The following is a 68,602-nucleotide window of genomic DNA, read 5'->3' as shown; positions in this document are numbered from 1 at the left end:
AAAGTTTCCTATGTTTCTTTTTTGCGATGTTGTATTGCAGGCTCAAAGTGCACAAACACATTACAAACACATACAGTATATATTTTGTTAGAGCTCCTGCTGTATTTTAAAGATTACAAAGCAATGCAAAAACTGAGAAAATAAATTGAGATTGACACTACATAATTATGACGTAAAAAAATTACTTTGTCATAATTTTGTCCATTTTTATTGTATTTGCATAAATGACAATGACAAAAACTCAAAATTATGGCATATTAAGTCATAATTATGAGTCAAAATTATAACACATTTTTGTATTTTTGTAATATTTCTGAATTTATTTGTACTTTTAATAAAAAAAGAGTGCTGTCAAATGATTAATTGCTATATATTTTAAAAATATTTACATGTATATATTTATTTTCATGTGATTTATATGATATAAAATACATTTAATATATAAACAACATATTTTCCTTAAATATATACACATGCATGTGTGTATTTATATATACACATAATAAATACACACATTACACACACATATATTAAAACATTTTTTTTTTTATTCTGGATGTGATTAATCGTGATTAATCGTTTGACAGCACTATAAAAAAACAGCTTGATAATTTCAAATAACCACTAACTATTGTATTGACTATATTGAAACTATATTTTTTAATTTAGTATTATAACTGATAGTTTTGATTAAAACAATGATTTTTGTAAATAAAACAAATATTATTGGAGTATATTTTACAAGAAAATTCCTTTTTTCATTTAATTTGATGTGTGATTTGCCATTTCTTACCATTTGTATGCATTTTAATATATATTAATCATAAATACGACAGTCAAAATGATGAGTTAAAAAGAACTTTTAAGTCATAAAATCATAAATCAAGTAAAACTTATGACATTGGAATTAAGTCAATAATTGAGTCAGAATTATGACAAAGTATTAAATATATACAAATACAGAATTATTATTAATTATTAAGACAAAACTGGTTGTCAGCATTTTGAATTTTTATGCAATAACTATGATTATTTAGCATGTATTTTAATACATTCTTGACAGTCAAATTTATGACAAAAACCTACCTTTACTTCAAAATACACGATTACAAATACGTACAAGTCATTAAATCATACACACATAAATTTTGACTTGTCAAGTTATGAGTGTTTGTATGCATTTTTTATATATTAATCATAATTATGACAGTCAGGAAAGAACTTTATGACCAAAAACTAATCTAACTTTAATTGACAATAAAAAAAAAAATACCAAAAAGTATTTTTTCTGCAATGCAGTACTTCAGCTAACACATGACAAACACAAAACTACTAACAAGTCCATTTTTCACTCTCAAATAACTAAGCAGTATAGTATAGTGCAGTAAAATGTAAAACATGTCTACTGTTGTGTAATGCAGTGTCAAAACTACGCATCAAAACACAGTAAAACTACACACAAATGTCTTTGCTATTTAAATCAAGACACAGAATGCAACCCAAACTACACGCCTGCAAGAAAACACCATTTACTTTATTTATGAGAAGTTTTACTTGACAAGTTCATCCCCAAATATGCCCAACAGGGAAGTTTGTTAGATTTAGCTCACTTCTCAAGACAGTTAGTCATCAAAGTGTATCTAAGTGAACCCACACAAACACACGTTGGACCGCATGTGAAAGAGCCGCATGGAACACGGTAACCTGATCTAGTGACTGCAGAGGAGGACAGACACGCTAAGAATAGTTACTACACACAGCGCACTCGCAGCGCACATGTGGACGCTGGCAAACCTGTATTTTGATGTAGAGTAGTAGTAAATGAGCACTAATCGGAGAGAGAGCGTGGGTCGAAATGAGACGCAGACCCAGTCACACTTTCATATCGTAACGAGGCGTTTGTCATCTTGCGACGGGAATTTTTTTTAGCACTTGACATTTTTTGAATTTCAGTGACAACTCTGTTTCAATTTCAAAATTACTAATACACATGAAAATCTAATTATATGCATATTTACATTTAGGGTTGGTGCTTGTTATCCTTTGACAAATTAATATATAAGGCATAATCTTACGATGTTTATGTCTTTTTTTCTTCAGTCGTCAAGAAATTATGTTTTTTGAGATAAACATTTCTGGAAATTTCTCCATATAATGGACTTAAATGGTGCCCCGATTTTTGAATCTTCAAAATGCAGTTTAAATGCAGTTTAAATGCGGCTTCAAATGGCTGTAAACAATCCCAGCCAGGGATTCTTGTCTACCGAAACGTTCGGTCATTTTCTTAGAAAAATATATTTTTATATACCTTTTAATAGGGCTGGGTATTGTGACCAATTTGGCAATTCGATTCGATTCTTATTTTTATGGTTTCGATTCGATTCGATTCGATTTCGATTTCGATTCGATTCGATTCGATTCGATATCGATTAGCTATCAATATTTCATTTAAAATGTTAGTTTTGCAGACATGGGATCCATATTTTGATATAAATGCTGGTAACTGAAACTCTCCTACTTAAGTTTATTACTGAAATACACATCAACATTAATAATAGGGTGCACAATTGTTTATTTTAAACAACTTTTATTTTAAATGAACCCTGTAACAAGAATTCAAAATTATGTGCATCCATTGTACACCATGTAAACAAACTGCAAAATGCACATTATTACTGTAAAAAAATAAAAAGACTGTAAATGTGCAACAGTGAAATCTTTTAAGAACTTCAAACATGTTTAAGAAATAAAACATTTTTCTAAATTCAAAACGTTCAAAACAGATCCATCATAAAGCCCTTGTCTGCGTATACAAAACATTCTAACTGTCCATAAAACTAACAGTTCTTAACTACAGCCTAAAAATTTTTGATCACCAGATTTTTCTGCAAAAAAAAAGCAGCTGATCAACATGTTCTGATCTGATCCAAGGCAGCTCCTTTGCGCTGTGATTAGATCACCAGCGGTTGAGAAAACTCTCAGCAGGAACACTAGTGACACCTTCAGGACGAGAGGGGAATATTCATATCCTCTTACGTGAAGCACGTGCATTAAGAATCGATTCGGGGATTTCCCGAATCGATATCGTTGCGTTAAACTGAAGATCGATTAAAATCGGAGAATCGATATTTTTTACCCAGCCCTACATTTTAAGCACTGAAACTCGTCTAGCACTAGGGCTTGTAGTGCGCGTTCCCGACTTTACGTACTCACGTCGAAAGGTCACGCGTGACGTATGCGAAACTACAGACCAGGGCCGTGCAGAGACCTTTAAAGGGGCAGGTGCTCAAAGTATAAAAAGGGCATCTGAAACAAGGCATTAAAGAGTCATTAATCCATCACCTCACTGTAGGCATCCAGTTACTTATGTAACAAGTAACAATGTCATTAATGAGACAAATTATGCATTATTTGAAGTTTAAATTGCGTTTCAGGACTCAAACAACAGAATCAGTAATATTTTTTTCACTTTGTATTGTATTGTAAGATTGTAGACAACAGTCTTTACTGCAGAGTATAGAAATAAAACAAACGTATTAAGGAAGGAATTTTATTTCACTATTTAAAATGAACAGTATGAGTAGGATTTGACAATGTACGAAGGAATATTAAGGCATAAAATGGCATGATTTATAATTCAGATACAGATTCACACAAAACAAAACAAAATATCTTATTCAATGGAATTTTAGCCTTTATACCATTAAAAGGGATAAATCGAGTTTATCATTTATTATATTTATTTAAAACATAAATAGTACTGTCTTATTTGTTTGGATTTTTAGAAGGCACATTAACTTCTTTCACATTTACATCTCTGTGTTTGCTGCAAAACAACGTAGGTCGATAATTGCAATAATTTGACCATAAAGAGCTGAAAAAAATGTGGAAAAGAAAAAGTCACTATCTGTCACAAGGGGGCACTTTTAGAGCGCTGAAATATTACGGTTTCCCTAGTAACGGCTGTATACAAATCAGCATTAACGCTGTTTATCAGGCAATAAATGAAAATGACAACGACATGTTTCTGAGGACAGTCGGTTCCCTTCAGATACATTCATATAAAGACATCAGTGCCGCGTTTTGACTTTGAAACCTACAGCATGCATATTTAGTCAATGACATCATTGCCTTTTGAAGTTTAATCCAGCCCTATCGCGATTCTCGTCTTTCCGTCCCCAAATGTACGACCTCCTAAATTATAATTAAGTATTTTCTTATACTATATAACATATTTCAAACTTTTTATGGCCTTAAATTTGATACAACTAAATTGAGGAGTTTTTAGGACCTGCAGGTGCCCTCTGACAGAAGGGCACTTTGGGCATCTGAGCAAAAGGGGCGGGTGCTCGAGTAAAATTTCAAATTAACTTCAAATGGACAAAAATCAGAGTTAAACAGTAATTGCGAATAGACAAGTATTATAATTAGAGCTGGAAAACGATTAGTCGCTATTAATCGATTCAAAATAAAAGTTTGTTTGCATACATATTACATACATACATATTATGTATATATAAATACACACAAACATGTATATATTAAGGAAAATATTTATATTTATATATAATATAATTTATATACAAGTGTTTACATACAAATACATAAAGTATATATACATGTGTGTGTTTTTATATAAACATCAATATACAGTACACATAGTATGCAAACAAACTTTTATTTTGAATCGATTAAATCACAACTAATCGTTTTGCAGCTCTAAATATAATATGACAACCATTTTCAATATAGTTCAATTATGTTGCTGTTCGTTGTTAATCCATGGTTCTTCATCAAATTTTACCTAAAGTTAATTTAAATGTCTTGGGAAAAAATTATTATTAGATGTAGAAATTAAAATAAACAAAATTGATTAATTATTGCCTGTTTACAAAGTATTGTCTAATGTACTTTAACTTAAAAAAGTACTGTGTATTATAAAATTAGCCAAAATATTTAATAAACAAACAGTAAACATTATTTTTATAATAAAATAATTAAAACATTATTTTATTTAAAAAAGTAACTTTTTTATATTTTAATATTTTTTATATTATAATACATTTTATTATTTTATATTTATATTTATATTTATATTAACATTGTTTTTAAACGGATTGCAGAAAAATTTAATTTGAATGACTTTTTTCAGATTATATTGAAAAAACTTGATTTTTAATTATCTGTAGTGTTTTCGAAGCATTATAGCACTCTAGTGCTGTTTTGAATCTGAAGATGAGCTGTGATTGGCTACTGCTGGAGGTCACATGACAGAGCCAAGCTTCCAATTACGGGAAAGCTTTTTTCATTCAGTCATCTACCAACACACACACACACACACACACACACACACACACGCATTGACACTCATGATCGAACATGAACACACCTCAGACACAAACACATCTCAATCTCCATCTCACATTATTCGAAGTGTGATCATGCACTTGTATGCTGTAAAATATTACACTGAATATTCACAAAATGAAAAAGGTGCTTCTAGGAGAATAGAACAGTCTTTAGGGAAAGCGAGAGTCACAAACACACACCCCTCACACACTTTCATAAAAACAATAGGCCACTAACAACATCATCTGAACGTCCTGCTGTCATTGGCCCAGTAAATATGCTCCCCTCCTCCAACCTTCTGCTGGCATCATACAACACTCAATATGTAAAAAAAAAAAACGATAAAAACACTACAACAACAAGAGCTCTGCTCAAGTGAGGTTGGTAATCCCTGATCAACACAACAAGAGCTGCAACACAACCTCAAGAGTGACACAACAGCGAGTCGCGGCCTACATCTGAATTCCTGAAGAATACTGCGGTCAAAATATGTCCTGTGCCATAAAAACATTGCCTTATTTCTCCTTTTTGTTTATTTTACAACACATCGAAATTATAGACCACAAGTATACTGGAGTCAATGGGCAAAAGATCTAAGACACATGCATGAACACAATTACATGGATGTTTTTTTTTTTGGGAAAGGCTGTTTCTCAAAACCTAGAAAGCAGTCTTGTCATTTACTGCCTACAAAGGCAGCAACATTATAAGTAACCCATTTGGAACGCATCCCTGCATCTGAAAATACATACTTAAAGGAATAGTTCACTTTCAGAACAAAAATGTACAGATAATGTACTTACCCCCTTGTCATCCAAGATGTTCATGTCTTTCTTTCTTCAGTCATTCAAGATTTCTCTCCATATAGTGGACTTCTATGGTGCCCCCGAGTTTGAACTTCCAAAATGCAGTTTAAATGCAGCTTCAAAGGGCTCTAAATGGGTCTTGTCTAGCGAAGCGATAGTTTTATTTTCAAAAAAAAATTACAATTTATATACATTTTAACCTTAAATGCGTATCGCCTGTTTCACACATAGTCCGTATTTTTTTCCGCACCCATGTTAACGGATTAGAGCGGTCACACTGCACGCGGTTGCTGTCCGGCAGTGCGTCCCAGAAGCGGTGCGTTTGCAGCAGTGCAGCGATCGTTTCGGCACAGAGTCTATTTTTTGCTGTGCTGCATTGCGCTGAATTAAAGTGACAGCGCATTGTTTGCTGTAAAAACGAACATGGATTGACACGGAAATGTACCACAAATGCATATAAATGCAGTCTACTGTGTTTCACAGTCAACACGTGGCTTTTTGGCTAGGTTTAAAATAGTGCAGTTTTAAAGCCCCACTAAGTAACTTTTTTTACCTTAAAATAATGTTTCCGAACTCATGTCAGTGGTTCATCAACTCATAAAAGAGTGAAACGGCACTTTCGTATTCGCTTTGCGACCCTCTATCACAGTGTTTCTCAACGGGGGCGGTACCGCCCCCCAGGGGGCGTTGGGAGAGCATCGGGGGGCGCTGAAAGCAATAATTTTGAAAGGGGGGCGCTGAGGTGGTTTTGGGGGGCGTTTGATTAAGACGAGTTTAAACCGAATATGTTTGAGCTGAAACTTGCAGAAGAAAACGGTCTGCCACTTCCTAATGCCATTTCTACACTGGATGCATCAAAGCGCACTTTCTATATCTATTTGACAACTTGTCTGCAGCATAAGCGCGCAGAATGCGTTTACTGTAGCGCTCGCGCTCAGTTACTGAATGACAGATTATAACGGGATCTATGTGCTTTAACGCAACTTGTTGCGCCGTTCGCGGCCAGTGTAGCAGTGTTAAAGGCATTGCACACTGAGTCCAAAATTTTCGTGTGCGTTTTTTCGTATTCATAATCCTAAAAATTCGTCACACGCAGAAAGTCAGATGGGTATTAATTCATCCGTTGTGAAAAAAACGCAAAACAACACGAAATAGAACGATGTTGTTGTCCACTCTCTTCTTAAAAAGAGAAACAGATACAGAGGAATGAGGGAATACTTTTAAGGCGCACCTCCTTATTAATAAACTGCGGGATTATCCCGGGTGATTCAAAGTTTATTTCAGGATGGCTGTAATCTTTAATGCTTTGCTAGCATTACTGGAGCCACATATTAAAGAAGACCACTAATTTATTTGGGAACTCAGCCTACAATGACCTTTACAGTGCTTTGTGCTGCGGGACAAAGTGAATGAATTTGACAGACGCAATTCTGGATTTTGGCGTTCGCTTGTACGGTGGCTCTGAACTGTCAAAACACCTCTCAAAATGCTTGCTACAGATGCGAAAAACGCAAAAAATCAAACCCGATCCGAATTTTTTTTTATGATGGACGAAAATTAAGGAGGCAGTGTGCAAGTGTGATTAACATTACGTGAGGTTTTTATTTTTGAACGTGCGAAAAATTCGGACGAAATATTCGGACTCAGTGTGACTCATATTTGAAATAAAATTATGTATGGGTTAATGTGGGCTGTGCTATGGGTTTAGATAGGTTACATGCTTTTAAAATAAGCCTATGTATAATAAATAAAATATACATTACTATTAAAAAAGCCAAATACGATTTTTTAATGGATGAATAAAAAAGGTTGCATTTGTTTGTTTAAAAAAATACCATTAAAAAAAAGCTTTTTAATTGAATATATTTTAAAATGTGTTTTCCTCTTATGCTAAGCTTCATTACTCTAGCTTTCAGTGTCACATGATCTTTCAGAAATCATGCTGAATGCCATAAAATCAAGAATAGGTAATTTGTTCTCTTTAACATTTATTTAATTGACTGAAGTACAAAGAAACAAATTCCAATGTTTACACTGGCCAACATATTTTTGTTAATATAAACAAATTTTGAGCCACGATCTAGCTTTGCTTGCAAAGACTGAGAAGCTCCTTTTATACCCAAAGATGATCCCCTCACCTATTACCAATTCACCTGCCTCCTGTCAACTGTTTCAAAACAGTTTAGCTTATTCTATAACCTTTTCACTTTTATTTTTCTTCTGTCCCAATTTTTTTGGAGTGTGTTGCACTTTTGTTACTTAAAAAAAAAATGTTTATATTTAATAAAATACATGTTAGTTGGTCAGTGAAAACTTTGGAAATCTTTTCTTTGTAATGTTGTCAATTAAATAAAAGTTAAATAGAATTAACAAATCATAGATTTTATCATTTTACAAAACATCCCAACTTTTACTGTTGTACTTAGTTTTATTTAAGGTATTTGTAAGCAAACTTTGAAATATTCTAAAAATTGTGAAATATAGTAAAGTAGAGTTTACATTTCTTCCATTTGCATGTGTAAATGTGGTATTACCCACAAAATTAACCATGTCTACTATCTCAGAAAAAAGGGAATTCAATAAGGAGGGTATTTTCCAAGGTGTTTTTTTTTTTTTTTTTTTTTTTTTTTTTTTTACTGAAAGCTAATTGAAAATATCCTAACATATCACAACAGTAAAAAGGGTGTTCAAGAGTTCCAGAAATGGAAGAACAAACTAAAATCACTTATGTAAAAATGTCCTTTTGGATGTTCTAAACAGGAATTTTAATTTAGTATTTTTAGTATTTTAGTATTTATTTTTTTTAAATTTGGGGCAATAAAGTATATCAGCATCATAACAACACTGAAGCTGTAGCAATGAAAATCAACAATTTGCTTAAAAACTCTGTAAATGAATATTATTACGTTATATATATATATATATATATATATATATATATATATATATATATATATATATATATATATATAATTTACTGTAAAAAAAAGTACATCACTGTCTTTTTTTGATCAATTCAATGCATCCTTGAATTAAGTAAAAATTGTAATGACCCCATACATTTGAATTACTATAAATATAATAACAGTCCTTATTATAAACACAAACTACTAGTAATAATCAACTTTAATATTTAGTGAGGACAATTAGACTATGATTTATTTGATGGGGGGCGGTGAGGGACCTGAATAATGGGTAGGGGGGCGCTGGCCCAAAAAAGGTTGAGAACCACTGCTCTATCAGCTAGGGGTGCAACGGATTGTAGATGATCCGTGATCCGTATGGACCGGACTCCATGGTTCGGTACGCATTTGGTTGGATTAACTGTTAAGTTTAACCATCATAGAGTAAAAGTTTATAATTTGCACGTGTTTTGTCTTGCCAATTTAGCCATTCAAACTGTTTAAACCGCTGCAGCAAAAGAGAAGACGCGCGTTGTTTTTTATGTATGTTTGTTGTTGTTTTTTACCGCTGCCGCACACAAGCGAGCACGCGCACAGAGAGAGAGAGAGCGAGAGAGAGAGAGAGACAGAGAGAGACGCGCGATTTAGACTGCGTGATTCACAGATTGATTCCTCTTCAAAACTTCTCTTAACATACATACAAAGTTATTTTTAAATACCCCTTTTTGTATTCTGGTAAACACAGTCGTTTATGTCTTCAGTGAACTGAAACAGCTGAGAAAGATGCGTGCCAGTATTAGATACGTGCATTAGGCCTTAAAGAGACAGCATCCTATAAATACCTGCAGTGAGAAGCACTAGTTATTTTACAATTAATTATTACATTTCTGCACCTAAATACTAGTGTTATTGATTTTATTAGTAACTTTGTTGTATTCATCTACACTTGTCATTTGTGTAATTGTTCTTGTTTTGTTACTGACTTTATTAGTTCAGCTAGTAGTTTTTGCTATGGATTAGAAGTACTTAAAGCATTCAGAAATTATTAAAAAACAAACTTTTGTTTTGTTTGTTTTTTGCTGATCCGAAAAATGATCCGATCCGTGACTCAAAATCCGTGATGTGATCCGAACCGTGAGCTTTGTGATCCGTTGCACCACTACTATCGGCCATAACAGCACTATGTAAGTTTGGGTCGTCGGGTCACGGTTTTGTAGTTCAAATGATACTACAAATGCGACTTGCTTCACGGCAGGCTTCACAAAAGGTTTTCATACTTTTATGAAGTCATACAACATACTCTACCTTGTCACTGGACATCGTTATTTCCAAAGCCGGTCCTGGATAGCCTTTCAAACAAATAACGTGCATGTGACGCGACGGTAGGCTAAATTATTTACGACAGCGGTAATGGACAATTCCGCTTCTAACCTGTAGAGGGAGCATTGAGGGAAAAGTTACTTAGTGTTGCTTTAAATAAACAAGGCAACATAATAGATGCACTTGTCCAGGTTGAAAAGTTCTTTAAAAGATTGTTTTTAATACAGATTTAATGCGAAAGAAAGGCACAGAGAGCCGACTGCTTCTGTCTGTGGTAAGTTTTAATTTAAAATATTTCTGATAGCCCAATTTCAATAAGAAAAGGAAACTATAGCCTACCTATGCTGTTTAAATGTGTTGCAACTTGCTTGAGCAACTTGATATACAAATCTAGAAGTCAAGTGCATTGAATAATACGTTGTTTATAATACGTTGAGTTTAAACGTGAATATATCTAGTATTGTATTAGTGTACTGTGATAAAAGAGTATCAGGAACGGACTGCAAACGCGTCCTGTGTGAAAGCAAAACGAGTCCGTGCTGCTTCTGCATCGCATACGTAACGCACACAGACTGCATACGAAGTATGTGTGAAACAGGCGTATGTCTTTCATGACATTTAGGGTGTTGCAAAACTCCCATCTCATTTTCTCATCCAACTTTGAAATCGTCCTACATCGCTGCAGAAGTACCGACCAAGTGTTTACAAAGTAAGCATGCAAAGAAGGTCAAACACCCTTTACAAAAAGGGTAAAACAATGACAAAAATGACAAACTATGATAAAAGTCTATTGACATTTGTCAACAAATAAAAACTAGATGAAAATGATAGGGAGGGACGATTTCGGAGGAGATTAATATGAAACCTACATAATGAGTTTTGTAATTTTAGAGAAATGTTTAATAAATGCATTACACTGTAACTAAACCCAGATTTTAAGCAGACTAAATCTACTGTAGATTTAGTCTACTGAAATCTTATGATATTTAGTCGACTAAAACTAAAGACAATTCAGATGACTAAAATATGACTAAAACTGGCATTTTAGTCAAAAGACTATGATTAAAACTAAATCAAAATTTCCTGTCAAAATTAACACTGCATAGAAGTCCATTATATGGAGAGAAATCCTGAAATGTTTTCCTCAAAAAAACAATTTCTTTACGACTGAAGAAAGAAAGACATGAACATCTTGGGTGCCGAGGGGGCGAGTACATTATCTGTAAATTTTTCTGGAAGTGAACTACTCTTTAATTATAAAGCAGTACGTGAAAAAAAGCATGTGATAATTCACAGTATTTATAAAACAATATTTGGTGTCAAAACAATTTTCACTCAGAAATTGCTCAGTAAATTTTCTACCTGATCTCATGACGAAACGTACTTGTGGGAACTTTTTCGCAAGACATGAAATATGTACAAATAAGTACATATCACTGCAGTTTCCAACAGAAATCAACAGTAGAGGTGGTAAAATTGCAAGCAATTATAACCGTTTTCTTACACAGTTATGATTACAGCTACATATATTTTGTAACAAGCTTGTTTGGTAGCTCAACTGACACGGAATTAGACTTAAAATGAAGAATCCTTGGGTACGATTCCTGTGAAAAACATGACTCATGATGAAAGAGCTGAAAGATGAGAAATCGAAAAACAAGCTAAAACGGCATGCTTGCCTGCGTTTTTACCTCACACATGCTTTTGTTCATACTATCGGGTAGGTTTAGATGTAGTGCAGACGGTACTTTTTTTTAAAAGTCACTGAGCATTAGAGTTAAAGCGCCACTCAACAGACATGTCAGAACTGCGGTGACACATACAAAACATCATATAAAATGTACCATGTACGTTCGTCTGCTCCAGGGAAAAAAACGAACCCTCTTTAGCCCCACTCAGTGGACATTACATTAAATATGTCATGAAACATACATGCCGGTACTTATTTCATGTCTTCTGAAAACTAGTGTTAATTTCGTTGACAAATAATTTGTGTAAACTTTTGTCAATTACATTTTTTCACAGAAAATGAGGTGATAACAAAAATGCATTTTAATGACAAAAACTATGGCTATTACTATACTTCTTTCCCAATTTCTACACTTGAAAGAGCCATTTTAAAAACTGCAGTAACATTACCCTTTTAAACCCATAGCTGTCAGCAATTCACACTGCACTTTTAAGTTTTTATTTTAATGGAAATCTCCAGTTCCAGTGAAAACAGACTTACAAAAATGCGTCTCACTACAAATCTAGTGAAATGCTGTAATCATCTGCCGCAAAAATGAAGCATAACTGATGGCTGTTGCATTCCCAAACATGCACTAAACTCACAGTTCATGCAATAAACAAGTTCACTGCATTCATTCACTGTGAACGGAGCCGTTCTGAGGTGCGGAAAACACCGGATCACGAGCTGATTGCCTGAAATGTGCAGCGAAAACAGACTTGATGAAGGGATTAAGTCATATTGTGCTTTCAGTTTTAATTTGTTTGTCAGATACTGTGCCAAAGCATAATGGCCCAAAACACAACCTTTTATGTTAGAATAAGAAGTTTAAATATATTTAAAAAATACTCTTTTTGCCTAGAAGATCTATTGTTTTATATCGTTATGTGACCACGATAATATCAATAAGACAATTGTGCTATCACGATACCACGATATTGATAATAACTACAAAAGTCGCTCCAAGCAGCGAGTGATTTTGTCTTTGTCTTTTGTTGTTTGATTAACATTAAGCACAGAGACGGCAGAAGGAATATTACTTGTGGCCTCTTTAAGAGCTGTACAGATCCAATATACTGTTACACACATATTTTCATTCTCAACTGATCTCATTAATTTCAGCCATAACTGACAATGGTTTACACGAAAAATCACCAAACGCCACATTTTAACATATATTTGCATGCATTTGGCCATTTAGGTATGCAGCTTTTTATTTGTGCTTTTAAAAACACAACATCAAATAAACATTAATAAATCAAGCACATCCCATTTTATGCAATAATTGCACAGCCCTACTACATAGAAGGGGTTATTTTCTACAATAATCAACTGTTGTCGTTAACTGAACTGAAAAAAAGAATGCGCCAATTTAAAAAACAATTCTTGTGCAATTGAGTTCACAGACAGGAATAGAAAAAAAAAAATGCTAAATGCAAATAATAAAATGAAACTGTACGGCCTAATTATGCATAGTTCAAATAGCAAAATAAACAGGCTTATCAACCTTTAAAAGAGAAGAGAAAATGCTTCCCATATCTTTTGTTAACATCAAAGTGCGTGCGTCCAATCAGTCCCTCCAGAAAAACGCGATTATGCGATCGCATGATTCCATGCATAATCAGCCAAAGTCCGCATATTTATGCGGGGGACGCATTTTTTCAAATACGCCGCACTTTCGCCGCATAATTGCAGATTTCCGCGCGCAAAATATGCGGGCTTGCATGATTTCATAATCCCATTTCCGTTTGGGTCTTTGTCTTCCTTCTTTCGAGTACTATTGTGGTCGTGCGTTGCCGCGACGTTCTGTCTTGCCTCACTTCATTTTCGCCAGCCTGGCCAGTCCACATCAAGTGTATTGGACATCGAGAGATTGTGAGACCCGAATATTAATCCGTGTGGCCGCTGGGCCATCCCCGCACTGTTTCAACTGGAGGACTGTGTTTGTGGGGTTCGTATGCCATTAGATTGTTGTGTGGATGAAATTATAAGTTGATGTGAGTGGTTTGAGTGTGGTCTGTTAGTTTATTGTTGGAAGCGTGTGCAAGTGTGTATATGTACGAGTGTGTGTGAGCGTGAGAAATCGGTACTAAGGGTTGTGAGTTTGCGTGATCTTATGGAGTAAATTTTGTTGTGTGTATATTGTTGATGGACCAGGTGTAATGTGATTGCATCTGTTATTTTGTTGCTTTTCTATTTTTGTTGATCAATATATATATATTTTTTTTTTTTGTTTATTGATTTGATTTATGGTCATTTGATTTTTGTTTTTTTTGTTTTTCGTGTTTAGTTGATTTTGACTTATGACTATTTGATTGTATTCTTTTTTGTGTGTGTGTTTATTGATTTGTGTCAATTTGATGTTGATTTTGTTAATTTTATTGGACGGGCTAAGGAGTGCTGACCACTCTAGGTCCATGTTAATGGGTACCCTTGTTCACTGAGTGATTTTGTTCTTCTGATTTTTACACGTGTCATCTGAATACACGTGTGTTTGTGGTGAAATGAGTACATTAGTGTACGTTTGAAGTGCGTAGTGAAGTGGAATTGGGGTAGGTTGGTTATTTCTCCTTGCCATCTGATGTGTTACTTTTGATTTGTCTAATTTGTTTATTTTTTTGTTTTTGAGCCATATCAACCCCTTGTGTCCTAAATTGTGTCTGTGTGTTTAGCTTTTATCCCAGTAATAATAAAATATTGTATCTTTTTTTCTATATTCACGTCTCTGCTCTATTCTTGTGGGAACAGACCTGGGTGTCTTTGACCATTATTTCCCTGGGAGAGATTCCCAGGGTGGAGTAGTCGATGTTATAATTATAATTAAGTCCAGAATAACGAAATTCACCCCTTACGGTGCTACATCTGGCAATAAGTGTGTTGGGGGAATCACTTTTTTCTCTCTTTTTCACCAAACCGCAGTTTTTGCAAGTTCCCGCAGTTTTTGCAAGTTCCCGCAGTTTTTGCAAGTTCCCGCAGTTTTTGCAAGTTCCCGCAGTTTTTGCAAGTTCCCGCAGTTTTTGCAAGTTCCCGCAATTTCATCGCATAAAATTGCATAAATATCCCGCATATTCAATCGCATTTTTTAAGAAAACGTGCCGCATAATCAAGGATTTTTGCCCGCAACAATCACAAAAAAACGCCGCGTTTTTCTGGAGGGACTGGTCCAATCAAATGCTATGAGAAAAAGCAAAAAATTGCATTGCAATATATGACTACATCATTACAGCCGTAGTGATAAATGTTAGCAAAAACACAAAATGTGCAGTTTTCCCTAGTGTTTATAACTGACAGCGAGTGTTTGCTAAAACACTGTGTGCAAAGGGGAAGGAAAGGGTTAACAGGCAAAGAAACAAGCGCTGAACTTCCTGATCGGAGGGCATCTGAGAAAGCTTTAAGAAGCCGACGGCCTGCTGCTCAGTATGTAGGTTAATGACCACAGATACCCACGCCACACAGAACAATGCACCTTTTACTGCAGATTAGACAGCCACGGGGGGATCGGCAACCGAAATGAGGTGGAAGCTGGAATGACGGGGAGCGGCGGGGTGAAAAAGAGCGAGAGAGGGCGAGACAGAAACACAGAGAGAGAGAGAGAGAGAGAGAGGGAGAGAGGGATTAGGGCACAGGCCAGTAGATGAGTGTTGGTCTTGATGTGGTTGTGTGGTTATAATCAGCTTCCTACTAGCGCTCAGGCTGATTACACGTCCAACTGTACAGAGAGGATCAGACGGACAGAAACGGAGACGGCGAGCGGCATTAGGGAACGGAATCAGACTTTTACTATTTTGTTTACTTAATGAGTCTTCTAACACTTTATAATGATTCAAAAATGATATCATATGATTTTGAGACAGATTCATTCAAATGAACTGACTTGTTTGCCATTTTTTGTAGGGCTTCAAAATTGGCCAAATATTTAGTGATTATATAAAAATAATAACGAAATAAGATTGTTGTCAATTTTTACTATGATTAATATATCTACTAAATAAAAATATTACACAAAAGACAAAATCTGCCTACTATTATAATATTTTGCTGCAAAACTCTGAGTATAAGAAAAATCATACAACATTAATAATAGAGATAATAATAGATGTTAATTGAAACAAAGCTAAAAAGAAATACAAATATTACATTAAAATAAAAACTAAAATTGAACGAAAACTGAAAAAAAGGACAAAAAATACTGCCAAATTATATTAAAATAAAAAAACTGGGAAAAGTTAATAACTAATATGTTAATATAATTAATATAACTAATACTAAAATATTACTAGCTATTATTATCATCAGTAACTAATAATACAAAAACATTTTTGTTAATTGAAACAAAGCTAAACAGAAATATAAATATTACATTATTTTTTTTTTTAAGTTTAAGTTTAAGTTGCATTAAAAAATTACTACCTGAAAATAAAAACTAAAATTGAACTAAAACTTACATAAATACTAATATTTTTGGGGGAAAAAAGACAAAAAGAATTACTAAAAAACTTGAAAATATTATTAAAAACTATAACAATATATAACTAACACTAAAATAATACTAGCTATTATTAACGGTAACTAAAAATATATATTTAAAAAAAGCATTTTTGTCAACTGAAATAAAATCTAAGAAACATAGGAATTACATTAAAAACTTAAACTTTCTTTTTCTTTTTAAAAAAATAAGTTTAAGGTGCATAAAAATTACTACCTGAAAATAAAAACTAAAACTCACATAAATAGTTAAATACTAATATATATATATTTCTAAATATTAAACAAATTATGATAAAAAAAACTGGAAAATGGATAATCTGCTGAAAATAATATTACAAAAAATAATAATTAATATTAAAATAATACTGGCTATTATGTAAAACTGTAAAATTACAATATTAATATTAAATTTCCAATTTCCAAATGTTAAACTCAAAGCTTTTATTTTGGTGGAAAACAACAATTTCTGAGCTTTGACGGTCTTTTTCTTTCAGCATTAAGCTTTGTAAAGTCTAATGAATACATTTATAAATTAGATTCATTTACAAACGTTCACACAATTTTCCTTAAATTAAAATAACATGTAGTAAAAGAAATACCGGTAAATGTTCATTTAAATTAGTATTTTTAAATTGTATATTTCCTTGTGTCAAAAATATCATAAAACATGCCTTTTTGACGATAATATTATGCCATTTAAATTTTTTTATGAAATATTTTTAATTCATTTGGCAACAATGATTGTTTGGTCAATATGAAAGCTCTTCTAACTGGAAAAAAAAAATCTATAAATACATAATCTCAGAGTGAATCCATAAATATTGATATAAATTGTCATACATTTAAATAAGCTTTCCATTGATGTATGGTTTGTCATGATAGGACAATATTTGGCCGAGATACAACCAATTTGTAAATCTGGAATCTGAGTGTGCCAAAAAAATGTAAATATTGAGAAAATCACTTTTGAAGTTGTCCAAATTAAGTTCTTAGCAATGCATATTACTAATTAAAAATTAAGTTTTGATACATTTATGGTAAGAAACTTACAAAATATTTTCATGGAACATAATCTTTACTTAATATCCTCATGATTTTTGGCACAAAAGAAAAATGGATCATTTTGACCCATACAATGTTTTGTTGGCCATTCCTGCAAATATACTCGTGCTACCTAAGACTGTTTTTGTGCTCCATGGTCACATATATTGAATATACAGAGAAGACTGCATATGTGAATATAACCGTCTGAAATGCACAGGCTTGAACAGCAGCGCAGTCCGACCCAATGACTCAGCCTGATGCAGGGGTGAAGTTTGGGTGAGTCACAGACGCTTTAATAGACTTGTCCTGAGATGATATCCCGCATTAACCAGCCTCATGGGAACGACCCGGATTGCAGCGTTTACTCGGAACACTGAGAATACAACGAGAGCTTAATTGCAAAACGTTTTAATTAAAAAATGCATTTGAAACCGCTTTCAATACAAGACTGAAAGGCAACGTGAACGAGAGCACAAACATTATTCAACAAACACAATGAGAGCAAGCATCATTACTGAATTCAAGACCCCTGACATCTGCTGTCAGGAGACGTCTAGACGGGGTCGGAAAGGTCAAAGGGTCAAACAATGCCTGAACAGCTTCTAAACACTAAAGAATAAACAGGCCAATGAAAGGTTCAGCTGCTAAAAGATAAAAATCTGTCTAGATGTCTAGTTCACAATGTCCCATAATAAACAGTTATTTATTTGCATACATGCTTTATTGCTTTAACCTAACTTTTTAGTCATATATAAATGGCTAAACAAAAAAAATTAACTAGGAAAATAAGGAATAATATAAATAATAAGGAAAATATGTTTTCAAAATACCTTTATATTTAGTTTTGTAGAATGCTTTATTGATTTAACTTTGTAGTCATACATAAATGCCAAATAACTAAACAAAAAATATATATTTTATCTATAAAAAATAAATACTATTTAAATATAAAAATTTAAAGATTATTATTATTAATACAATAATAAAATGTATTGTAATACATAATTTTTTAAAATATTTAAATACATAAAATAATTAATTAATTAATTAATATATAAATATGTTTTTACTTTAAAAAAATCTAAAAATATTATTTTAAAAAAGCAAGATGTTTTCAAAATACTTTTAAATTTAGTTTTGTAGAATGCTTTTTTGATTTAACCTAACTTTGTAGACACATATATAAAAGCCAAATAACTAAACAAAAAACATTACCCATTAAAAGTAACTATTTAAATGTAACAATTTAAAAATGACTATTATTATTATTATTATTATTAACATTAACACAATAATAAATTGTGTTGTACATAAATACATCATAATTTATTTTTTTTAATATTTAAATAAATAGGTTTTTATTTTTTATATATAACTATTATAAAAATAAAGAATGTTGACAAATAATACCTGGATCCCAATTTAAAAAAAAAAAATCTTTTCTGTCCAACATGGTATCTAACAGAAAATTGTGCTTATTTATATGACCTGCTTGACAATAACTGGCTTTAGGGAATATTACTGAAAACACACACACACACACAAAGTGTGACTGGCACTGCAAAAGCAAATAAACTGTTAAAATTGTTGTATTTTGATCAAAACTGGTGAACTGGGAAGAATTTTACACAGAAATTAAAATGGTTTTACAGGAGAAACTATGCTCCACCCATTTCTTTAACAATTAAAAACAAAATCCTACCAAAACAACCACATCAAAGACAGAAAAACCATCAACACGGACAATCCCATTATTAAATAGGAGTAAAACAGACAGCGTAGGCCTCTGGGTTTAAGCAGGGTGGCTGTTTCTTCCGCTCTATTCACTCTTCGGCTCTTTCAATTTCGAGTCTGTTCACCGGCGCTGAAATGTGACTTAAACCCGTCAGTCAAAAGCAACAAATCTTTCATTCCCCTTTCCTTTGAGCCTCACTTAAAACACAGTAATCCCATATTGCTGCCACAATAAGAACAGGATCATGGGTAAAGACGTTAGATTTCCACATCTGCCTTCTCAGTCCCTTTCATCCTCACATCCAATCGCATACACTTCCTTGCCAGAGAGAGCAAATGAATATCGCCCAGCTCTGATATCCTGCCAAAAGCCTGTTCAAATTCTAGCACACTTGGACCTCTGAACCATTCTATTGGCTGACAGGACTTTTTGGGGTTTTCCGTTCAGTGCTCGATTACAAATACTACAACATAGTTTGTTGATCCGTGTAGTTTTAACAGTCAAAATGCATCAGTGACTTGTAGATTATATAATCGCACATCAGTAGAGTATATAATTATGTTTTTGATGATCTTAAAAACCTTTACTCTCAATTTTATGATGAGTCATGGTTTTGTTTAAAACTTTGTAGTCATATATAAATGCCAAATATGAATTTGCAGAAAAACAACAAATGCACGATAAATAATAACAATAGCACGATAAATAAAACGAGAATGAAAAACTTTATTATGAATAAATACATAAATACATTTATGTTTTTATTAAAAGCATCTAATTATTTAAACACATTTAAAATTTTAATAAAAGCACCAATTTATGATTAATACTACTACTACTACTACTACTACTAATAATAATAATAATAATAATAAATATGATTACTGTTGAGAACGTAAACATTATTTATAATAAGAGACATTTATAGTTCATAATTTCATTCATTACATTATTATTATAATTTTTTTGCTTTTAAAAAAAAATCACCATTTATGTTTAAATTATATTTATATATTAAAATTATATATATATAATTTCAAGCAATAAAGTGTCATTTTTATGAATGAATCTAGACATTATTATTATTATTATAGGTTTTTTGCTTTTTTAAAAATTTGCCATTTATCTATGATTACAAAGTACATAATTTTAGAATTAATGCAAACATTCTAAAAAAAATTACTGATATTATTACTACTATTAAAGTTGTTTTTTAAATGCCATTTTTATGATTACAAAGTTAATTTCATGCAATAAAGCATGTAATTTTTGAAAATGAATCTTGCTTTTTAAAAAGTAATATTCACCATATAAATCGGATTACAAAGCTAATTTCAAACAATAAAATACATATTTTTCAAGTAAACATTTATAAAGAAATATTACTGTTATTAACTACTACTGTTATGTTTTTACCCATATTTGCCATTTATATATGATTACAAAGTTAATTTCAAGCAATAAAGTGTGTACATTTTTGAGAATGAATCTAAATGAAATATTACTACTATTATTAATACATTTGATTTAAAAAAACTATAAAACGATAATAGTAGTAGTAATAAAAATAATATTAATAATAACAGTAATAATATTTCATTATAAATAATGTTTACTTTCATTCTCAAAAATTGACATACTTTATTGCTTGAAATTAACTTTGTAATCATATGTAAATTGCAAATATGATTATAAAAACAAAAGTATAACAGTAGTAGTAGTAGTAGTAGTTATTAGTAATATAATAACAGCAATAATATTAACATAATATAATTTAATAAATAAATATTATAAAGCATATAAATAAATAAATGCTTTGGAGCAGCCAAAAGTAAACAAATCATTATGATAACTTTAATATAAAATGGAAAATAGTATAATTAAGAACAAAATGCATTTAAAACTTTTGATTAGAAGTGAGTATTTTGTTGCTAGTATTGAAATTATGTTGAAAGATGACTGTATACATGCTCTGTAATGTCCAAAACCTTACTAATTTTGACACCAGAATGATTAAGAATTAAATTCACGCTAACATTTAAGTATTCGTGAACTCCAGATAAGACAAACAGGCTCTTGTACAACAGCTCACGTTGTGAGACGCGAGTAACTGTAGCTCCTGCAAAACCAGCACATGACCATCAACCGTCTCGACACAACTCGTAAAAAGAGCCTGACAACAGTGCAAGCCGTCTCACGTTCCAGTCGAGCCCATGTTGTGCAAACGGAAAGCTCCGCCCTCTTTTGGCACAAACACATGCACGTTATGCACCAGAAACACGCTGCTGTCAAAGTAGGCTTCTTGTTCCTGTATTTGGAAGGTTGGTTACACTTCACACGAATCCAGCATAATCACACACGCACGCGAAAACACACACAGATGTAATGCAACAGAGCACAACATCAGTTTTGCATCCTCTTTTGTACTCGACATGCTCAAAAAGACAGGACCAGGCAATGCACCACCATTCCCCAAATTACAATCCAAAATCTGCCAAGGTTTGAACAGGCCGCAGCCATGTGTTCACCAAAGCAGCCAAACTAGTTTGTCTTGTAAGCTTTTACACAACCCTTCATTATGGTGTCAGATTCACTGTCTGGGCGTTTCAGAAATCTGCACACTAATATTGATCGATAAACCTGTGCAAGTGCAACAAAGTGTTTGCTGAATTTACTTTAAAGCAGAGCTGGGTAATAATATGGCCAAAAATATTATCAAGGTTTCATTTTTCCATTCATTTTCCATTAAGGAAATGCTTTCCACATGTTTCTTAGACCTTGAGAACGAATGTTTGTTTGTTCACAAAATGTAGGACCACATGAAAGCCATTTTATTTTTCCTTAAAGTCTGTTTTTCATTTTATTATTTATTCCGTTTTATGTTTTAATATAAACGCATCATTAAAAATGAAATGAATTTTTAATATAAAATTTTAATAAATAAAAATAAAAGGTGTTGCACAACAGAACTAGAAATTAAAACAAGGAGGGAAAAAATATCTTGGCTGTATTTTATTTTTAAAAAATATAATACATATATATAATATATATATAATATAATAGCAATAAATCTGTCATAATTTCATCAAGTTAAACAACTTTTATTTTGGCGTTTTGCTATAGATATTTTTCTCAAATAAAATTGTGAAATGCTGTGTGATTGGATGTTATATTATTCTATATCAAGCCAAAATTGAATTATGTTTCCTATAATCCTTCGTATAATACTCATAGCAACTTCCACAAGCTTTAATTTCCACATGTTTCTTGTTTGTTCACAAAATGAAGGACCACATGAAAGCAATTTTACTTTTCATTAAAGTGTGTTGTTCATTTTATTTTTTATTCAGTAACTGTTTTTTTAATAACCTTTTTTTTTTAAGCAATAATAGGACCCTAAGAATCCCCAGCAATCCTGTGGTGTTTGTTTTCATTTTTCTGGATTTAATACAAATGTATTATTAGCAGCAATCAAATAAAGGCATTACCAATTTAATGAACCTTTCAAAATTTTATCAAATTAAACTTTTTCAATTATTATAAATTCAAACAAAAGTTTACTGTTAAAAATAAAACATGAAAGAAAATTGTGATATTCCTTAGAAAGTTACAATTCAATCAAGATTTTAAAATGTAATCAACTGAAAATACAACAGCAAATTTATTTTTTTTTTTTGCCAAATAAGATGTTGCACAACAGAACTATAAATTAAAACAAGGATGAAAAAATATATTGGTTGTATGATATTTCTTTATACAATAGCAGTATAATTGTCATAATTTCTTCAAGTTAACTGAGCTTTTATTTTGGCGGTTTACTATAAAGATCTTTTTCTCAAATGAAATGCTGGCGACCTGAGTGTGACCTGAGTCTATATCAAGCCAAAATGGAATTATATTTGCTTTAATACTCTTCCTGTAATATAGAATACACACAACCAAAGTTTACTGTTAAAAAAAAAAAAAAAAAAGGACAAAAAATGGGATATTCCTTAAAAAAAAGTTTAACACACCAGTCTGTGTATTGGTCTATATCTGTCAATATTTGGCCATTTTGAGCTCATTGCCATTGATCGACAGACCAATACACCAACCAGATTACTATTTAACTACTATTGAAGGATGACTGAAGTCTTTGTAAAATTAAAACACAATTAAGTGTAGTTGAGAAGTAGACGGGATTCAGTCGTGGTCCATGTTTTGGTGTTGTGGTGTGACCCTGCTGTAATTAGAGTCAAGATGGTGTTAGAAGGTTTGAATGGATGAGTAGGTAATGTGTGCTAGAACAATGGAGAAGACAAGAACGTCTCGAGTTCTCCAGACAATCTGCTGAAGAGCATGAGGATGCTGGCCGTCTCGTCTCAAGTGTCAGAGACATGACATTGCGAGATGGCCTGACCATTGTTTGGAAGCTCCTTTACAAAGGCTGAGGACCCGAGCGATCGGGTTTTACAACTCGATTCTCCAGTATAACAGAATATTACAATATTGCATTTACATACAAACTTAACATCTTCTAGAAGACTTTTTTTTATAAATGTGCATTAATTCAGCATTATGAATCGTAATCTTAAAATATGTTAGATGTTCTAACATCTAATGGATCATTTTGATGACGTATTAACAAGCAGACACTAAAACGTTTATAATCTAGAAGAAAGTGCACCTCAAATAGCCATTTTGGTATATTTTCTAACGCGTAAACTATTAAGCAACTGCATGGAATATCAAACATAATTTAACAGCTATACATATGTAAATATTCCCATGATATCACATAATTATCATACAATTTTTAAACTGAAACTGTACAGCTTTGATGTGCAGCACTTTGTTTCCAAAAATAAAATGATTTTTTCAAATTTCATTGGATTACATTTGAAAAGATGAATTAAACTGTTAAAGTTTTATACAATACTACCGTTTTGTTTTTTGATAAAATTGTATTAAGTCATGACATTAAATAAACAAAATCCAGAAAGATTAAAAAATCCCAAAAAATAAATAAATAAATAAATAAATAAATAAATAAATTCACAGGGCACTAAAAATTGTAATAAAATATTAAATTGTTTAAGTTTTTAGAACTGAATTGTTTAAATAATGCGTAAAGTATTAAAGAATTGCATGGAATATCCAACATAATTTAACAGATAGACATATGTAAATATTTCTATTTTTCACAATATTCACAATTATCAAGAATATTTGAAAATTTCATTCATTACATTTTAAAAGTTGAATTAAACTGTTAAAGTTTTATACAGTACTACTGTTTAGTTTTTTGATAAATTTGTATTAAGTCATGACATTGATTAAACAAAATCCAGAAAAAAAACTGAATTTCAGAAAAAAAAAAACATTTCATAAGGCACTATTAACTTTAAAAATTGTAATAAAATTTTAAATTGTTTAAGTTTCAAGAACTGAATTGATTAGATATTTTCTAATGCGTAAACTATTAAAGAACTGCATGGAATATCCAACATAATTTAACAGGTATATATGTGTAAATATTTCTATTTTCCACAATATCACACAATTATTATCCAATTTTTAAACTGAAACTGTAAAGCTTTGATGTGCAGCACTTTGTTTCCAAAAATGAAAGAATTTCTTTCAAATTTCATTGGATTACATTTAAATTTTTTTTGATAAATTTGTACGAAGTCATGACATTGATTAAACAAAATCCAGAAAAATTAAAACAGAATTTCTGAAAAAATAAATAAATAAATAAATTTAATAGGGAACTATTAATTTAAAAAATTGTAATAAAATATTAAATTGTTTAAGTTTCAAGAACTGAATTGATTAGACATCCTAAATTGATTAGACAAAAATGTAATCAAACCACTAATATGTAATCGAGAAAAATAAAAATGGAAAACACAGAATTTAGGAGAAAAATGTAATGAATAGCATAGCTAATAAATATGACCAAAATAAAAATAAGATAAACTAATTATTAAAAATAATGACCAAAAAATAAATAAATAAAATAAATCGCACATCACAACACATCATACAATATCTTGACTGACAAAAAAATACAATTTTCAGTCAACCAACATATATTCTGTACACAGTTATTAAAACAATAAAAAGCTGTAAAAAAAAAAAAATTCAGTAAAAAACCTATTAATTGGTTACCGATAAGTTCCCCTACTTTATACAGTGAAAAACTGCATTGGACTTTACATATAATTTTACGGTGGTATACCGTTTTTTGAAGCGGGGGGAAAAAGAATGAATAATTTACAGTAAATAACCGTAAACTGAGATTCCCAGAATTCCCTCCATTACATTTCACATTTGATGTTTTTTTTTTATTGAAATAAGTGTTTCTTAGGTTTTTTCTTATCAGTTGTGTACATTAGGGTTGTATGTTACATCTGTGCACCTTCTGTAGCATTTATTAAGAGCTGCTTGTGATGGGATTTGCTTCATCATGTGGCTTTCTCATCATTACCTGCTTTAGGTGGTTATCAGCGTATAACTACGGTGACGCATTGCTGCCACACACTTATTTTTTTTCCCACTCAGCTATGTCGTTATAACGAGATCTTTTCTCGTAAAAACGACATCTTTTCTCGTAAAAACGACATCTTTTCTCGTTAAAACGACATATTTTCTCGTAAAAACGACATCTTTTCTCGTTAAAACGACATCTTTTCTCGTTAAAACGACATAATTATCTCGTTAAAACGACATCTTTTCTCGTAATAACGAGATCTTTTCTCGTAAAAACGACATAATTTTCTCGTTAAAACGACATCTTTTTCTCGTTATAACGACATATCATGTCATACGATCTGATGTTCCTGTTATAGACATTATGTGAGGGAGCTAAACGTTTGTCCGCGCTGCCTTCGCCACAGTCCTGACCTAAAGGAGGATGCACGCTGCTGGAGTTAGAATACACTAGCTATATAGCCTATAGAAATACACTGTTTTAATAATTTTAATGTAATTGTTTCAATTGTAGCAGCATGTTTATTAGGATTAATCTCCATACTAATCTGCCCTCAGACCCAGAGGATTTAAGATGATCAGATCAAAACTGTTATTTCTGACTCTGAGCTTGGAATATTATTTGGATGAAAGTTTGATTTTACAGAAAATGTAAATAGTATCAGAAATAAATAAAAGAAAAATGACACACGGTTTGATCTTGTTATGATTATGATGATTTCGTTCTGTTTAAAAAATGAAAATAAATAAAGCCAGATTTTTTTTTCATGAAAAGAGAGCTTATGCTTTAATATTTGTGCGTGAGCGGCCCGGAAAAGCCACTTTTCGACTCAGCTTGTCTTTACGGTCTGTCCCATCATGCAGAATAAATGTTCGTCTGATGTACCGCTCTGCAAATTAGTCACAATAACGTTTCTTTGCAAGTCTCATATAAAGCTCACTGCCAGGCCCGGTTCTACGGAGGTGCTTGAGGGTGCTAAGCACCCTCAAACGAAATCAATAGCTTAAAGCTGTGATAATGTTATTTTATTGCAGATTTAGATAACAATCCAGTGCACAATCGTTAAAAAAAAAAAGATTTATTTTTCGGCTGTAAGCATTAACAATGCCCTACCATATTGTAACGCATCAAAGCAGTCAATTAGAGCGTTGCATTTCAGCCCCGGTCGACTGGCCGACTTTTTTACACCTCTAGATGCTGGGCTTCAAGGCCAATTTTCACGTCAAAGTTCAAAGGCGGGCGGGCACCGGTTTATCTGTTTTTGGTTTCTCCTTATTTTAATATTTTAGACATCCATAAATTATGGCGAAGAAAAAAATGCCGCGCTGGTGGAAACAACAGGAGACTTCACTTTTGCTTTCACTTTGGAGACCGTTACGGATGGCAGCGCAGCTGGAACAGATCCGCGCTCAAGCACACAATATGCTGAACATTGCCACAAAGATAAATAAATAACACTGAATGTGTCGGGCCGGAAAGAGTAAAGCTTATTTAAATTATATATTAGCCTAATAAAGTGTATTCTGAGTCAGCGTAACAAATCCTTTTTGGATGCGCCTTTAGAGAGAAATTTATCTTTACAGATTACATAATGAGAGAGTTTTTGTTTTCTATTTGTTTTATTTCGTTAAGTAATAATGTAAAACTATTTTATACGTTTTGTTAAGTGCACACAAATAAAAGTACGCTACACCCTTTACAGTACCGAATGATGTATTACTCTTACCTTTGTGAACAAAAATGACAGATCATTTTAAATTGCTTCCACTGAAAAAAATGCACTGGCGCCCATGTCCTGCGTCTTTAGCTTCCACTCTCTGCATAAACTATTGGATATGCGCCTAATACCGCACATTTATATAGGTTTAACGTTTAAACTAACATTGTTTTATACTTTTATAACTATAAAACTATAAACTATTTTATATCTATAGATTTTAGGCAAATCATGATGATTTGAGTAGGCAAACTGATCAAACAGACAGTCTACCGCTGGGCGCTGTTCGTTAAAAATAATAAAAATACAATAAAAACAACTTATATTTACGAACAAATATGCTCAATGTTTTTTCTATATTAACCTAATTAAAAATAAAACGAAACTAATTATAATCAATTTGCCATTACATACCAAACTTAAGTATTTTGATTTTAAAATCTGGCTCAGGACGCGCGACATCAGTGGTAGACCGGCTCCAGAATTAAATCCCTGAGGCTGCTTTCACATTTATATTTTTGCCCCGTACATTACTTTGATATCACTGTGTTAGTCACTGCTATTTCGAGAATGAATCCAGCATAAATATTCAGATGTAATTCCCTAAACATGGCAGCGTGTATGTGTCCGAAAAAAGACAGTTTCATACAAATTCTGAATGGACTGTAGTCTGGAAAGTGTAGGCTACAATACGCGGTCCCTTTATTATCATCATCACTAAAAGCATTGAATTTATAGAGATCTCACAAAATTCCGTTATAATAATCAATAAAGCTTTCTAAACTACACAATGAGTCTTGTATTTATCGCGCCATCCCCCCTCCTACCCCCTAATGTCGCCTGTGGGTATAAGTTTAGAGCACCCTCATTAATTTAGGAAGCACCCTCAGTGATTAAGTTCTGGAACCGGGCCTGCTCACTGCACTTTTCGGGTCGGCGGTACCAGTGCGATCCCTTACTTTGTGATTACAGAGGAATGAAATATAAATGTCTGCTTTATTTTATGTACTTCCACAATAACAACAAAACGTTACAAATTGCCTTTGTAAAAATACAGGGTGCGCTCTCGCAATTTATGTCTCTCTATGCAGCTTGAAAGGTCTACTTCAATAAAAGAATCGAAAACAAAATTGTGTTTACTTAATTCGTATAAATCCAACAAGAGGTAGTGTACAGTCTTTCCCGTGTGAGTTCATTATCTGTATTGTGCTTACACACAGAGACAGCGCAGCATATTAGTAGGCTATAATCCAGATGAAAAACCGGATTCGTGGCTTGATTCAGCTAAAAATAAAATTGAATAATATATAATAAATAATGTATAATTTGTATATAATCATAAGTATCAAGGCCGCCCAGGCATGTTAAATTAATATTCAAGCAATAAGCTCATGTGTTTTACCCACGAACAAAAATATGAAGAATTAAGCTTTTCGTTTTTCCGTTTCTCAAACAAAATGAAATAATAATAATAATAGGCTACTCAAATTGTTATTATGCTTATTATTATTATTATTATATCATTATTATTATTATTATTATTATGATTATTATTATAAGGCGTATTATTATTTTTATTATAAAAATCTTTTTGATTGATTTAACAGCAAATCGAAATATGAGCAGAAATAAATAAATAGAATTCATAATAAGGAAAATATAATAATAGGCCTAATAATAATAATAATAATAATAATAATAATAGCTTATTATTATTATTATTATTATTATTTCGTTTTGTTTGAGAAACAGAAAAACGAAATTAAGCTAGATTTGTTTGTATTTTTGTATTTGTATTTATTCTGCATGATGCGATAGACATGAAGACAGGTTGAGTTAAAAAAGTGACTTTTCATTGCCGCCCACATATAATTATTAAAGCATAAGCTCTCTTTTTACCCACAGACAAAAATACTAAACTGATTTTTTTTTTCATTGATTTTGTCCATTTTTGAAAAGGAACGAAATTATTATTATCATAATGCAGCCAAACCGTTTGTCATTTCTATTTTATTTCTTTATGATCGTATTTCAATTTTCTGTAAAATCAAACTTTCATCCAAATAATATTCCAAGCTCAGAGTCGATTATTCAGAAATAACAGTTTTGATCTGATCATCTTAAATCCTCTGGGTCTGAGTGCAGATTGGAGATTAATCCTAATAAACATGCAGCTACAATTGAAACCAATACATTAAAATTATTAAAACAGTTTATTTCTATATATAGCTAGTGTATTCTAACTCCAGCAGCGTGCATCCTCCTTTATGTCAGGACTGTGGAAAAGGCAGCGTGGACAAACGCTTTGCATAATACACAATAACATAATCATATCATCTATAACATGAACGTCAGATCGTATGACATATTATGTCGTTATTACGAGAAAAAGATGTCGTTTTAACGAGAAAATTATGTCGTTTTAACGAGAAAAGATCTCGTTATTACGAGAAAAGATGTCGTTTTAACGAGAAAATTATGTCGTTTTTACGAGAAAAGATGTCGTTTTAACGAGAAAAGATGTCGTTTTTACGAGAAAAGATCTCGTTATAACGACATAGCTGAGTGGGAAAAAAAATAAGTGTGCGGCAGCAATGCGTCACCGTATATAACAAATGTTACATTAACAAATGTTAATGTAAATTTAAGTTAAATCCATAAAACCTCAAATGATGCTGCTGTATTTTTTACGGTAAAATTCTGGCAACTACAGCTTTTACCATAAACTGTGTATGGACCAAGAGCATGTCACACTCTTTATGAATTAAAATCCAATGTAAACAAACCTTGAGCTGTTACATCACATCATACAAGGGCTCTGCAGGAAAATGTGACTGTGGTTTCAAAAACAAATAATGTCGGGCAGACGTGTACGCGTGCCGCCCGTGTTTTGAGCGTGAGGAGAAAGTCACTCTACTTCCTGACAGGACGTGTGTACAGACCAGAAAACATAGACCCGTTGATTGAAGGCTTTCTAGAAACGGAGCACCTTCGCAATCCAACCGCGCTCAGCAGCACGACATGAAAATAAACCTTCAGTCATTGCTGCTACACTATATAAAAGAGAAAAGATCCAATTGGTCCTTCATTAAGCTCCGCCCCCCAGTTACTGTCACAGAGTCTGATGAGCTTAACAGAATGTCTATAGACGATATTCTTACATGGATCATCTTTATATGCCTTTTTGTTTAGGAAAATTGTTAAAATTCAGAATAACATCATTAAAAGTTGCGCAGATGGAATCAAATGTTTATCAATAATTAAAAGCCAAATAGAAAAGTGGAAGAATTGATTCTAAACATTTTCAAAATGCTTTCATAATGGTACACTGACAATAAACTTTTTTATAGCTTTTCGTTAAATAAATTTCACCATAACGTCATTAAAAGTTGGCAAATAAGCCACTACAGGTGAATAGGGTAAAAATAAAATTTACCTAATAGTCATCACCTTACTTACCCAGTTGATTGATTATATTGACAATTGCAAACATTTTTTGCATTACAAGTTTTCTAAAATGTTAGGTTTAAATATGCAAATGAGGCATTATTTAATAAAATATGCGCTAATTTGCATACATTTCTAGTACAAAAATCTAAACACTGGATCAACCAGTTTCAAAATTCTTGTTTAATTGTTTTGACATACTAGAGTCAAAAGCTTTTACAGAAGGAATTTTGTCACAACATAATTCAGAAAAAAATTAGGATAGGAAATACTATATTTTTAACAATTTTTGGGGGAATAAAATGTTATATAAAATCAAGCTTATTATATATGAACAAATCCCTCAGTAAAAAACTTCAGGAAATAGACAGGAATACAAATGTAAAGTTTGGTGTGTGTAAGTGCTACTGAAGTGGAGATTTATGGCTCAGTGTAGGAGGAAAAAACTCATTTTGAGAAAACGGCCTTTAAAAATATGCATTGTAATTGAAATCTATTGACACAAATAGATAAAGTGCAATAAAAGAAACACTTAAAGGTGTCTTTTGGATGTTTTCTTTCCACTAGTTTGAAAAAATACTATGAAAAACCAAAAAGTCCAAAATCTCAAACTTGATAGGTGCATGAAAAAACAGCGTTTTTGCCTGCAGTGTCTCTCCTTAAAAGCAAATGCTTATCAATAAATATGTCATATAGAATAAGAAATGATAATGTTACTATAAGCAGAGGATTCTGTTCTAAATGTTTCCACAAATTGGTGTAGGATTTACTTCAACTTTTTTCACTCAGAAACTGCTAGTAAATTTCACAAATAATTAAAGAAATGTCAAACAACATTGAATTAAACATGACATTTTGAAGTAGAAACACTGTGGTAGTATTTTCTTGTGTTCTCCAATAATCTGTTTTATTTACTATGGGAGCTCATTTCCAGCACTGAATCAAAACTAAAAAAGGTAATTGCGGGTTTTTATCTCACAATTCTGACGTTCAGTCATTATTGCTACACTGTATAAAATACAAAAGATCCAACTGGTCCTTCACTAAGCCTCGCCCCTGGTTACTGTTGCTAAGAGCTTTACAGAATATCTCAGAACAAAATTGTAGATTTCTGTGATCAACATTCCACAGACAATATTCTTACATCAAATGAAGTGAATTGTAAGATTCCAGTTCACCTTTTTCTTTAAGCAAATTGTCACATTCCACAATAACGTTATTAAAAAGTATGGAGATGGCAAATCAGCTTAGAGCCAAATGCTTAGAAATAAACTAAAAGCCAAATAAAAAGAAAATTCCCTATTTTTATAGTGATTACATTTGATTGTTAGTGTAAGTTAAGGAATAAGTTCATAACATTTGTAAAATGCCTTCATTATGGTACTTTTTTTGATGTAGCCTTACTTGAAAATTTTCACTAAATTGTAACATTGCAAATGGTTTTTCTTCGTTACATAAATTGTTTTATTTCACCATAACGTCATTAAAAGTTGGCAAATCAGCTTAAAAGCAAATGCTTATCAATAAAGAAGTCATATAGAATGAGAAATGATGATACTATAAGCAGAGGATTCTGTTCTAAATGTTTCCACAAATTCTAAAAATTGGTGTAGGATTTACTTCAACTATTTTCACTCGGAAAATGCTAGTAAATTTCACAAATAATTAAAGAAATGTCAAGTAACACTGAATTAAACATGACAATTTGAAGCAGAAACACTGCAGTAGTATTTTCTTGTGAAACGTTCTCCAATAATTTGTTTTATTTATTATGGGAGCTTGTTTCCGCCACTGAATAAAAAAAAAAAGGTAAATGCGACTTTTTTTCTCAGAATTGCGTCATATAAACACACAATTCTGACTATTTTTTCCTCAAAACTGTGAAATATAAATGCACAACTTTGAGTTATAAAGTCCAGTTCTGAGGTTGAAAAAAAAGACTGATATGTTCATAGAATTGTGATTTTATATCTCACAATTCTAACTTTATAACTTGCGATTGTGAGTTTATATCTTGCAATTCTGAGGAAAAAAAGTCAGAATTGTGAAATAAGTCGCAATAACCTTCTCTATTTTTTATTCAGTGGCGAAAACGGAAAACTTCCATAATTTACAACTGCTTTTTATAGTGTATCGTGAAATGTTTCTGGACCATCTCTTATACTATGACCTGAATCAATATGTAAATGAATCAACATGAAGTTATTACCATTAATTCAACATTAAGCAAATCTGCCCTTATAAACCAGTAAGAATAACCAGAAACCAGAACAAACATCTGAAGAAGCTATCGTGCAGCATCAAGAGGTTTCCTAATCTCCAACGAAGCGTATATCAACTCAAGATCACTATACAGTTAAAAGGGTTCTTGATAAGAAGCGGCTTCGTCAACTTAAGATGATGCAAATAAAGAGTACTTCAAGTGTCTGAATTTCCATTGTAGTGGAAACAGCAGCAGGAGGAAAGACTCGATTCACCGCATCAGCTGAGTCCTACACGCCCAGAGAGCCACGCATTACACAGCCGTCCCGCTGAAGGCTTTCAAAGCCTGACCTTTGTAAGGTGAAGGATGAAACTTGACGTATTTTTCACAGGGGGTTTCCCCGAACGCGGCCGGTTTCTATAAGGGACTCGTAAAAGAGGAAATTCAGAGGATTCGAGTGTGCTGTTTAAGAGAAAGGCTAGAGAGGGGAAAATGTTTGACATCCGTGACACATGCAGCTGTAAATAAATGTTCACATAATGTTGATTGCATCACGGTGACAAGAACAGGTGAATGAAGAGTAAATGGCGAACAGTGTACCATCATGTCCTCTCTACACTCTTAAAAATAAAGGTGCTTTAAAAGGTCCTTCTCAGCGATGCCATAGAAGAACCATTTTTGGTTCGACAAAGAACCATTCAGTAAAAGGTTGTTTAAAGAACCATCTCTTTCTTACTTTTTATAATCTGAAGAACCTTCTTTCGCCACAAAGAACCTTTTGTGAAACAGAAAGGTTCTTCAGATGTTAAAGGTTCTTTATGGAACCATTTAGACAAAAAGCTTCTTCTATGGCATCGTGAAGCACCTTTATTTTTAAGAGTGTATACACTAAAGGCATTTTAAGCCAGAAACTCTCAATGCAAATATGCAAATGTAAGTCGTTATATTGGCCAGACCAATTTATTGGCAATTATTTGGTCTTTTTTTTTATATATATATATATATATTATGCACACCTGATTGATTTACAAATGTGTGTTCAATATATGGGCCATTCTACAGAATTGGTTCAAAGTTACAGTTGAAAACATCTTGAAAAAATGTCTTTTTGTATTTATGCAAATTAATATCCAAGGTACACATTTCTAATAATTGTGCAGTTAATTCTCATTCTATATTTCAGAAGGTTTTGAAATATTTGTCCTCTCCCCCAATTTGTCACTACCGAAACACAGTAATAACAATTTAATTGTAAGGGTTATATTGACCTATTAAGATTGTGCTTATATCTAGATTGTAAATTTGTAAGCATTTTTGCTATTTTATTAACATTTTTTCAAAGGTAAATCCATAATTACATTTTTAACAATATTTCAAGTGCAATTTATGAGATTTGTTGTATTTTGAATTACATTTTTCTATGTAAAAGGCAAAAAGTTTAGCATTCTGATTTTAAAGTTAAGGATTCCATTAGTTTGAATATACATTGAACCAAAAACTATCATAACAACTTTTTTGATAATTCAGTATACTTTATTCGGTAGTGACAGTAATGCTTTGGTAGCAACCACATCACATTACATAATTTTAACTCGCATACTAAAACACTACTGAAACATACTAAAATACAATATTGTTTATTTCCCCCAAATATAATGATTATGTGTTCTCTTTTCCTGTTTCGGTAGAGACAATTCTATGGGATAACACCCAAAAACTGAAACTCCACCAAGTGTTTCGGTCTTGACTGTTTCAGTAGTGACAATTTGAGATACTTTTAAACCTATATCAAAGAGGCTAATCAGCACATGGTTAACAGTGGTATGCATACGAAAACTGAAAGTTATGGTATAACTCCCAAGAAAGTGTGCTTAATTGCAGAAAAAAGGTGTTTGTAGTGACGTTCCTTAAAGTTTGAACTTTAAGAACACATTTACCTCAAAATGATAAGACCTATCTCACACCTATGAGAGAGAGGGACACAACAATATTTCCTGATCATAAATTTATAGGTTTAGTTCAAATCAGTCTTAGCCAATAGACTGAAACATTTTGGTAGCGACATGAAAAATGTGGGACAAAGTTTCCTAATTTACAAAAAAATATATAAAGTAATTTTTTTAACTTCAATTTATAAAAGAATCAAAAATATACTTTTAAAAATCATTTTCATAAGTTGAAATTTATAAGTCAGGGTTCAGGACAGCCACCTCCCAATTACGAGTACCCGTAATGATTTTCATTTGAATGAGAAGGTGTGTCCAAACTTTTGGTCTGTACTGTATATATGAATTCAACTGAAACAACTTGTGAAAAAATAACTTTCAGGTGGTCAAATAGCAAATAGTGGAGCTCTGCAGCCACCTACTGGTAAAAGTTATTTGTAGTTGGTTTTTTTTACTTTTAAAACTGGATTTTCAACTGAGCTTACTAATATTTTGAATATTATTGTGGGTTTCAATTAATAATAGAATGATCTTAAACATCGATTTCAGATTTGAATATTTAAATGCTTTTTAAATATAGAGAGCAGTTTACACAAATTCGGTAGAATGGTCCATACATGTACAGAACATTTTAGGTAAACCCAAAAAAGGCAAGTATGCATTAAATCAATTAAAATTATTTATTTATTTTTTACTTTTTATTAATCAAACAATACAGAAAAGGAAATTAAGTAGCGAATCAGCATATTAGAATGATTTCTGAAGAATCATGTGACACTGAAGACTGGAGTAATGAGACTGAAAATTCAGCTTTGCTTCCCAGGAATAAAATTAATTTCAAAATGTATTCAAATGCAAAACTGCTATTTTAAATTGCAAAAATAATTCACAATTAGGGATGCATCGAATGTTCGGCAACCAAAATTATTCTGCCAAAAATAGCTCTTTTGGTGTTCAGCTGAATAAGTTATACCGAACAATAACGTGACACAATCAAATAGAGGCGCGCACTAATGCAGCAAACATGCAGTGTGGAAGAATTTAAAACTGTCCGAGAAACACACAAAAATCATTACAAGCACCGGCGGAATGAGACTGTTTAGTATCTTCAGATGTTGCTGGTTACTGTATGATGACTGAATCGCGAAAATGCCCTTAAACCATTAGTAAATAAACTACAAAACGGTTATGTTGTCTAATACACGCACAAATTGTATTTATTCTGACAGTGCTGCACGAGCTCCTTAGTCAGGATTCAAAGTCCAAAGCGCAAGGAAAATCTGCGCTAAAACAGCATAATGAGAATCATTCATAAATCTGCTGCTGTTCTTGTGGGTTTCCACCAAAACAAATGTCAACATTCATAAATGTTAGTATTGTAATTTTACTGTTGTTCTGTAAAATAAAATAATGCTAACAATCATTAAGAGCTCTGTTAATAAATTTATTATAACATTCTCCTTTGCTCAGCAAGGCTGCATTTATTTGTACATTAAAAGCACATGCCTGATTCAAGAAGGGAGTCTTAAAAATGGCCAAAGAATATTATTTTATTATTATTATTACTATTTATTATTATAAATTGTAAGTTAAATTGTGCTTTGTTGGTAGGCTACAATAGAATGTTAAAAATGTTCAGTGTTAAGTAAATATTTTTAAATTGTTTCGTATTTGATTTTTTTTTTCTTTGAAAAAGCAAGGCAACAACTGTAAAAAAAAAAAAACAACTTTATGCAATGGTGAAAAAATTGGGGGGGGACGAAAACCCATGTTCGGTAATCGGCATTCGGCTCAGTGTTTAATTTTGTTTGGCTTCGGCCAAAAAATTTCATTTCGGTGCATCCCTATTCACAATATTACTGTTTTTACTGAATCTTTAATTAAATAAATGTAGCCTCAGTCAGCATAAGAGACTTTGTTTCAAAATACTGACGATCTTGAGTAGAGTTGTGAAATTAGTTGAAATGTAGTTTTGAAGTCGTTTTCAGCCTTTAGCAATTATAAAAATACAGTAAGCGAGATAAAACGATTATTGCAGATGAAAATACATACATAACAGTAAATTGGATCCATGTGGCTCTTAAAGTGACAACAAGCTATTCTTGCAGTCAACTGTATGCTTAATATTAATCAAACAACAAAAGACAGAGAAAAATCCCTCACTGCTCTTGACTGAAGAATTGCTTAAGCTTTAATAAAAGACAAAGAATATTTCATTTCAAGACTGTATTTGATATATATTGCCATCTTTAAATAAATAGCTCCCACTATAATTGTGTTAACTAATCGTGATTATGATTTTTGTCATAATGGAGCAGCCCTAATTTTTAGCGTATATCAGTATTACAATCCATCTTGCTTTCTAAATATGAATAATCAACATCAAAAATGTTCAAACCCATACTGATCGACCACTAACAGCAGCATTAGTGAACAGTAAAGACAGTAATTATGTGTAGAACCGTGTGAAAGAAAATCAACATGCTGACCAAATGACCGATACTACGGCATTTGTTCAGAGCTTGTGTTTATTTTACGAAATGGATCCAGAGGTCAGTGATACTGAAAGCTCTTCAAACACGCAGGATAAAAGCAGCAGAAGAAATACAAGCTCCTAACGAGGGCCTATTTCAAACCTTCCCATTTCAATCAGACAATCAGCCGGCTTCATTTCGCAAAACAGCACCAAATACAACCATAATTTAAGCAAAAGCAGCATAACTGCGATGTAAAATGAGCCAAATTTTGTCAACGTCAGGAGGAGACACAAAGCCCTTTTTTGTCAGCGTTAAAAATCTCGTACTTCAAAAGCCCTGCGTCTGTGCAGGAAAAAAGGAGCTCGGCAAAATAAAAATGGCATCCAGTTTGAACGTGAAGCGGGGAGAGAGGTCTCTCACGGGAATGGTTCAGATCACAAAGGCCAGCGTCTAATGGGTAGGAGAGTGAGTCACACGCCTGTTTCTGTCTCTGCCGCTTTTCCCTTTTTCTCCCTCCCTCTCGTGCGAGCAGCCCTCGCTCCATGGAAATACGCCTGCTCTAACCGTCCGGCGTGCGGTGAATGAACTCGACAGAAACGCTGCAGCGTACCGGTGTCATCTGTGCAAATGAAAGCAAAACTAGGACACGACTGTAAACAGAGCAGCAAAATGTGCAGCGCCAGTTGGTGCACTTCTGATTTCTTGCAGACAGACATGCTGTTGATGCATAACATGTTTGTTGCCTTCTTTAATTTTAAAACGAATGCATCGTGTAAAGTGTAAAGGAAAGTCATTCATTTCTCAAATATGTCAAATATATTTTGTCTGAAAAAGCACTTTATAATTTGAGCTTTCAGGTTGTAAATGATTCAAATTAGTCAAAATTCAAATAAAAAAATCCTGGAAACCACAACTACCAGTATTTGACCAGTATTGATCTTTTAATGGCAAAAAATCAACATCTGCAGTGGAAGATGGCTGACATAATCCTGATATATTCCATCCAATTTAAAGAAAATAAGATTTATATAAATTGCTGAAATTAAATAAACATGTACTTTACATACCATTTACTCAATTTTGTAAAACTGTTTTTAGTTTATATTTTAAAATATGTTTATCAATAGAACATTTACGTTTCTGAGGTTGGTTTGACCAATATGGATTTTTTTAATGGCTAATAATATAAATATCCATAGTGGAAAGTGGATGATATAATATAAATACTCCAATTTATGGGAATTGATATGTGCTTTAAAAAAATGCTTATTTTACATTCAATTTACTCAAAATGCATTATTAGAATATTTATGTTTACAAGAATATCTTTTTACAAGGCTGGTTTAACCAATATGGATTTTTTAATGGCTAATAATATAAATATCAATAGTGGAAAATGGCTGATATGAGGGTGATATAATATAAATATTCCAATTTATGGGAAATGAGATGTGCTTTAAAAAAAATGCTTATTTTACATTCAATTTACTCAAAATGCATTATTAGAATATTTATGTTTACAAGAATATCTTTTTACAAGGCTGGTTTAACCAATATGGATTTTTTAATGGCTAATAATATAATTTTAAATATCAAGTGGAAAATGGCTGATATGAGGGTGATATAATATAAATATTCCAATTTATGGGAAATAAGATGTGCATAAAATTGCTTAAATTAATTAAATGCTTATTTTATATTCCATTTACTCAAAATGTATTATTAGAATATTTTTTTACAAGGCTGGTTTGACCAAAATGGATTTTTTAATGGCTAATAATGCAAATATCAATAGTGGAAAGTTGCTGATATAAGGCTGATATATTATAAATATTCCAATTTAAGGGAAATGAGATGTGCATAAAATTGCTTAAATTAAATAAATGCTTACTTTACATTCCATTTACTCAAAATGTATTATTAGAATATTTAGGTTTACAAGAATGTCTTTTTACAAGGCTGTTTTTTTTTTTTTGATGGCCAATAATATAAATATAGCACAAATATTCAAATCTTTTGAAAACGACATGTGCATAAAACAGTTTAAATTAAATAAATGCTTATTTTGCATACCATTTACTCAATGTTGTAAATGTAAATATTATGTAAATATTTATGTTTAAAAGATACAAAATCTTTTTACAAGGCTGGTTTGACCAATATGGATCTTTTGATGGCCAGTAATATAAATATCAATAGTGAAAGGTGGCTGATATAATGCTAACATATTAAAAATAATCCAATTTATGAGTAATGAGGCATGCATAAACGACTTATTTTACACAATATTTACTTAATTGTGAACAAATATTCAAAAACCATTATCATTATTATTATTATTATTATTATTATTATTATTATTATATTAATTTTGGACAAGAATATTTTTTCACAAGACTGGGTTGATCAATAAATATTTTTATTGGCCAATAGTTTATCAATAGGTGGCTGGTATAATGATAAAAATAATTAAATTTATCAGAAATGAGACATACATAAAATTTAATCAAAATAACGTTTATTTTATACAATATTTACTTAATTTTGTACAAATATTTAAAACAAAATTATTTGTTTGCAAGGCTAGTTATGAATATTTTTATAGGCCAATAATATAAATATCAGTAGGTTGCTGGTATAACGGTGATACAATAAAAAATAGTCCAATTAATGGGAAAGGGCATGTACATAAAATATCTAACATTTCAGATTTACTCAAAGCTCTGTACAAATATAAAAAAAATAAATGCTTGTTAATAGAATATTTATTTTGGCAAACCAATAAGGATTTTTAATGGCCAGTAATACAAATATCAACAGCGGAATCCTGAAAGGTGAATGATGTAATGCTGATATAATATAAATAACCCAATTTATTGGAAATGAATGACGTACATAAAATGGCAGGAATTAAATAAACACTATTCTCACAATCTATTCACTCAAGATTCAGTCAAAATATTCAAAAATGTTTATAAACAGAACTCTTAAAAAAAAAACGCTGGGGAAATACCACTTTTTAAAAATCAGCCAACCAATTATTACCAATGGGGAAGGCCCTGAAGTGATTTTCAGAAAATAGACCTAAAAATGAAAAGCTAAAAGCTATTTGAAGGAGGAGGTTGTTCTGCCATAACAGCAAACTTCACTTCTAGGCCCAAATGAGAAAAACAAATGTGGATCAACTGAGAAATTCAGCCTTTTTGAGGTTACGTTTATTGTTTCAAACTTTTAAGCTCGATTTCATTGTCAGTCTCTTTATTTTGGCTCAATCTGTATGGCTTTCCATCTGCCAACTGCAGTTTGTTATTTTGCTGAGATACGTGTGAGTGTTGCCTTGACAGTCGCTGCAAATTCCCACCGCATCAGCACCGCCACGGATCCTTTATCTAACGTAAACACGCCATATAACTATAAAAGACGCATTTTGGAGGCTAAGTAGCCCTGGAGCAACCTGGACAGAAACGAGCCTGTTATTATTCGTCATAACGCAGATTCTCACACAGGGGCCTTTCGTGCATATAGCCCTGTGACTTTAAAAAGGGTCAATGGAAAAACAGCAGGAACCACAGGCTCTCCTTGGACGGTGGCCCAGCTGTGGAAAACTGGGATCTTTGAATAATAATCCCTAATATGTCATTCTGAACGTGTGTGAGTGAGCGCAGAACAAGACGAAGGGAGTGGGCGTAAACATCTGATCGAGATTGCAAACTCACAGGCTGAAATGAAGCTCAAATCTGTCCTCCCCAAAAACAAATGTCAAGTCAAAACCTTGAAGCCACATCCAAAAATGCTTAAATCATTACATAACACACAACTATAATCTGTCTACACTGGGGAAAAAAAAGGTGTTGGCACAAATTGCTCTCAGAAATTGCTAGAAAATTTCATTAGTAAATACAAAGTAAATGGCCAGACTAATATTGTTACATATAATGCGAGCAGAAAGACTAAAAATTGTATTTTAATGCATAACTGACTCATTGACAACTTTAGAAAGTCATTTATTATAGTGTAGGTTAAATTTGGGGGGAATTATCATTTTATATTTCACAGTAAGCAATTTCTTCCCTTAAATTTGCTTTAAATATTAGTAAACACAAAACCAGTAATAGGCCTAAGTAGCCCGGGTATATTTATAGCAATAGCCAATACATGTACATTTTCTTTTATGTCAAAAATCCTTAGGATATTAAGTAAAGATCATGTTTCATGAATATATTTTGTTAATTTCCTACAGCAAATATATCAAAACTTAATTTCTGATTAGTAATATGCATTGCTAAGAACTTCATTTGGACAACTTTAAAGGCGATTTTCTTAATATTTAGATTTTTTTGCTCCCTTAGATTGCAGATTTTCAAAGAGTTATATCTCGGCCAAATATTGGCCTATCTTACCAATCTACATTGATGAAAAGCTTATTCATTAAAAAATAGACCCTTATGACTGGTTTTGTGGTCCAGGTTCACATTTATATATTTGTAAGATCTAAAAAAAAAAAAATGTATTTAAAAAATTATTTAAAGAGAAAAATTGTATTTTAATGCAAAACTGACTACTTATTGACAACTTTAGAAAGTCATTTATTACAGCGTAGGTTAAATTTGGAGGGAATTATCAATTTATATTTCACAGTAAGCAATTTCTTCCCTTAAATTTGCTTTAAATATTACTGAACCACAAAACCAGTAATAGGCCTAAGTAGCCCGGGTATATTTGTAGCAATAGCCAATACATTGTATGCGTCAAAATTATCGATTTTTCTTTAATGCCAAAAATCATTAGGATAATAAGTAAAGATCATGTTCAATAAATATATTTTGTTAATTTCCTACAGTAAATAGATCAAAACTTAATTTCTGATTAGTAACTTCATTTGGACAACTTTAAAGGAGATTTTCTTAATATTTAGATTTTTTTGCACCCTTAGATTGCAGATTTTCAAACCACTGTATCTCGGCCAAATATTGGCCTATTCTTACCAATCTACATTGATGAAAAGCTTATTTATTAAAAAATAGACCCTTATGACTGGTTTTGTGGTCCAAGTTCATATTTATATATTTGTAAGATCTACAAAATTTTATTTAAAAAAAAAACAATTATTTAAAGAGAAAATAAATAAATAGTAATAGTAAATTTAAAAATATAAATTATGTACACATTTACATTAAAAATAAAAATATATATATGCAAAAACAAAAAATGTTTAATACACAGGACTCTGTTCAAAATGAAGCCAATTAACTATTAATTATAAACGAAAATTATAAAATTAAAAAAAAAGCATACATGTAAATATACATACATAAAGACATGTTATATTTTTGATTATTTTATATCATTATTTGCAAAATTTTATATCTAAAACCATACATGTTATATACATAATATTTTGTCAGTGTGTGAGATGTGGTGCCTCCCAGTAAAAGCCTGATTCGTGTCAATTAGATTGTGCTCATAGTAAACAATGTAGTAACGTGTTATGTCATCACAAAAATCTCTATGAAAGACACAAGGAAATGCAACTGAATTTGACATGCTCCTAGCTGTCGCTGCACAGCTGAAGACGCCTCGGTACGTCCTTTAGACAAAAGGTTTCTGCACGAAGGACGGTCACCAAATAAAGCTTTGTGCAAACCACACACACACACAGAGCAGAGCAGAGCAGAGCAGAGAGCTGCATGCATGGATACAATATTTCATGCACGTCGCAGCTGCAACCGTATATATATCAATATAACGAACACCTCGAAAAAATTACACAAATATATTTACATACATCCCATGCATTGATGCCAGACACGATCTAGACATTTATAGAGAAAAATGGGTGTTGGAAAATAATGCAAATTCTTAATACAGCGCGTGTCTGACAGAAAGACCTAACTTAAACGGCTTTATTATGAAAGCTATAGCATACAGTATCATGTTGCGGTCTGCGCCACCCCTCTCCCGCACAGACAATGAGCCCGCAGTGGGTTTATGAGACATGCGGGCCCCTCCAGCTCTTCACACCCGCGTCTAACGCACACCAAACGCGCCTGTCACTGACGCGTGCACGGCACACTAGCGTCCCGCTCACGCCGCTGCTAATATTCACAAAAAGCCTCGAAAATCTCCCACACACTGTGTTATTGTTGTCCCAGCACTCGGGACTGCTTGGTTAAGCTCTCTCCGTAGCAAAACTCAACGCGTTTTCCTCCTTCTCCAGTCTTAAACCGCGACAAAAAACAACTGAAACTTTCCACTTACCGTCGCAGCGCTCTTCGGCTTCCTCTTCGTCATTCACCCGCGAGCTGAGGACGAATTCTCGACGATTTAAGGAAAAGAAACGTGTGTGTCGGAGGGTAAAAACTGAACATTAACCCTACGGCTGTGTGACGTCTCTCGGTGCTGCTTTTGAAAACATCGCCGTCAGTCCGTCTCTAAGAAAAGCCCCAGCGAAAAAACACGCAAACGGACGCGCTCATAGGCGGACGGCGGACCATGTGACACACGGCGCTCCAAAGCGCTTTGCGCTTGCTCGTACTCGCTCTGCTGCCATGCACTGAAATGCTTTCTGTTTAATATTTCTGTGTTCTGTTAATATTTTATATGTGTGTTTTAATATTTACATACAATATTGTAATATTTCTAATGTATATTTTAAATTTAGTTAAATGTATTATTTTCATTTTAAATATATATTTTTTAATTATTTTATTTTTGTTTATTTAGTTTAATATTTTCTCTTTTATTTCTGTTGAATATTTCTCTAATCTGTTAATATTTTATATATGTATTTTAATATGTCTAATGTATCTTTTTAATGTAATTAATGTATTATTTTCGATTTATATATTTTTAAATATATTTATTAATATGTTTTTAATTAGTTCATCATTTTCTGTTTTTGTTTTCAGGTATTTTCTGTCTAATATTTCTCTATTCTGTTAATATTTTTATGTGCATTTTAATATTTAATAATATATTTCTTATGTATCTTTTTATTTTAATTAAATGTATTATTTTAATTTTTTTATATTTTTTAAATTATTAATTAATTTTTTAATTAAATATTTTCAGTTTTTTGTTTTTGTACTGTTATTTGTACTTATTTCTGTTTAATATTTCTCTAATCTGTTAATTTTTTAGATATGTATTTTAATATCTAATAATATATTTACATGCAATTTTTAATATTTCTATTTTTGCTTTTTAATTTAATTAAATATATAATTTTCATTTTATATATATTTTAAAATACTTATTTAATTATTTTTTAAATTCGTTTAATATTTTCTGGTTTTGGTTTAATAATTCCCTATTCTGTTAATATTTTAGATATGTATTTTAATATTTCTAATTTAGCTTTTTAATTTAAATCATCCATTATTTTTATTTTATATATTTTTTAATTATTAATATATTTTTAATTAGTTTAATATTTTCTGCTTTTTTCTGTTTAATATTATGTGTATTTTAATATTTAATAATTTATTTCTTATGTTTCTTTTTTATTTAATTTAAATTATTGATTAATTATTGTGTTATTTTTCTTTAATTCGTTAATTTTTTGTTTTATTTCTGTTTAATACTTCTCTATTCTGTTAATATTTTATATATGTATTTTTAAAAAATGTATATTATATTTACATACAATATTTTACTATTTCTAACTTACCTTTTTAAATTTAATTAATGTAACATGTTAATTTTATATATATTTTAAATTATTAAGTAATTATTATATTATTTTTCTTTAATTAGAAACTTTTTCAGTTTTTTTCTGTTTAATATTTCTCCACTCTGTTAATATTTTATATACATATTATAATATTTAATAATATATTTACATACAACATTTTAATATTTCTATGGTATCTTTTTAATTTAATTTAATGTATTATTATCATTATATATATATATATATTTTTTTTAATTATTAATACATTATTTTATTATTTTCCTTTAATTAGTTTATTATAAATATATTAAATACATAATGCATTATATCAGTTTAGGCATTTTCATTTTATGCAAAGAATATGTCCTGTGTTTTTCATTTAATCTATTTTATTTGTGTTATATTATATATTCTTTTATTTCAGGTTTATAGTTTGTATTATGTCAGAAAATAATTACAAATAATTAAAATGCATTTATTTATTTATTTTTTTTACAAATGAAAAACATTCAATTTGTTTTTGCCTCGTAATGTCGTAAATTTGTTCTTGTATTAGGGTTTATCGTTATTATTTTTCTGAGTTGGGGAGGGGGGGGGGGGCTGACGCTGCGCACCGTGACGTCACCCTTTCCGTCCGACGCTGCAGCGAGCGAGCGATCGCGAATGTTCTGGAAGGTTGATGTCGGAGAGGCGCGGGGTGAGAAGGAGGAGAAGGTATTTGACGAACGCGATACAATCTGGCGACATGTATTCTGTTTTGACGAGCGCATAAAATGTGTTTGACTCTAGGTTTGCTTGTATAGAACGCCGTTGTCTCGCTTTCGGCGGTTATTATTTTTGTGGCGCAGTTGGTTATTTACATGATGTAGGAAACAGGGGAGTTGGCGCATGCGCAAAGGATGGGCTGGTATTATGTTGCAGAACGAGCTCGAATCACAAGGGAGAACATTGGTGTGTGAGAGAGAGAGAGTTAGGGGGATGGGCGCTGGCTAGACACATGCACGCGCACACTCACAAACACACACACACACACACACACACACACACACGCAGAGACCAGCTAGAGTCATTTGCTTGAAATGTTGTGGTTTGAAGAAGTGATCAAAACATGAAATGTTTGACATATGACATTGTAACTGTCTAGTACAGAACTGGGTTATGCTTTGAACCTAACAAGAGAGTACAATACCGAGTTATGGCATTGCCATTTGTACATTTGCATAAGCATAAAAGTTAGTCGTATGTAAATAGTGTGTTTGGCAAATGCATGTTGTTTGTTGTCTTAACTCGGCTCACATGATTTAATTATGTCATATTTTATTTATTGAAGACACTAGAAAAAGTGGTGACCTGCAGTTGTTAACTTAAAGCACTATTTCTACTTTTATTTAACCAATAAAATAATATATATGTGAACCTGGACCACAAAACCAGCCATAAGGGTCAATTGTTTTATTGAGATTTATCCATGCACATCATCTGAATAAATAAGCTTTCCATTGATGTGTGGTTTATTAGGATAGGACAATATTTGGCTGAGATACAACTATTTGAAAATCTAGATTCTGAGGGTGCAAAAAAATTTAAATATTGAGAAAAATCGCCTTTAAAGTTGTCCAAATGAAGTTCTTAGCAATGCATATTACTAATCAAAAATACATTTTGATATATTTATGGTAGCAAATTTACTAAATATCTTTATGGAACATGATCTTTACTTAATGTATTAAAAAAATGATAATTTTTACCCGTACGATGTGTTTTTGGCTATTGCTACAAATATACCTGTGTTACTTAAGACTGGTTCTGTGGTCCAGGGTCACATATATATTCATGAATTTACGTTGATTCAGTGATATTTAGTTTTGACTTCAATAAAATCAGTTAACTTAGATCATCAACTTTAACTTTATCAATTTTTTCAATGTTTTATTCCTTTTTGGCTGTAAATACAAATCTCATTAAGTTCCTGGTTAAATGTAAAAATAAATAAAATACCTACTGGTACATGGCTAATATTGTACCATTTATAGCTTATTGTCATTGGACAGTGTTCCTGATTGGCCAAATAACAGGAAAAACTGTGGAAAATAACAGAATTTTGGTGTACATTTTATTCTTTCTCTCTCTCTCTCTATAAATACATATTGGGCCATTCTACAGAATTGGTCTGAAGTCAAATGTCTTGGAAAAAAAAAAGGTCTTTTTACAAAATTATGCAAATTGTATAATATCCAAGGTACACATTTCTAGTAATTGTGCGGTTAATTCTCATATTGTATTTCCAGAAAGTTTTGGAATATTTGTCCTCTCCCCAAAATTTGTCACTACCGAAAAATAATAATAATAATTTAATTAAAAGGGTTATATTGACCTATTAAGATTTTGTTTACATTTAGATTGTTGATATATATATATATATATTTTTTTTTTTGCTATTTTATTACAACTTTAACAATATTTCAAGTAGAATTTATGAGATTTGTTGTATTTTGAATCTAATTATTCTTCGTAAAAGGCAAAAAGTTGATCATACTGATTTCAAAGTTGAGAATTCATTAGTTTGAATATACTTTAAAGTCAAATGTCTTGGAAAAATAAATGTATTTTTACAACAAAAATATATATATATATTTATGCAAATTGTATAATATCCAAGGTACACATTTCTAGTAATTGTGCGGTTAATTCTCATATTTTATTTCCAGAAAGTTTGGGAATATTTGTCCTCTCCCCAAACGTGTCACTACCGAAACATAATAATAATAATAATTTAATTAAAAGGGTTATATTGACCTATTAAGATTTTGCTTACATCTAGAATGTAAATATGTATTATTTAGCTATTTTATTACAATTTGACCAATTTTTTTTATTAAGGATTTTCAAATACAAACAACCGAGACAAAGACAATCAAACAAACAGACAAACAAACAAACCCCCCGAGCACTGCAAGTTAAATAAAATGTACAAATGTATCTGTTAACAAAAAACATAATAAATCAAAACAAAAGAAGCCAAAACTCTCTTAAAATAAAAATGACAAAATTTTGGAGAGGTTTCCAAAGTCTCCTGAATTTGTCCTGTTTGTAGTTGAGGTCAAAAGTTCATTTCTCCAAAGGAAGAAAGGCTGCGACTGAGAAATTCACATTTTAGTAATATACATTTCTACAAAAAGGTCTTTAGGAATTTCATTCAACAAAAAAAAGTGAGGGGGGTAAAATAAAACGTTTACCTATTATCTCCAATTTTAACAATATTTCAAGTGTCATTTATGAGATTTGATATACTTTTGAATCTAATTATTCTTTCTAAAAGGCAAAAAGTTGATCATACTGATTTCAAAGTTTAGGATTCATTAGTTTATATATACATTGAACCAAAAACTATCATAACATCTTAGTTTTATGGGATAACACCCAAAAACCGAAACTCCACCAAATGTTTTGGTAATGACTGTTTCAGTAGTGACAATGTTAGATACTTTTGAAGCTAGCTCAAAGATCCGAATCAGCACATGGTTAGCTAGCACAGTTTTAAACAGTGGTACACATATAAAAACTAAATCTTATGGCATAACTCCCAAAAAAAGTGTTTAATTGCAGAAAAAAGGTGTTCGGTAATGACATTCCTTAAAGTTAAACACAGATATTCAGACGTTTGAACACATTTACCTCAAAATGATGACCTATCTACTCACACCTTGTAGCTATAAGAGAGAGGGACACAGGAATATTTTCTGATAATAAATTTATGGGTTTAGTCAAAATCAGTCTCGGCAAATAGACTAAAAGATGCAGGACACATTTTTTACATAAAGTTTCATCATTTACAAAGAAAATATAAAATAAGTATTTCTTTTTTAACTTCACTTTTTAAAAGAATCAGAAAGATACTTTTAATAACAACAATGGAAAAAAATAAAAAAAACATTTCAATATCATTTCAAGTTGAAATTTAGGGGCTAGTGTTTGAGACAGCCACCTACCAATTGAAAGTACCCAATAAATTATGATTATATATATATATATATATATATACAGTGGTGTGAAAAAGTGTTGGCCCCCTTAATGATTTTTGTGCATGTTTGTCACACTTTAATGTTTCAGACAAACAAATTTAAATATTAATATCAAAGATAACACAAGTAAACACAACATGCAGTTTTTAAATGAAGCGTTTTTTTTATGAAGGGAAAACAAAATCCAAACCCGTATGGCCCTGTGTGAAAAAGTGTTTTTCATTCAGGAACAAATGAGAAAGAAAGTAATTCATATCTATCAGTCTGGAAAAGGTTATAAAGCCATTTCTAAAGCTTTGGGACTCCAGCGAACCACAGTGAGAGCCATTATCCACAAATGGCCAAAACATGGAACAGTGGTGAGCCTTCCCAGGAGAGGCCGGCCGACCAAAATTACCCTAAGAGCACAGCGACGACTCATTCAAGAGGTCACAAAAGACCCCACAACAACATCTAAAGAACTGCAGGCCTCTCTTGCCTCAGTTAAGGTCAGTGTTCATGACTCCACCATAAGAAAGAGACTGGGCAAAAATGGCCTGCATGGCACAGTTCCAAAACGAAAACCGCTGCTGAGCAAAAAGAACATAAAGGCTCGTCTCAGTTTTGCCAGAACACATCTTGATGATCCCCAAGACTTTTGGGAAAATACTCTGTGGTCTGACGAGACAAAAGGTGAACTTTTTGGAAGGTGTGTGTCCCATTACATTTGGCGTAAAAGTAACACAGCATTTCAGTTAATGGTGGTGGTAGTGTGATGGTCTGGGGCTGTTTTGCTGCTTCTGGACCTGGAAGACTTGCTGTGATAAATGGAACCATGAATTCTGCTGTCTACCAAAAAATCCTGAAGGACAATGTCCGGCCATCGGTTCGTGACCTCAAGCTGAAGCGAACTTGGGTTCTGCAGCAGGACAATGATCCAAAACACACCAGCAAATCCACCTCTGAAGGGCTGAAGAAAAACAAAATGAAGACTTTGGAGTGGCCTAGTCAAAGTCCTGACCTGAATCCTATTGAGATGCTGTGGCATGACCTTAAAAAGGCGGTTCATGCTCGAAAACCCTCCAATGTGGCTGAATTACAACAATTCTGCTAAGATGAGTGGGCCAATATTCCTGCACAGCGCTGTAACAGACTCATTGCAAGTTATCGCAAACGCTTGATTGCAGTTGTTGCTGCTAAGGGTGGCCTAACCAGTTATTACGGTTAGGGGGCAAACACTTTTTCACACAGGGCCATTTTGTTTTCCCTTCATAATAAAAAACTTCATTCAAAAACATTAAAGCGTGACATGCAAAAAAATCAGGAAGGGGGCCAACATTTTTTCACACCACTGTATATATATTACTAATATATATTTTATAAATATTATATATAAAATATATTTAAATATTATTGTGGGTTTCAATAGATAATAGAATGATCTTAATAAACATCTAAGATTTATATACTTAAATGCTTTTTAAATATGGACAGCAGTTTGCACCAATTCTGTAGAATGGCCTATATATATATATATATATATATATATATATATATATATATATATATATATATATATATACACACACACACACACACATAAATATTGTTCAGCCAAGCTACTATAAATGCCCTGGTGTATTATTATGGCAATCATGCAATATGGGTTTTGTAAGGAAAGGCTTGTCTGAATGGTGATGCTCTGTATGGAAAACCGCATGGGGAACAGCCTCAGAAATGCTGGCTCTTTTGATGTGGCTTGTTTATACATCCTGCATCTGCCACTGTCATTGAGGTTATGTTGGATGGATGGCAAAATCTATGTATTTTTAAAGCATTGTTTGTATCAAATAAAGCAATGGAAGACTTGCCATATGTGGTTACGTTATGATTTGTTCAAATATTGCAAAACTATATTAGGGACTCATTGTGACCATGTTTACATGCACAAAAATATTCCTATAGTAATTAGAATTTGCTCATATTTAGAAGAACATGTTCTAACTTCAGTATTCCAAGACATCTGGCATATTAGTCAGTTTTTTTTTATCATGCATAATGCATTGTAAAAATAAGATTAAAGAAATAATCAATAAACATATGAGGAAATAAAAAAGAATCAAACATATGAGATGAAGCATTGTAATAGTATCACTGCCTACGGTTTGCTATTTATTGCTGTGTGCTGCTGCTGAGGTCAAATTACTCTACATAATTACTAAAAATGCTGTGTAATAACTGGCGAAATCATCTCCAGTATTTACAGTACTGTTGCAGTAAATATGTACGTCTTTGTTTATTCAAAACATGCTGATTATTGTGTGTTCAGAAATATTCCATTAGCTGTGGAGCATATAAACCACTTGTTTAAAATAAAACGGGAAATTGTTTACATGTAAACATGGATCTGGTTTGATCACAAAATATTTTAAAGAAATATCTTATAATATATAAGAATATATATACATTATAAACATTTTCTCACCATCAGGACAGTCAAGATGTAGATGTGTTTGTTTCTTTATAAGAAAAGATTTGGAGAAATGTTGCTCACCAGGGGATGCTCTGCAGTGAATGGGTGCCGTCAGAATGAGAGTTCAAACAGCTGATAAAAACATCACAATAACCCACACCACTCCAGTCCATCCGTTAACATCTTCTGAAGCAAAAAGCAAACCCATCATTACGATGTTTTTAACTTTAAACTGTTGCTTCCAGCTAAAATATGAGACCTCTATTTGTAATTGTGTTTTCTCCAGTGAAAAAGTCATTGCATCTGAATCAGGAGAAAAATATGCACAGATCAAGCACCATTTACAAGCCAAAACGGCTCTAAACAAATATGTGGGTAGATTTTGATGCAAGAGGACAACAGTAGAGCTGCTACTAATTAGGGGTGCAACGGATCGTAGATGATCCGTGATCCGTACGGACCAGCCCCCACGGTTCGGCACGCATGTGATTCGCGGATTAACTGTTAAATTTAACCATCATAGAGTAAAAGTTTATAATTTGCAAATTTATTGCAAAAATAATTTGTCTTGCCAATTGACCAACTCAAACAGTTTAAAACCATTGCAGCAAAACAGAAGACGCGCGCTGTTTTGTTTTTTTTTGTTTGTTTTTTCCGCTGCCGCACACACCAAAAGCGAGCACGCGCTCAGAGAGAGAGAGAGAAAGAGAGAGAGAGAGAGAGAGAGAGAAGTGCTATTCAGACTGCACAATTCACACAGATTGATTACTCTTTAACTTCTATTTAAATGGAAACGTACATACAAAGTCATGTCGAAATACCCGTTTTGGTTTTCTGGTTAACACAGTCGGTTATGTCTTCAGTGAACCGAAACAGCTGAGAAAGAGATGCGTGCCAGTATTAGGTATGTGCATTAGGCCTTAAAGAGACAGCATCCTATAAATACCTGCAGTGAGAAGCACTAGTTATTTTACAATTAATTATTACATTTCTGCACCTGAATACTAGGGTTATTGATTTAATTAGTATTAGTATTATTAACTTTATGTTGTATTCATCTACACTTGTCATTTGTGTAATTGTTCTTGTTTTGTTACTGACTTTATTAGTTAAGCTAATAGTTTCTGCTTTGGATTAGAAGCACTTAAAGTAAGCATTCAGTAATTAATAAAAAAAACTAACTTTTTTTTGTTTTGTTTGTTTTTTGCTGGTCCGAAAAATGATCCGATCCGTGACTCTAAATCCGTGATTTGATCCGAACCGTGAGTTTTGTGATCCGTTGCACCACTACTACTAATGACTATTTTTATATTGAGCAATCTATCGACTAATTTATCGATTATTCTAATCAACTAATTTCTCACAAAAAATCAACAACTCTACTTAAGGACATTTTATTTTATTCTATAAAAATTATTGATTTTTCTTTTATGACAAATCGCAAGAGAACACCTGACAACAGTAGATAGACTTTTTGATTAGAGGAAGCATTATTATGGATAATGGACTCATATTTTAACTGGATTTGAAGGGTAAAAAACATCTTAATGATGGACTTGTTTCTTACAAACCTGTAGCCTTTGTCTTCTCAAGATGTTAACTGATGGACTGGAGTGCTGTGGAATACTTGAATACTGACGGCACCCATTCACTCCAGAGGATCCGTCGGTGAGCAAGTGATGCAATTTCTTCAAATCTGATGAAAAAACAAACTCACATACATCTTAAATGAGTTTCAGCAAATGTTCATTTTTGGATGCACTATTCCTTCAACGTGCATAGTTTTGTATCTCCTATAATGCACTAAGTTAAAAAATGAATTAGTCATTTAAAGAATCACACTGGTCTGTTGGGTATAATTAATGATAATATTTTATTTACATACACGACATCTCTGATGTTTACAAGGAGTCAAGCTCACGTAGGTTCGTTTACAGGTCAGCTCTCACACCAACGCCCGGTCCAGGAGGAGGTTCTGTCAGTGAGGTTAGACCTCCGGCAGGTTCACATGAAAAACGGCCGCTCCTGATGGAAGCGAGAGCATTACAATCAATTAAAACATTCTGAGCGTGCCAAATGATTCAATAACCACACACATCACATCATGTACTTATTTAATTAGACCTCTAGCTGCCTTGCCTCGTATTATCTTTGTAAGTGAAATAAATAATAGGGGCGTTTGTGAGGACGGCAAGCTGAGTTCTTCAGCGGCTTCTTACAACTAACAACTCACCCTTGATCTGACGCTCAATCCCTTTAATAAGCTTGTGTCTGTGAATGTCTCAAACACTTCCATGACATCACAAACTAACTAAACTTGACTCTCAATTATATAATCAGATAAATTAGCTTGGCACAATTTCTGAAGAAGATTTAAATCTATCAACAACTAATTGTTGCTTTCACATTAAAGTGTCACTGATTGCTCTTTAAAGTCTTAAAAGATAAACAGATTGGAATATGAAAGCTTGTCTGACATTAAAAGGACACATCATTAGTAATAAGGGCTAAAATTAGCAAAAATAAAATATACCTTTATATTTAAAAGCTGTACAATAATATGTGAACCTGGACAACAAAACCAGTCAAAATGATACATTTTTCTAAGTAAAGATCATGTTCCATGAAGATATTTTGTAAACTTCCTACAGTAAATATACCAAAACTTAATTTTTGATTAGTAATATGCATTGCTAAGAACTTCATTTGGACAACTTTAAAGGCGATTTTCTCAATATTTAAATTTTTTTGCACTCTCAGATCTTCAAATTGTTGTATCTCGGCCAAATATTTGTTTTTAGCTTTCTGATGATTTATAAATCTCAATTTTAAATGAATGACCCTTATAATGGTTTTTGTGGTCCAGGGTCACATATGTTAGGCAAGGATGTAATAAATTGATACAAAGTGACCATAAATATGTTTATAATGTTGGAAGCATTTATATTTCAGTATTGGCATGATTTCTGAAGGATGATGTGAGACTGGAGACTGGAGTAATGATGCTGAAAATTCAGCTTTACATCACAGAAATAAATTATAATTTAAGATATATAACAATAGAAAAGAGTCAATTTAAATTGTAATAATATTTCACAATATTACGATTTTTACAATAATTTTTGATCAAATAAATATAATTAATATTTATGTATTTACTCTGAAATAATGCAATAATAATATTCAAAGGAACCATTTTAACCAAACAACCAATATGATTCAATTTATTTAATGCATTAAGTAAAATACAATTAAAATCTAGTTTGAAATATACATGTTTTTTTTTAGAACACTACAAAGAATTATATTTACTGATTTAATTAATTTATATGCACCTTCACCTATATAACAAAGCATTATATATTTAGCAAACAGCAATTTATCACACATTAAATATGTAACACATTTCAATACATGAAAATGTCATGCCCAGACTTTATTTTTGAGTTATTTTTTAATTTAAGTTGCACGGGTATATTTGTAGCAATAGCCAAAAATACTTTTTATGGGTCAACATTATTGATTTTTCTTTTATGTCAAAAATCATTAGGATATTAAGTAAAGATTATGTTCCATGAAGATATTTTGTAAATTTCCAACCATAAATATATAAAAAAAATAATAATTTTTGATTAGTAATATGCATTGCTAATAACTTCATTTGGACAACTTTAAAGGCGATTTTCTCAATGTCTAGATTTTTCTGCACCCTCAGATTCCAGATTTTCAAATAGTTGTATCTCGGCCAAATATTATCCTATCCTAACAAACCATGCATCAATGGAAAGCTATTTATTTAGCTTTCAAATGACTTATAAATCTCAATTTAAAAACAAAATTAACCTTAAGACTGGTTTTGTGGTCCAGGGTCATATGTGTAAAGCAAGGATGCAATAAATTGTGAAGAAGAGCCACAAATCATAATATTGGCATGATTTCTGAAGGATCATGTGACACTGAAGACTAGAGTAATGATGTTGAAAATTCAGCTTTGCATCACAGGAATAAATTATATTTTAAAATATATAACAATAGAAAAGAGTCAATTTAAATTGTAATAATATTTCACAATATTACCATTTTGATCAAATAAATAGTCGTAGTGGGCAGGAGAGCTTAATATTTACATATTTTGAAATAATGCAATTATAACATTCAGAGGAACCATTTTAACCTAACAGCCAATTAGATTCAGTTTATTTAATGCAAAAAGTAAAATAAAACCAAGTTTTAAATAATTAAGGCATGTTGTGTTTGTATCAAAAAAACACTACACTACCAGTCAAAGTTAATGCTTTTTTTTAACTTTTTAGTCTAATATTAATTATTAAAAAAACAATACAATATATTTTTATATAATTTGATTTGATAAAAAACGAACTGAGAATCATATTCCTTGGCACAATTTGTATTTAAAAAAATAAAATCATATAAAAAAATATATTGTATTGTTTTTTTTTTAAATAATTAATATTTGACTAAACATAAAAAAAAATAATAATAATTAAGTCAAGTGTGTCCAAACGTTTGACTGGTAGTTTATACATAGTAAACGGCAATTTATTGCATATTAAATATGCAAAACATTTCAATACATGAAAATATAATGCCCAGACATAATCTTTGAGTGATGACACCAACAAATCAAATTTCGAATCACTTCCTTCACTGTTGAATTTCCATGAATTTGCATCTAAAATTTAAATCAGATATGCTATAATCTCATATTTGCAATTTAAGAGACTAGGAAGGAATGCTGATGCGGATTTAATCACTATATATAGTAATATTAAAAGAAGGAAGATTTGTGTACCTGGGCCCAGGAGGAGGAACTCTGCCAGCCTTCAGCTCATCAATAATCTGCTCCATGTCTGATACTTTAAGATCCTCCTACAAACCAAGAGAGAACACATTAATTGATTATTGTATACCTCATTCTATAATCTCTGAGTCTGATTTGAAGAGATAAATAATCTCAAGCATCTAGTTTTCAACGGTGAAGAGCTTAATTGAAGAGCTTAATATTTACGTATTTACTCTGAAATAATGCAATTATAATTTTCAGAGGAACCATTTTAACCCAACAGCCAATTAGATTCAATTTATTTAATGCATTAAGTAAAATACAGTAAAAATCTGGTTGAAATATTCATTGTTTTTCTCTAAATAGAACACTAGAAAGAATTACATTTACTGATTTAATTAATTTATATGCACCATCACCTATATAACAAAGCATTATATATATAGCAAACAGCAATTTATCACACATTAAATATGCAACACATTTCAATACATGAAAATATCATGCCCAGACATTATTTTTGAGTCTTAAGTTGCACGGGTATATTTGTAGCAATAGGCAAAAATACATTGTATGGGTCAAAATTATAAATGTTTCTTTTATGCCAAATATCATTAGGATATTAAGTAAAGAATATGTTCCATGAATAAATTTGGGATATTTCTCTCCATAAATATACCAAAACGTAATTTTTGATTAGTAATATGCATTGCTAAGAACTTCATTTGGACAACTTTAAAAGCGATTTTTTTAATAATTAGATTTTTTTTAAATAGTTGTATCTCGGCCAAATATTGTCCGAGTATTGTCCTTTTAATTGAACCTTATGACTGGTTTTGTGGTGCAGGATCACATATATTAAACAAGGATGCAATAAATTGATCAAAAGTGACCAAAGAGAAAGAAAAACACATTAATTGATTATTGTATATCCTGATTGAGTCTGATTTAAAGAGATAAATAATCTCAAGCATCTAGTTTCTAATGGTGAATTGAAGAGCTTAATATTTACGTATTTACTCTGAAATAATGCAATTATAATATTCAGAGGAACCATTTTAACCAAATATTTCTCTCCATAAATATACCAAAACGTAATTTTTGATTAGTAATATGCATTGCTAAGAACTTCATTTGGACAACTTTAAAAGCGATTTTTTTAATAATTAGATTTTTTTGCACCCTCAGATTGTAGATTTTTTTTTTAAATAGTTGTATCTCGGCCAAATATTGTCCGAGTATTGTCCTTTTAATTTAACCTTATGACTGGTTTTGTGGTCCAGGGTCACACATGTTAAACAAGGATGCAATAAATTGATGAAAAACACATTAATTGATTATTGTATATCCTGATTGAGTCTGATTTAAAGAGATAAATGATCTCAAGCATCTAGTTTACAAAGGTGAATTCAGTGAAAACGTGTAGAGGTCATGTTTCACCAAAATCAAAGATCTGCTGAGATGTTCCTAAAATAGGTTTAAATTTCTTTTAACAAATTATAATTACTTGTGAACACGTTCGAGATTTTATAAAACCGCACTACAGATATTCTGCGGCCCGTGAGACCTTCTGTGACTCAGTTTCTGAAAATGTTAGACTAAATGCACGTAATTGATAAACATGAGTGATCTCTAGCCAGGCAGTAGAGGCCTCATTATCTGGAAGCAGTAGGGTCATGTAGATGCGATCTCTAGGTTCCTCGAGCTTCCTCCAGAAGAAAGCATCAAAGGATGACCTCACCAAACGCCCCAGCGGATGATTAGCCGTCGGAACGAGACCTGCTAACCCATTTCAGGTGGGTGAATCACGCAGGGCTGACGAGTTTTTATTTAACTGTGAGAGGCCACGGCTAATTGCATCATTACCCCGGCGGGTCACACAGGGCTCCGCTTAACACAAACAAGCTTAAACTGAGATGTACACAAGGAATATTCACCACTGATATGGTCTGAGATCTAATTAGCAAATTCATCTTAATTTAAATATAAACATGAGGCGAGTTATATAAGCAATACCTCCTCTAGCTAGAAATACACTCATTTTTGTTTTTACTTTTTGACATTTAAAACGAATAAGAATACAAAAAAATCAAAAATAAAATAATCTATCAATGACTCTCACCACAGGTAAAAACGATGTTCATCTTGACTTCATAACAGAGAAACTGCCTCCCCTAGAGGTGATTTTAAAACTAGCTTCCTCTCATTAACACACATTCACAACCAGACTCACAAATGAGGTGTGATCATACTCACATAATAGTTATCGTTGATTTGGACCATTGGTGCGTTCACACAAGCCCCGAGACATTCCACTTCTGTTAGCGTGAATAATTTATCTGCCGTGGTCTCACCAACTTTGATACCTGAGAGATAATTTTTGGGTTAGGAAATTAAATGCATGGTCACCACTTGGGTGTTACTTAAAACAAACATGAAATAATTCAATAAAAAAAAAAAAAATAATGTAGAATAATATATAATTCATCTGCCAAGGCATCGTTTCTCATTTCTCCTAGTTTCCTCAAAACTAATAAAGATAAGTAAATACTACATTGACAATTTAATATGAAATACTACTCTTACTACTACTAATAATAATGACGAAAATGCACAATTACTTCAAATCTAAAATTAAAGTTAAAATATAAAAATTAAACCAAATTTAAAATAACTTCTATAGGAACAATTTATCTCCCTTGGTCTCACCAACTTGATATAAGGATAGTTTTAGCTAAAAATTAAATGTATAGTCATTACTTAAATGTAGCTTAAAATAAAATGGACGTAAATAAAATAAACTAAAAATATAAAAAAAAATACTATTATTTTATATTATATCTATATATAGTATTTTTTTATATTTTTAGTTTATTTTATTTATGTCCATTTTATTTTATATATATATACATACAGTATATATAAAAATTATATTATATTTTATTACATCACATTTTATATAAAATAATAATATTAATAAAATAATATAATAAAATAATAAAATTGTATTATTTTTGTGAATTTTATATATTATATTTAATTTTAAGTTTTTATTTAATATATTATTTAATTTCAAGTAATAAAAATCGTTTTTTGTAAACTACAGTAGTCAACATTTGAAGTGGATCAAAAAAGTTAATCATTATATTATGATTATAATATTTTATATTTTTATTACATCAAATTTTATAAATAAGTTCAGCTAGTTGACAAGGCATTATTTCTCACTCACAATTTCTAGTTTAAAGAAAATAACTAAAATGAAAATAAAGATCAGTAAATAAAATAGACATTCAATATATATATATATATATATATATATATATATATATATATTTTTTTTTTTATATATGTGTATGTATATATGCATATCAAAAATGAACAAAATTTGCGAAAAACTGAAAAAAGACAACAAAAATAAAAACTAATTTAAAATATTTACATATTATATAACAAATATTAATTTGAATAGTATATCAATGATGCTAAAATAACATTATGGAACACTAAAGATGATATTTTAAAGAGTATTTTTGTAAATGACACTGCCTTTCAATTTTAATAGCTTCCAATTTAGTTTCTACTTCTAAAATATGTTCTCAGAAAAAAGATTATTACAATCCCTCAGTGTATTATCCCAGAATCTTCAAATATTCTCATTTGAGGCCATTTTTGAGCAGCGTGGCTTTAGCTTGTTTATACAGCGAGTGTGTTTATTGGTGACGTGCGAGTCGAGATGTCTGTGCGGAGTCCCTGCGGAGAGCTGGAAAACGGTTCTCGCTCACCCAGTTTGTTCTGGATGGCCTCCAGGATGCTGTCGGAGTCGCAGAGCATGCAGGGCGTAGTGGTGCAGATCTGGATGTGGTACTTTCCCACTGGCTGACGGAGGAACATGGTGTAGAAAGTCGCTACTTCATAAACCCTCATTGGAGCAACGCCCAGGATCTCTGCCACCTGGAGGAGAAAGCAAAAATCACATCAGACGTTCCCAAAATTGTGAAAAACAGAATAATACAAGAAAATAAGACATCATGTTTTTTTCAAATATGTGACCCTGGACCACAAAACCAGTCTTAAGTCGCTGGGGTATATTTGTAGCAATAGCCAAAAATACATTGTATGGGTCAAATTTATAGATTTTTCTTTTATGCCAAAAATCATTCGGAAATTAAGTAAAGATCATGTTCCATGAAGATTTTTTGTAAAATTCCTACTATAAATATATGAAAATGCAATTTTTGATTAGTAATATGCATTGTTAAGAACTTAATTTGGACAACTTTAAAGGTGATTTTCTCAGTATTTAGATTTTTTTGCACCCTCAAATTCCAGATTTTCAAATAGATGTATCTCAGCCAAATATTGTCCTGTCCTAACAAAACCATACATCAATAGAAAGCTTATTTATTGAGCTTTCATATGATCTATACAATTCAGTTTTGTAAAATTTAACCTTATGACTGGTTTTGTGGTCCAGGGTCACATATTGAAATAAAAACAAAGAACAATTGAAATTTTAGTACAGGGTCTGTTATATGCTTTTTTATTACAAAATATCCACAGACAAATTGACACATATTTGTGAATGAAACTTCCATATAATCTGGACTGAAAAATGCTGAATATCTATAGCAGTATTGATTCTTTACAGTATGAAATGTATTATGAATGTGATGTATTTCATGTAGGCTAAATGACTTAAAAATACTGCTGTGCACTAAATAAGATGTGAACTACACATGAAACTGTGATGCATTTAACAAAGACGTTCTGCCACACAACAATTCAAACTCAATATTTCACAATGTTATAAAAACACTTCATAAAATTAAAATAAAAAAATGTATTCAAATTTCCACATTTTAGCTGCATGATTATTAACAGGGTTCCACACAATTTTTGACCAATACATTTCCATGATTTTGTCCTTGATTTTTTCAGTTATTTGTAACTATTTTAATTTAACGGAGACTGATAGCAGTCAGGGTTATTATTATACTTTACAAAAAAACTAAACTATTCCAATACTTGAAATTAAGTAATATTTTTTTTTAAATTAAATATAATATTAATTTGAAATGTAAAAAAATTAATAAATAATACAATTTCAGCTAGTTGGTAAGGCAACACATCTCATTTTCATTTAGCTTAACTAAAAAGTAACTTAAAACTAATAATTAAAAATAATAAAATCTATATAGATTAAAAATATATATTAGTGCTGTCAAACGATTAATTGCATTTAAAATACAAGTTTTTCTTAAAGGGGTCATCCGATGCCCATTTTCCACAAGTTAATATGATGCTTTAGGGTCCAAAAGAAAAGTCCGTAATATACTTTGATTAAAAATTCTCTATGGTAGTGTAAAAAAACCTCATTTTACCTGGTAAAAAATGCCTCTGTTCTCAGCAAGCGATATCAGTACCTGGCCCTTTAAATGATATGAACCTCTGCTCACCCCGTCCCTCAGTTCTGTGGGGTGTGTCATTACAACGCACATGAGGTGTTGCCTAGACATCAGTTGGGGGTATAGTTGTATAGTTTGGGGAAAAATGGCACTGGGGGGGCTTTGAAGACACTGTACAACCCCATCCATTTAAAATTTAATTTAAAAACCGGAGTTGGAACCGAAACAAGATGACACCCGCAAAGAAGTTCAGCAATTACGGCTTATACTGGACGTGTCTGAATGGTTAGTAAACTTAATGTCACTTTGATTTATCTTTATATGTACTGGCACGGTAGAGTACTGAGAGAGATACGAACGCGATGTGTTTATTGTGTTTACTGTGGAGACGAACGTGGTGTGTTTACTGTGGTAAAGAGACGAGCGCGGTGTGTTTTTACTGTGGAGACGAACGCGGTGTGTTTACTGTGTTTACTGTGGTAAAGAGACGAATTCGATGTGTTTACAGCTGATTGAACAAGAGCAAAAAAGTGATCGGTTAACATAACTTACCCCATCCTTATATTGAAATACATAAATGTGAGTGTTACAGTCTTTACTCACGTGCAGTTGCGGGCTGTAAACACTTTTGCAGGTATTGCGCTAAGGTTACATCTTAATCATTAACAGACACCGTCTTAAACCATCTAGCGTTACAAAGCTAAGCTTTATACTGACCCTCCTTTATAAAGCGGTATGGTGAGGAATGATTCACGTAAACATGAACCCATTTAGATAGATCAGCAGTCACGTTCCCTCAGTGCTGTCAGTTTACTTCTCACTCTGGGCGGGTCTATGCTAAAACACTACTGTCTATCATCTGTCGTGGGAGTGGCCTCTGACGGTGTGACGCCACAACGACAGGCATCTGAGAACGGCTCGATATGAGAAGAGGCAAATTATTTTACTAAATTAAAAGAAAACTACTGGGCGGATCTTTGTCATTCTAGGGTGGTTGTGTACACACACTGCCAACACACATTTCAGTTCAAACAGCTTGTAAAAGTGCATGTGGCACCAGATGACCCCTTTAACATATGTGACCCTGGACCACAAAACCAGTCTTAAGTCGCTGAGGTATGTTTGTAGCAATAGCCAAAAATACATAGTATGGGTCAAAATGATTGATTTTTCTTTTATGTCAAAAATCATTAGGAAATTAAGTAAAGATCATGTTACATTAAGATTTTTTGTAAAATTCCTACTGTAAACCTATCAAAATGTAATTTTTGATTAGTAATATGCATTGTTAAGAACTTAATTTGGACAACTTTAAATGTGATTTTCTCAGTATTTTGATTTTTTTGCACCTTTAGATTCCAGATTTTCAAATAGATGTATCTCGACCAAATATTGTCCTATCCTAACAAACTATACATCAATAGAAAGCTTATTTATTGAGCTTTCATATGATGTATATATCTCAGTTTTGTAAAATTTAACCTTATGACTGGATTTGTGGTCCAGGGTCACATATATGTGTGCACTGTATATACTTTATATTTATATATTATGTATATACACATACACACACATGGATATATTTAAGACAAATGTTATGTCTATATGTTAAATATATTATATATAATTTTAATTACATGAAAAAATGTATACATGCAAATATGTTTTAAATATATCCTGTGTATTTTTATATATACTTTTTTTGGATGTGATTAATCGCAATTAATCATTTGACAGCACTAATATGCATATTTTTTTAAAAATCTCTCTCTCTATATATATTTATGTGACCCTGGACCACAAAACCAGTCATAAGGTTAAATTTGACAAAACTGAGACTTATACATCATATGACAGCTCAATAAATAAGCTTTCTATTGATGTATGGTTTGTTAGGATAGGACAATATTTGACTGAGATACATCTATTTGAAATCAGAAATCTGAGGATGCAAAAAAATCAAAAAGACTGAGAAAATCACCTTTAAAGTTGTCCAAATTAGGTTCTTAACAATGCATATTACTAATCAAAAATTACATTTTGTTATGTTTACAGTAGGAATTTTACAAAAAATCTTCATGGAACATGAACTTTACTTAATTTCTTAATGATTTTTGGCATAAAAGAAAAATCAAAAATTTTGACCCATGCAATGTATTTTTGGCTATTGCTACAAACATACCCCAGCGACTTAAGACTGGTTTTGTGGTCCAGGGTCACATATATATATATATATATTAACATCTACATATATTAAAAAAAACTAATAAAAATGATAAAAACAACTAAATTTCTAAAAATGTAAATTTTGAGTGAAAACAGAAAATACAGAAATAAAATATAATACAAAATATTAAAGAAAAAAACGATAAAGAGTATATCAATGTCACTAAAATGACACAGCTCAGAAAGCAATTACTAGCTAATAACTGAAATAAATGTACACTCACTATTAAAGAATTTAAAATAGTTTCCAATTTTTAGTGACTCTGGGAACCTCTTATTATTTATCAATTATTAAAAAAAATAAACACATTTTTAAAAAAAGAGAGAACAAAGTAAGGCTTAGGCGCTTGTCTTCAGAGTTTCTCACCTTGTTCATTGCTGAGATAGGAAGCCATCCGTGCTGCCTCTGAGCCAAATCCAGCACAGGAATAGTGGCGGCCGCCTTGTGTCCCTCTGGGTAATTATTAATGATGGCCTCAACTCTCTGTAGCAAAACCATATACAAAAAACACACAGCTATAATCTTCATTCAACATACCTGACCACAGCAATACATATTTGACCTTACATGTGGAATACAAATGCAAACTGCAGTTGTAGGATTCACAACAACAGCAAAAATAATGCTTTTAACAAAACCAGTCATCATTTTTTTTAATTGAGATTTATACATCATCTGAAAGCTGAATAAGTAAGAGTTCCATTGATGTGTGTTAGGATGCTTGTTAGGATAGGACAATATTTGGCCGGAAAAAAAAAAGAAAAAAAAAAAGCCATATTTCTGATCAAAAATTAAGTTTTGATATATTTACATAATATCTTAATGTAACATGATCTTGATATCCTAATGATTTTTGGCATAAAAGAAAAATTTATAATTTTGACCCATACAGTATATTGTTGGCTACTGCTACAAATATACCTCTGCTACTTTAGACTGGTTTTGTGTTCCAGGTTCACATAATATGATAGCAAAAATACAAATGATGAGCGGCAACACCTCCCTCACCTTCAGGTTTTCTGGGGTGAAATCAAATGGAGTATCTGGGTTGTTGTCTGGTGTATCTCTGTGCTGGAATAATGAAAACAGATCAATACGTCAACAACAAAAATTAAAATTATATAATAGTGTGTCCTGGTTTAGGGTGCACATGCGCTCTTTATACAACAACACAGACTGTTTCAAATCAGCTTCACAGTAAAAAACAAGAAAATAACAGTATTATTGTAGAAAACTTCTTCAATCATAAAACAAATACAACTTCAGCTACAAAGCAGCTTTAAAAAGATAACAGTGTCCTCATCACCTCAAATCAGTTCAGTGTTGATTAATTTTTTACTTCAATTGCTGTCAAGTTCATCAAATTATGAAAAAATGTATCTTAATTCAACTATAAAAAAGAAAATTGTGCTGTAATTCAGCTTAAAGGAGAAGTTCACTTCCAGAACAAAAATGTACAGATAATTTACTCACCCCCTTGTTATCCAAGATGTTCATGTCTTACTTTCTTCAGTCGGAAAAAAATTATGTTTTTTAACGAAAACATTTCAGGAATGTTCTCCATATAGTGGAATTCTATGGTGCCCATGAGTTTGAATGTCCAAAATGCAGTTTAAATGCAGCTTCAAAGGGCTCTAAATGATCCCAGCTGAGGAAGAAGGGTCTTATCTTGTGAAACAATAGATTATTTGATGACGATTTTGAAGTTGGAGGAGAAAATGAGATGGGAGTTTTTCGACATACCCTAACTGTCTTGACCCAGAATACAGAGTTCACGCAGAGCTAGACAAGACGAGCATTTGAGGTTAAAAAGTATATAAATTGTATTATATATATATATATTTTTTTAAATAACAGACCGTTTCGCTAGATAAGACCCTTCTTCCTTGGCTGGGATCGTTTAGAGCCTGCATTTTGGAAGTTCAAACTCGGGGCACCATAGAAGTCCACTATATGGAGAACATTCCTGAAATATTTTCCTCAAGAAACATAATTTCTCTACAACCGAAGAGAGAAAGACATGAATATCTTGGATGACATGGAGGTGAGTAAATTATCTGACAATTTTTGTTCTGAAAGTGAACTTGAAAAGTCAGTAGGGTCTTAATTCAGCTCAAGTCAAGTGCCAACATTGCAGAATTCGCCAATTATGAAACAAATTCAGCAATAAAGCAACTCTAGATAAGACATTAGTATAATCATTCAGCTCAAATAGTGTATTTAATTTGGTTCGGTTCTCATCAGCGCAGTCACGTTGATAATATTACTGAATATTAAGTGTCTCATGTGCATATCAGTACAAAGACTGCAATAATCATGAAATTCAAGTCTCACCACAAACATTCCTCCTGCTCCAGCTCGAGCCGACGTCTGGTGCAAACTGCGGACTTGCCTCGCCTGCAGAAGAAATGCAACAATGAATATATTTTAGTTTTTTTTTTTATATTTTATAAATAAATAATTGTATATATGTCCACGTCAAAGGAAATGTACAAAACTGACATTAAATGTAGGTAAAGTGTCTACTTTTAAAATTTCAAATATGCTTCTGGAGAATAAAATGTCAAAATTTGGTTGAATGTTGATTGCATTGTCATTCAGTGTAACAATATTTATGTTCAAATTCAAACAACATGCTTATTCTGACTTGTACATATTAAAGTATATAAAAGAATAATGGAGAATATTGAATTGTTTTAAATTAATAAAAAATTCTTACTGGCAAAGTGACCAATTTAAAAATTTAGAATTACAACTAATTAGTATTTGGGGTGAAAGTAATTTGTCTTTTAATATGTCATAGATTGATTTTTGTTGTAAGTATATCTGACAAGATTGTTACACTGAATGACATTTTAATGGGAGTCTTCTGTAAATTAGGGGAAAATGTGTATTTATTTTTTGTTCAGAAAAAAATACAACAAATATGCAATTAAATTAAACAGAAAACTTTTTGATTTTTTTTTTTTTGAAAAACACATATATATATATATCCCTTTTAGTATATTGTATGTACTGTCAAAATATGCAATATAATATCTTGTGCACTAAGCATGAAGTGCTTATGCTCTATAATGCTTTCTATTTAGTGTATAGTCTATGCTGTATTAGTCACTGCAAAAGATAGATAGATACATAAATAAGTTTTTTTTTTTACTAATTCAGGTTCATTTACTGATTATTCAACCTGTCTGGGTGAATGGAAACAATGGAAACAACCTAAAATGCAATTTTTCCCCAGATAAATTATTAAAATAAATCACGTTTTTAAAGAGTGTCTAATAAACACAAATGTTTTAAAAACTATTTATAACATATAAACAAAATCAGGCCTCATTATTAGCTGTTAGCGCATTAGCTTCATGTCCTTGCACAGATGTCAACGTCGCTTTAAATGATAATTCACAAGCAGTTCCTTCAACTACCTCATGGATAATCCGATTACAACATATATAAAATAAACCTACCGCATAAGACACGGCAGAGCGCAGAGTTGAAGATAAAAACATCTTTTCAACGCGCTCGGTCACACTAAACACAAGCAATGGCGGACATCAAGTAACTGGAGCTCGATTGAGCGGGTCTGGTTACGCAAAGGACGCTCTAAGCGCCGAGTTTGAATAATGGATCACCGAGCGGCAGACGAAAATACAGATGCACATTGTGTTCTTGACATGCCATGATAAAAATATCACGGACTATCAGCCTGCACACTTGTAGGACTTTAGATTAAATGCTAAAACGGGTTGTAATACAAGAATGTAACTAAAATGTCAGACAATATTGTAGTTGTTTAACATTTGGGTTTTATTTCAAATGAATATAAATGGACAGTTTTGTGGTATATCCAAATATAATAGCACAGAATCAATATGGCATGCTATTTATTGAGGTACTATATTTTTAGTTCTAATTAAGCTTTTTGTGCATCTGTTCTAGTTTTTGGTCTAGTAGAAAATTGTCTTGTTTTGAAATTGAGACAAATGGGATTTGCTTTGTCAAAGACTAAAGGCTACTTTTCCAGGAAATGGAAGCGTAGGCATCAATTCCAATTCGATGAGTGGGCAGGAGAATCCAGAGTTACAACAGAGAGTAGATGAGTCATGGAAATCATTCTGGATGGACACAAAGACTTTATCTATCTATCTATCAAAACGTCTTTTTATGGTTGGTGTGTGTATTAGTTTGGTGTCATCATCATTTATTTTCTTTAATTTCTTCAATTATAATTATCTACATTTATTAATTAATAAATTTAAAAAAATTCTAATAATTGTAAAAAAAAAAAAAGAAGTTTTCGTTCAGGGTTAGTGGGCCATTATCTACTTATTTATATTATATTATTTTATGTTATATTTTAAATATAATATGTTATATT

The 68,602-nt window shown here is 31.7% G+C and overlaps 1 protein-coding gene across 1 annotated transcript; it reads right to left on the bottom strand.

The window, feature by feature from the left end:
* Positions 1-53,639: 53,639 nt before the first annotated feature.
* On the bottom strand, positions 53,640-67,832 carry LOC141344387 (NADH dehydrogenase [ubiquinone] flavoprotein 2, mitochondrial-like). Its single transcript, XM_073849273.1, has 8 exons — positions 67,692-67,832; positions 66,559-66,621; positions 65,233-65,295; positions 64,591-64,707; positions 60,375-60,543; positions 58,846-58,955; positions 56,599-56,675; positions 53,640-53,810 (listed from the first exon to the last, which is right to left on the bottom strand). The coding sequence occupies exons 1-8, from the start codon at positions 67,731-67,733 to the stop codon at positions 53,717-53,719; spliced, it is 735 nt and encodes a 244-aa protein (XP_073705374.1). The 5' UTR covers positions 67,734-67,832; the 3' UTR covers positions 53,640-53,716.
* Positions 67,833-68,602: the final 770 nt, after the last annotated feature.

This window comes from Garra rufa, chromosome 10, assembly GCF_049309525.1.
Source record: "Garra rufa chromosome 10, GarRuf1.0, whole genome shotgun sequence".
NCBI lineage: Eukaryota > Metazoa > Chordata > Actinopteri > Cypriniformes > Cyprinidae > Garra > Garra rufa.
Note: the sequence above shows the minus strand (reverse complement) of the source record. Positions and strands in the feature narration are given on the sequence as shown.

Excerpts from the sequence above, each read along its gene's own strand:
- LOC141344387 (XM_073849273.1), bottom strand. The coding sequence starts at position 67,733 with ATGTTTTTATCTTCAACTCTGCGCTCTGCCGTGTCTTATGCG. Across the intron at positions 65,296-66,558 it reads GAGCAGGAGGAATGTTTGTG|CACAGAGATACACCAGACAA; the intron begins GTGAGACTTGAA and ends TCATTATTCCAG. Across the intron at positions 58,956-60,374 it reads GGCCATCCAGAACAAACTGG|GTATCAAAGTTGGTGAGACC; the intron begins GTGAGCGAGAAC and ends ATTATCTCTCAG.